The sequence below is a fragment of the Lactuca saligna genome, chromosome 1 (genome assembly GCF_052625555.1).
Source record: "Lactuca saligna cultivar CGN05327 chromosome 1, ASM5262555v1, whole genome shotgun sequence".
In the NCBI taxonomy this organism is placed as follows: Eukaryota; Viridiplantae; Streptophyta; class Magnoliopsida; order Asterales; family Asteraceae; genus Lactuca; species Lactuca saligna.
Genome location: NC_136417.1, coordinates 10,076,466 through 10,147,376, shown reverse-complemented (window position 1 = coordinate 10,147,376; position 70,911 = coordinate 10,076,466). Strand labels below are relative to the sequence as shown.

The 70,911-nt window shown below is 33.5% G+C and overlaps 7 protein-coding genes and 2 long non-coding RNA genes across 19 annotated transcripts; 6 read left to right on the top strand and 3 right to left on the bottom strand.

Moving 5' to 3' along the window:
• Window positions 1-11,981: 11,981 nt before the first annotated feature.
• FAB1D (FORMS APLOID AND BINUCLEATE CELLS 1A) lies at window positions 11,982-18,829 on the top strand. Of its 3 annotated transcripts, XM_078961376.1 has the most exons (14): window positions 11,982-12,171; window positions 12,259-12,389; window positions 12,627-12,749; window positions 12,912-12,945; window positions 13,166-13,245; window positions 13,372-13,825; window positions 13,904-14,387; window positions 15,031-15,771; window positions 15,966-16,300; window positions 16,391-16,517; window positions 16,594-16,749; window positions 16,823-17,788; window positions 17,859-18,113; window positions 18,213-18,829. In XM_078961376.1, the coding sequence occupies exons 3-14, from the start codon at window positions 12,734-12,736 to the stop codon at window positions 18,534-18,536; spliced, it is 3,972 nt and encodes a 1,323-aa protein (XP_078817502.1). In that variant the 5' UTR covers window positions 11,982-12,171; window positions 12,259-12,389; window positions 12,627-12,733; the 3' UTR covers window positions 18,537-18,829. The 3 variants fall into 3 exon arrangements, with proteins under 3 accessions (XP_078817502.1, XP_078817447.1, XP_078817558.1); XM_078961321.1 differs by lacking the exon at window positions 12,259-12,389; XM_078961432.1 differs by lacking the exons at window positions 11,982-12,171; window positions 12,259-12,389; window positions 12,627-12,749; window positions 12,912-12,945; window positions 13,166-13,245 and having other exon boundaries at window positions 13,688-13,825; window positions 13,909-14,387.
• Window positions 18,830-22,432: 3,603 nt separating this feature from the next.
• On the top strand, window positions 22,433-28,752 carry LOC145001869 (uncharacterized). Its single transcript, XM_078961234.1, has 14 exons — window positions 22,433-22,812; window positions 23,810-23,899; window positions 24,280-24,341; window positions 25,202-25,302; window positions 25,925-26,014; window positions 26,178-26,300; window positions 26,749-26,826; window positions 26,990-27,075; window positions 27,230-27,278; window positions 27,375-27,431; window positions 27,513-27,643; window positions 27,724-27,807; window positions 27,907-27,976; window positions 28,083-28,752. Exons 1-14 carry the CDS (start codon window positions 22,550-22,552, stop codon window positions 28,488-28,490), a joined length of 1,692 nt encoding a protein of 563 aa, XP_078817360.1. The 5' UTR covers window positions 22,433-22,549; the 3' UTR covers window positions 28,491-28,752.
• Window positions 28,753-30,198: 1,446 nt separating this feature from the next.
• Window positions 30,199-30,856, bottom strand: LOC145001764 (uncharacterized). Of its 2 annotated transcripts, none has more exons than XR_013661723.1 (3): window positions 30,764-30,856; window positions 30,433-30,599; window positions 30,199-30,345 (listed from the first exon to the last, which is right to left on the bottom strand). It is a non-coding gene; the product is annotated as an uncharacterized LOC145001764 (long non-coding RNA). The 2 variants fall into 2 exon arrangements; XR_013661716.1 differs by having other exon boundaries at window positions 30,433-30,596.
• Window positions 30,857-31,039: 183 nt separating this feature from the next.
• Window positions 31,040-37,057, top strand: LOC145001665 (embryogenesis-associated protein EMB8-like). The gene is made up of 14 exons (XM_078961048.1): window positions 31,040-31,682; window positions 31,774-31,863; window positions 32,694-32,755; window positions 33,578-33,678; window positions 33,967-34,056; window positions 34,240-34,362; window positions 34,780-34,857; window positions 35,052-35,137; window positions 35,258-35,306; window positions 35,776-35,832; window positions 35,917-36,047; window positions 36,123-36,206; window positions 36,306-36,375; window positions 36,484-37,057. Exons 1-14 carry the CDS (start codon window positions 31,420-31,422, stop codon window positions 36,901-36,903), a joined length of 1,704 nt encoding a protein of 567 aa, XP_078817174.1. The 5' UTR covers window positions 31,040-31,419; the 3' UTR covers window positions 36,904-37,057.
• A 3,712-nt stretch (window positions 37,058-40,769) lies between these two features.
• Window positions 40,770-42,316, top strand: LOC145048120 (GRAS family protein RAM1-like). Its single transcript, XM_078996541.1, has one exon. The coding sequence runs from the start codon at window positions 40,791-40,793 to the stop codon at window positions 42,180-42,182; it is 1,392 nt and encodes a 463-aa protein (XP_078852667.1). The 5' UTR covers window positions 40,770-40,790; the 3' UTR covers window positions 42,183-42,316.
• A 1,201-nt stretch (window positions 42,317-43,517) lies between these two features.
• LOC145002463 (GRAS family protein RAM1-like) lies at window positions 43,518-44,906 on the top strand. The gene has a single exon (XM_078961734.1). It carries the CDS (start codon window positions 43,518-43,520, stop codon window positions 44,904-44,906), a length of 1,389 nt encoding a protein of 462 aa, XP_078817860.1.
• A 919-nt stretch (window positions 44,907-45,825) lies between these two features.
• Window positions 45,826-49,074, bottom strand: LOC145001378 (uncharacterized). Of its 8 annotated transcripts, none has more exons than XR_013661653.1 (10): window positions 48,847-49,074; window positions 48,099-48,183; window positions 47,784-47,920; window positions 47,673-47,714; window positions 47,413-47,600; window positions 46,652-46,718; window positions 46,525-46,587; window positions 46,308-46,421; window positions 46,139-46,229; window positions 45,826-46,020 (listed from the first exon to the last, which is right to left on the bottom strand). It is a non-coding gene; the product is annotated as an uncharacterized LOC145001378 (long non-coding RNA). The 8 variants fall into 8 exon arrangements; XR_013661584.1 differs by having other exon boundaries at window positions 46,525-46,591; window positions 48,847-49,073; XR_013661621.1 differs by lacking the exon at window positions 47,413-47,600 and having other exon boundaries at window positions 46,525-46,591; window positions 48,017-48,183; window positions 48,847-49,072.
• A 15,192-nt stretch (window positions 49,075-64,266) lies between these two features.
• Window positions 64,267-67,708, top strand: STRS1 (DEA(D/H)-box RNA helicase family protein). The gene is made up of 13 exons (XM_078960682.1): window positions 64,267-64,902; window positions 65,000-65,124; window positions 65,296-65,403; window positions 65,760-65,840; window positions 65,981-66,059; window positions 66,136-66,221; window positions 66,364-66,420; window positions 66,503-66,570; window positions 66,682-66,750; window positions 66,836-66,929; window positions 67,012-67,176; window positions 67,258-67,350; window positions 67,431-67,708. Exons 1-13 carry the CDS (start codon window positions 64,410-64,412, stop codon window positions 67,518-67,520), a joined length of 1,608 nt encoding a protein of 535 aa, XP_078816808.1. The 5' UTR covers window positions 64,267-64,409; the 3' UTR covers window positions 67,521-67,708.
• Window positions 67,709-68,422: 714 nt separating this feature from the next.
• LOC145001184 (uncharacterized) lies at window positions 68,423-69,510 on the bottom strand. The gene is made up of 2 exons (XM_078960573.1): window positions 69,373-69,510; window positions 68,423-68,970 (listed from the first exon to the last, which is right to left on the bottom strand). The coding sequence occupies exon 2, from the start codon at window positions 68,951-68,953 to the stop codon at window positions 68,567-68,569; it is 387 nt and encodes a 128-aa protein (XP_078816699.1). The 5' UTR covers window positions 68,954-68,970; window positions 69,373-69,510; the 3' UTR covers window positions 68,423-68,566.
• Window positions 69,511-70,911: the final 1,401 nt, after the last annotated feature.

Here is a 70,911-nt window from a genome sequence, read left to right as displayed (position 1 = left end):
GTTATATCGTTTGTCATAGTGTCGTAATTTATCAAATAAGGAAGGATTCTCATCACCCAAGTTTCAATTGGATAGAAACTTGGAATCATGTAACTTGTATTGTGTGATGAATGAGAACCTTCATCTTTGGAAAATTAAGACTAATTCCTTGTTCACATATAGATGTGAGTCAAGTGAAAGACTAAAGGACTAGTTTAGATTGATGTGTACAAGTCAGATCCACCACAAATAAATAAAGGTTATTCGTCATGATTTACTAATGGTTTAGTAAATATGGTTATACTTACAAGTTTAGGTAGAATTCTAATACCTTGAAAAGTTTCAAAGTATAAGCCAAAACAAATAAGAAGAATCAATTAGGCAGAAAGACAAAAGTTTCTCCAATCTGAAAGGAAAGGAGAGTACTTTAGTATCGTGTTTTATGATCATCCTAATGATTATGGAACCATGTCACAATTGATCCTCTATGGACAACTTAGTGCATTTGTATGGCTAAGAAGAGGAATTAGAAATTGTTGAAATGGTTAAATCAAGAAGAAGAGTCATACTTAGTTCCAAAATCGAGTCTTAGAGTTATACTCCAAGATTGTGCCTTGAGTGACATATCTTAAGTAGGTTTATAATGCCTCATGAAATGTGGAGTAGAAAAATGTTTTCTTACTCTTGTACATTTGAAATTTGTAGTTGTGATGTCTTAGATAAGACAAAGACCAACTAAGGCCAATTATATGAAGTATCTTTCTTGATAAGAACCCACACTAACTCTTGAATATTTGTTTGTCAATGAATGTTTCTTGACAATAGAATCTTATATGTCAAAAGGTCAGTGGGAGTCTTAATTGTCTTGAGTAGTTTCAAGAGCTAATCAAGAATAAACCTATTAGTAACTACTAGCACACGACTTGAGATTGATAACCTATCGTGTTGACATATTCTTGTCTTTTGTGCCATTCCATTTAAGTTGACTATTCGTGTGAGTTCTATGAGTTCTCATTTGATCGCATAAAGCAAAGCACCTTGATTAGTGAAAGTACATTGATATGTGTGGGTGAGTTGCTCAATAACTTGGAAGCAATGGTAGGCCCTTGTGCTACCAGATGACAAGAAATTAAGAATAAGCAAGTTCAGTCCATATGAGTTGGAATTTTTTCATGAACCTTATCCTATGATAGTGGTTGGAATTGACAAGTTCACATTGATAGAAACACATACATCATAAAATCTTAGTGATAAGAAGTTTCTCTCTACTTCATGAAAATGATTGTAAGGAAACGATTTCACTAGTAGATTTTAAAAGAATTAGAGTTAGTCGGTGTGATGATTGTGTCCTCAAATTCGAGTATGATTACGATATCCCATTTCATAGTTTGAATTGTAAGAAATGGCAAATAGTTTGAACATTTGGGACTTATTGTTATGAGTTATAAAAGGGGTTAGACACACACATAAGCTATCTAATGAATGATGTATGAGCTTGAGAACTCTACGTAAAGACTTAGCGAAGCACCGCATATCAGAAATCTAAACTTTGGTATGAAAGTCAATAGGTATCGTTTTCAAGAAGTCCAACTGATTTCTTAGTAGATGTCAAATCTCGTGGGAGCATAAGTGTTATACTAGTAAGAACATAATTGTTATGCTAATGAGAGCATAATTATTATGTTAAGTGTTACAAGTTAGCAATATTGTTTATAGGAAACAAAGTTTTAATTTGCAAAGGTGCAGAGTTTGAAAAGTTGTTTCGCTATAGAAGGATTTAAGGGAGAGGGCAATTATACTTTGTTTCGAATCTAAAAGTTTAGATTGAATTTTTAATGAGACTTAGTCATGAATGTAATGTTGAAATGTTTCAATATAGGAAATTATATATATGAGAATATTATAGCAAGAGATTGGTCTAGTATCATGTCTTTATGTATGACATTATAAATCGTATCCCATATGCTTCGGGTATGGGATCGATTGCATATGATATAATATTCGTCTATTCTGATTTTCCAAATGCCTAGCGCATTAAGAAGGAAAAGGATCAGAAGTTGATATGAATTAAAATTGTTAAACGACTATCGAGGACAATCTAAGGTTTACCGAAGATTGGTTGCTTGTGGACATTTGGAAGTATGATAAAGGATGGACCATATTGATATGATTCTGAATAGATAGTATTCTATTTAGATTTGATAGTCATATGATAATTATGGGAATGTTTCCATAATGGGAGTTGTATATTAAGAATCTATGTGTAAAACTTTTATGCAAGAAGGATGTTCAAGTAATGTACCTTGAATGTGAGACTTCATCTCCTTGGAATTGTTCTATAACAAATCTCCAGTGGAATGATTTGTAATTAGGAAAGTCTTTGTGACTTTGGTGCCTTGACGTTACAAAAGGATCATTGCATGATAGTTTAGAATCTGACACACTCTAATAGTGGCAAGAATTTGGTATTCTTACACTTGCGATAAGTATTTGGAATTCTAAAATGAGCATTGTTGAAAATGTGTTCGATTGATCTATTTCACAAAGTAAGGACCATAGATAAACATCTTGTGCATTCTTGGAGCATGGTATGACTATTGTTTTAATTCAGGTATTAAATTGATTGTTCGAAACAGTGTACAATGAATAAGGTCTGGTTAATATGGTGATTAAATAATAAGTGTTTTATTTATACTCAAAAGATTGAGACCATATTGGATTAGGTTATTCTTGTGTTTCACTTCGCATGCTTTACTTTCCGAATAATAAAATTATTTAAACATCCATAGTCAATCATACTCTGGAAGTAAGTAATGAGGTAAGACTGTCATGAAACCGACTGTAGATTGTCTAAGTGCTTAGACATAGCACAAGTTTGCTGCAGTGTTCATGAGTACTTCTAAAATAAGATTTGAGTATTGGATTAAACCTACGCTCACTTGAATCACTTCATGGATTTTATCACGAGTGATTGTGACACGATAATATCTTATATTCTTGAAATTGAGACATATGAGTTGTTGTTTATGAGTCGGTTGCGCATTGATAATACGTAAACGCATCAGTAAATATAACGTCCGTGTTTCTGGGCTAAGCACTAGTACAGTGATGTAATAGTCAGGCTAACCATTGTAAGCTGTTTTGAAGTAATAAAGATGAATTATTTGAGTATTATGTGAACTATGTGAATTTATATGCTTTATACTTATTTATAAATGTATAATAGATAAATGATAAAAATAAGTGTCAAAAATAAAGTTTTAGATAAACCTGATATTTATACATAAAGTTATAGTGGTTAAAACAAGGATTTCGGATATATAAAGAACGCCGAAATCCGAGTTATAACGAATAAGTTATGGTCTGCCGAAGTTTCGCGACAAAACCGGCATGACACTACGTGACGTAAATAGTGAATTTACAATAGAGGACTTTTTGGCCTTAGTAATCTAAATGAAAGTTGCAGTATACGTTAAACCGAGAGTGTGCATAAAAAGAACTCCCAAATCTGACTTCGTATGAGGAGGTTATGATTTTTCTAAGATTTGGCATAACAATGTACAACCCATAATTCGAATTTTATATCGAACGGTTTTTGGCCAACGCAACCTAAATGATAATTGAAGATCTCATTATTAGTAGCACAACGGTAAAAAGATAGATGAAAATGGATGTCAGATGAAGAAGTTATGAATTTTAACGGACTTTTCCTGTCCCAGCCTGTTAAAAATATAACTTTAAAAATAAAGTCAAATTAGCCGATGGAGTCTAAACAAAAGTTGTAGAGTATGATCCCGCCTACGCGTGGATATAAAGAACATCGAAAACAGAACTCGTATGTGAAATTTAAGATTTTTAGAAGTTGGGAATAGGATGTGCGAATTAAGGTGACGTGGCACAATCTTGGCCGTAGATTCCTCCCCACGGCTAACCACCAGATAGTGACATGTGGCATGGACTCGATGAGTAGGTTTTCCAACTCAGCGAGTTGATCAGATTTCCAGCCTATAAATAGAGGTGTGGGACAACCTCATTTCTCACACTTCAAACTCCTTTCTTTCTCTCTCTAACTCCCCTAAACCCCCCCCCCCCCCAAGCCTAGGGTAACTCCCTAGCACGAGAAGGAATCCCCAGAGCTCCCAACGTCTCCGAAAAGAAGAGCTTTCAGCTCAGAAACGCTACTACAGTGAATCCCAGTTTTTAATAAAAACTCGTTATAAGTGAGATATGCCTACCATACTTTAAATATAGCATATACATAAACATAATATCATTATTATGAACCTATAAATAAGATTTATCAGTGATTCAAAGTCATCACATTGGTTGAACTACTTATGGAAGAGGTGTCTAGAATGGTCACGTTGGGTTTGGTTGTTGGATTTCAGAAAAGCTATATGCCGAAATGGTCATGCCTCCCAACTGTCCCGCCTAGATCCTTACTTGATAGATCATGAAGTAGACTCTGAGTTAATGATGAATCTAAACTAATAATTAGTCGCAATAAATTTTAAACTAAAATATAGTGGTAATAATACTAGGTTTCGTCGAAGGAAATCATATTATTAAGAAGCGAAGCACTGCTCGAATTTCGAGTCGTCACTGTAACAAGTGAGTGTATAGTTACTTTCATCTTACACATAGATATGAAGTGTTTTATATAAATTACATGCTATGTGTGCATATTGTCTGAATACTTGTTGTCTATGTTGGATGAAAGATTTTATACATGTTTTAAATGATTTAAACTGTATATGTATTTTATATCTACAAAATGTGTAGGGTAAAACATGGGTAGATGTAATAGTTGGGTGTGATGAAATAAAATGATGAGAGACCTTGATGTTGACGATGTTTCCAGTCATCTAGCGGAGTATAGATGACGACCACAGACTTTTCTAGACAGTCCAGTGGAACGCTAGCAGACTCGCAACCTGTATGTGTTTGTGAACGATGTGTTCACCGGTGTATTCCATCCCCCTCATGGTTGCCTTAGGGACAATTATTGTTGAGGAACCCCCATTGCAGTAGTGTCCATCTCGATGAAAGTCCTTAGGACAGGACCCTTATGATAGATGTTTTAGGTACGTAAAGTGAGGATAATGTGAACGGGTAATCGGGTTGTTTGGTTTGATGAAATTAATAAACTTATTTATTGTGGGGTGAAAACCCTATCTGCTCACCAGGCTCCCAAGCCCGACTCACTCAGTTTCTTGTATTACGGGTAGTGGCACAAGAGTAGAGTTGGATGAGTTGATGAGGGATTACGGATTATAGGCCAGTAGATATAAATAAATGTTGTAAGGCCTATGTTGTTCTGTTTATGCTTTTGATCTGTATCGAACATGACATCTCGAGGTTTTAATATAATGAAATACATTTCTTCGGAAATGATTTAATAAAACTTTATCATATTTTATTTTGGGAACAAATTCCGCAACACTTTTATTTAAAATGTTACTCTGATTTTGAAACAAAGCATAAACAAAATTGGTCTTTTCTTGCAGTGAAAATGGGGATGTCACAGTAACTTAACGTTATAAAATGTATTGTTGTGTGTGATTTGATGAGTAAATAGTACAAGCATATGAGTCGAAGTTTATCCATTCCTTTTACCCAAAGTAGGATAAAAGCGATATCTGTGGGCCCCTCAATGATTTAGTGATGACAACCTAAGCGCTTGGCCAAGCCTAGACTAAGTTAATGTGTTCAATTGTAGTTTGTTGTCAGTCGTCATAAATCGGAAATCAGGAAACAACACATGGATAAAGAGAATGATTATAATCCATGTCTCGTGTCTATACGATATCTTGCAGAACGGGGGAATATTTGATCCCTTATCTAAAGGACGCGTTACTGACAAGATCAGAGTTCAACAACGGCTTTTGAAAGCTACGATTGCTAATCAGATTCTGAATTCATACTTGCAATAATAATTATTAGACTTATCCAGGTGGGAGACTGTTGGATTAGGTGTCTAAGCCCATAACTGTATTTGGTATGTACTTGATTTGATTATGAGCATGGTCCTTTTGGGTTGCATTCACTCATGCAACTTGATAAGATGATAAGTGGAGAGAGAGAGAGAGAGAGAGTAGGATTTATTATATGAATAATAAATTGGTACTCAGGATGATTTTATTAATATATTATAAGATTAATATATTATTTGGAAATCATATTATTAATTAGTAATTAATATAGAATTAATTTTAGGATTAAAGGAACTGATTGATAATGGAGGGGTTGTTTTGCAAAGTTGTGAAACTGGGCTTAGGATTCCTTGTAAGTGGAGTGGATGAAATTTATAGGTATCCCCATAGTATTTTGTCCAAGGGCTTACCAAGGAGGACCATGGTTTTTCTTTGGGCTTAGGTTAGGAACTAGGGTTTCCTTATGCAAGTCTAGCTTGAAGACTAAGCAACCAATCCTTATATAAACCTCCTAAACACTAAGGAAATCGGCTCATGAATTTAAAATAGAAACCCTGGCCGATTTCTTATCTCTCATTGTCATCCTTGTTGTGTAGAGTGTTTATGACTCCATTAGAGGTGCAACATTTGGGGCACTAAGCTTTCAAAGGTCAATGATCTTCAAGGTGAACTTGTTATTGCTACATAACAAGAGAGGTAACATCTAAACCCTAATTTATATGTCAATTTCAAAATTGTATACTAGTCTTATGGTTATTGCTTTGGAGTTTGTATTTGCATATTCAATAGAGAAAAACTTAAATCTAAAGCAATTAGGGTTGCATGTACACCATAGGATTGTTGTAGTTCTCAAAATCCATCAGATTAACCATTCAAAGGTTTTATAACTTATATAATATGTTTAATAAAAAATTAATGGATAGTTTACTATAAAAGGTCAATCTCTTTGAGTGTCATAAATACCAATCGTATACAAAATTCACAAAAAAAAAAAAAAAAAAAAAAAAAGTTTAAAGGTTTTTGTGTTTGTTTGAGGGCTTTGGATCATTTTTCGAGCCATATTATTATGTTAAAGTTTTTAATTTTTAAGTTTATTATATACTAATTCTTTTTTATTGGTTTAAGTATTCTTTAGGACAATCATTGTATGTTGTGGTTGAAATTTTAATGTAAGTTAGATTAGATTAATGTTATCGATCGCATGCTATGGAATGTGATATAGGTAATATTTAATTAAATATTGTATATATGTTTGTATGTTTGTGTTGTTTCAAAGCAGTAATTAATTAAAAATCATAGATATATCATATTATCCATGTAAGTCTCTTTTAAAATGCAAATTGTCTATCTTATCACTTTATATTTTAGTATATGTTTAACATTTTAATATAATAATAAGTGTTTATAAAAGATTTATTTTACTTATTATTAATAATAAATGATTTTAAAATTAACGAACAATAGTTATAAATAATAAAACCAAATTATAAAAAACATAGATATGTCATATTATCCATGCAAGTCTCTTTTGAAATGCAAATTGTCAATCTTATCACTTTATTATGTAGTATATGTTTTATATTTGAATAATATTATTAAGTGTTTTTTAAAAGTCTTCTTTAATTTATTATTAATAATAAGTGGTTTAAAATTAACGAAAAATAATTTTACATGATAATAACATCAAATTATAAATTACATAACGTTAGCTACAACTAATTTGTATTTTAAATGAATATCATTAATCAAATTAGAAAATAATCATATAAGTAAATATTTTAATTAATCAATCATAACAACTATTAAAAATAATACTAAATAGATAATTATATTTAATTCTAATAATGAGGAAGGTGGGTTGATGACAATGAATATTATTGTTCAAAATAGTTGAGATTATATATATATATATATATATATATATATATATATATATATATATATATATATATATATATATATATATATATATAAAGTGTAAAATATTATGTCAAAGTTAATGTCAATAACATAACCATTATAAACATATATTTTCAAATATTCTAAAAATATACTTTTAACATGAGTTGCGCGCTATGTAGGAATTCGTCTAGTATACTTATAAAGGAAGCATTTCCTTTCACCACATTCATTTGAAACTCCCATGATTTTTTCCTTTCACGATATTTATTTAAAATTCCCATGACTTTTCAGTTTCTATCTAATAATAATTATAAGTTGGTTAATAAGGTTAAATAAATATCAAACCTAAAGTATAATCATATATAAACCAAATTTACATATTAAAATAATATCTTCACTTCTACTTATAAAGTTATATTTTTTAACTTTTAACATAATATACTTAATTTATTAGTTTTAATATATTATTGGATGTAAATCATTATCATTTTAAAAATACAATTTTAAAACAATTTGCATAAAATACTTAAATTATTAATCTAAATATAACATTACAATGTCAACTTAAATATAAAATTTAGTTTAACTTAAACAACCTAAAAAATATTTTGTAAATAACTAAAAGTGATAAATTGTAGTGTCTTTCTAATAATGATTATAAGTTGGTTAATAATGTTAAATAAATATCAAACATAAAGTCTAATCATAAATAAACTAAATTTCAATTTTAAAACAATATCTTTACTTTTACTTATAAAGTTATGTCTTTAAATTTTAACATATTATATTTAATTTATTAGATTTAAAATGTTATTGTATGTAAACCATTATCAGTTTAAAACTATAATTTTTGAACAATTTGAAAAAAATACTTAAATTTTAATTTTAATATAACATTATAGTGTAAACTTAAATATAAGTTTCAGTTTCACTTAAAAAACCAAATAATATATTGTAAATAGCTAAAATTGATAAATTTTAGTGATAAATGCAAAAACTAAATTATAATTTCATTTTAATTAAGATATTTCCTAAATATATTTTTATAATCGTTAAAAATTTTCAAATAAGTAGCTTAAAATAACTTACAATAACAATAATTAAAAATAACTCTATATAAATGATTATATTGTTACATTTAAATCAAAAAATAATATTTGATGTTTTAAATAATTATAATGATAGAAATTAAACATTAAGCAAATAATTTTTAAAAATTTAATTAAGAACAACAACTATAAATAAGATTAAACAATATATTATATTTAATTTAATTCATGTGTAACTCAAGGGTATATGTATATATTATCATACAATTCAAAATAATCAATATATTATATCAATTTAGTATATGAGTTATTATATCAAATTTAATAACGTTATTGTTATATTAAAAAAATACATATTTGTCAAGATTTTAACTATATAGGTGTTTCTGCACAACGCATGATTATTCGTCTAGTATACTTATAAAAGAGATATTTTTACTTGCACCACATGCATTTGAAACCTTTATAAATTTTTGATTTCTTTCTAATAATTATTATAAATTGATTAATAATGTTAAATTAATGAAAAAACTAAATCTTAATAAATCAACTAAACTACAATAACAAAATATCATATTTTACTTTTATTCATAAAATTATAACTTTAACTTTTTTATATATTATAGTTAACTTATTAGTTTAGATATGATGTCTTATTTGAGCAATTGTCATTTTAAAGTCACAATTTTTATATAATTTATGGTTTTATGCAAACTAGTTAAATTATTAATTTCAATATAATGTTAAACGGTTAACTTAAATCAAATTTTCAGTTAAACTTGAAAAAAATCGAAAGACTATTTTATATATAGTTAAAAGTTATAAATTATAGTGTTAAACCTAAACTGTAATCCTAAATTAATAAAAAAAAATCATGAAACTTTTTTTTATAATCATTAAGAATTTCAAATAAATAGTTTAAAAATAACTTATAATACAAATAGTTAAAAGTAATATAATATACAAAGTTATAATATCTTTAAAAGCAAAAACATATTTGTTGTTTTAAATAATTACAGTTAGAAAAAACTAACAATATTCATTAAATAAATTTTAGAAAAATTAAAATTTTAAAACCAAATTAAAATAATTAAAAGTTTCCAAATATGTTATTTTAAATAACTTACAACAACAATAGTTAAAAGTAACATTACATACAAAAAATATATTATTACATTTAGAAATAAAAAACAATGTTTGATGTTTTAAATAACTACAATAATAGATTTTAAAATTTTTAAGTACATAAACTTTTTAAAATTAATTAATCATAACAACAACTATAAATATCATTAAATTATATATTATATTTATTTATTCACAGTTAACCTGCAGCTAGATACTATTGAGACAATTGAGATTATAGAATTTCAAAAGATGTCTAAATTGTCATATAATTCAAAAAAAAAAAAATTATACCAACTTATTATAAGATTTATTATATAAGAGCTAACAACAACGTCTTCCTATATTTTAAAAAAACATATATTTGTAAAGATTTCAAATATATTGTTGTATTATACGCAATGCGTGAATATTCGTCTAATATACTTATAAATGATGCATTTTTACTTGCACCACATTCATTTGAAACTCCATAACTTTTCAATTTTTTTCTAATAATTATTATAAATTGGTTAATAATGTTAAATTAATGCAAAAACTAAATTCTAATTATAAATTAACTAAACTACAATATTAAAATATTATATTTTACCTCTATTTATAAAATTACGACATTAACCTTTTAAAATATTATAGTTAACTTATTAGTTTAGATATAACTGTATGTGAGCAATTGTCATTTTAAAGTCACAACTTTTGTATAGTTTAACTTTTGTATAATTTATGATTTTATGCAAAAAAGTTGTAACATCCCCCCTGTGGGACGTATCACAATATTGTTCGCTTTAGGCTACTGACACGAAAACTTCACAGGGGTCACCCAACCCTAAATTGCTCTCGTCCGGGCATGCTTACCTGCAGAGTTCTTATGGAATCTGCTGCTCTCACGACTTTAAAACGCGTTGTGACAAGGAAGGTTTCCACACCCCTTTAAGGAATGTTTCATTCTCCTTCTCAACCGATGTGGGATAAGGTACAACCCACATTCACCCCCCATTATATTCTAACAACCCATATTTCAACCCGAAATCTTCAATTAATACTTTAAGTGTTTGTCAAATCACAGCCACAATTATTAAAACATTTATCAGAGTATCATTAAAATTATCATGTGCACAAATTGATGCGATGCAATCGAGTTGCCGCCTTCGTGAATATAAGAAAACTTGCAACATGTAAACCGTAAATCATAAACACAAAACTTAGTGAGTTTCCCAAACTACGACATACAACACAACACAACACTAATAAATAGTTATAGGTTATCAACAACTATGGAGACTATTAGCAGTCCCAGTAGGCTAACAGCACGCCCGGTTGGTTATCAACAACACTATAACATTATAACTAATGCATATTTATGCATAACATTATGATTTGAATGTAAAATAGAAAAAATATAAATAAAAAAATAAAAAATAAAACCTTGTATTTAAATAAAAATGTGGTTTTAAACGAAAAAAAAAATATTTATACGGTTTAAAATGTAATAAAAAAAATATATTTATACAATTTCAAATTGAAAATGATCAACATTGATCAAAACTGGAAAAAATGATGTTCGGTTTGGAACAAAAAAAGAGTGTCGAAATTGAAAAAAAATTAAACTTAATATCAAAATCGAAAAAATTGAAAACTTAGTGTATTTTGTGTAAAAACAATTCAATTTTGACAAGTTAACATGCCATCAAAATTGATACGCCATCATACTATATCAGCAGATAACCAGGTTGACCTGTGGAGTTGTTAGAATTGTAAAAAATTGAAAAACATAATCTTAAATTTGAAAAGAAAAACATTAACAAATTAGTTAATAAGAATATTCGATTAAATAAAAAGTACATGGATCTCAATTATTACGATTTCTAAACATTTATGTAAAGAGTTGCTCTATAAACCTGGTTTTATCTTCGATTATTTCGTGATTAGTTTTTATAATTATTATTTTTTTCCTCCTGGAGTTGTTGCTACCGGAGGAGGGGCCCTACTTCCACTTCCGCAAGGAAATACCTTCGTCTCTACGTCCGCTTTTTCTTCCTTCTTTCATCATTGCCTTTTTTACAAATTTAAGCCTACAAGTAACCTACCGATCACTAGTTTCTGTAGGGTATTTGGTTCATTTTATATACTGCTTCAGATTAACTTTCAGAGATTGCGTTAGTGTTAATTGGGAATCTTTATCGGTAAGTAACCATCGACATTCTCCGGTTTGATTCTGTTTCAACTATAATTCTGATAATTTTCCTTCGATCGTTTTTTCCATTGTAAAGTTTGAAAACGATTCGGGACGAGATTTTTGATTAATCGACCGACAACTCAACAGAGCAACTCAATCATTCACTTTCCTCTGTTAATCAGCTTTAACCCTCTCACGTCCTGGTTTTGGGTTCATCAAGTTAGGGTAGGCGTCAAGTCTTTTTAATTTGCCCTTTCGTATGGATATTCCTGTTAAGAAATTTTTCCATAGCTTACTAGAGGTTTGATGATGATCGGATGTTGTCACCTCAAATATAAAACTCCCCTTGACGATCTGTGTGTAATAATTTATTGATTCTTGCTATTCTAATTAAGAATTCTTGTGAATGCGCCTTTACCTGGAACTTCCATAATTTGTAACTAGATAATGTTCATGTTGCAGTATGTTAATTTGTGAAGAGCTACTTTGTGATATCAATTTGTTCATGTACAAGAAGTGTTGGAGAATATGATGATGCATTAGTCTCATCAACTAATCAAGCTGTGTCTATGGCAAAGAGTGAAGGTGCTGTTTTGTGCTATATTTTACTGAACACATATTTGTTGGTTGAATACATTTTTTCTTAAATGGAAGAACATGGCATTTTTCCTTTAAGATTTTCTGCTTGTTTTAATTTTTTCTTTTTAAGTCCTGGATTTGACAATTATATAATTATATATATCTCAGGTGATCATCATGTTGATGCTCCCCCAAACTACAGGTATTCAATAACCGACCCTAAACCTAATTTTACCTCATTTATCTTATGAACCAAGAATAAAGTAAGATGAAACATGTGGCTATTGGTATGTCCTTATATATAATTCTTTGGGCTAAATGCAAGAAATAGCAATGTACTTTTGGAAAATTTCTTATAATAGCATTTCTTACTTTCATTTGTTCTTATTACTACAATTCACTTTTGTAACTGTCTCCCTTAGGTCACTTGAGAAAGAAGGAAGGAATAACCTTGTGGAAATCAATAACATCAAAGGAGATTTAGAACATGAAAAAACTTCTGGTATACAAAGAGGAGTTTTTTTTTTTTTTTTGGGTGATTTAATTCTTAGTACATTTCAATAACATAATTTTAAGATATTAAAGTTAGTCTTGCACTATTTGAAGTCTGATTGTTGTGTGAAAACAGAGGTCAATGAAACAGAGGCATGGTATCCTTGTATCAATGATTCCAATATTTGGCTTCCTCCTGAACCAGATGATCAAGAGGATGATGTTGAGGGTAGTTATGGTAAATATGACGATGATGATGATGATGAAGAGTTTAGTGATGACATAAAATGGGGAAAAACAAGTAGTCTAACTAGCTTTGGTCAAGAAGGGAGCGGGAGTGGGAGCTTTAGTTTTAAAGAGGAAAAAAGAAAAGTAATGGATAAGGTTATGAGTGGAAAATTCAAGACTCTTGTGAAACATATTCTAAAATCATTGAATATTTCTTGCTTAAAAGACAATGGTGGTGATAATTGGGTTGATATAGTTACCTCTTTATCATGGGAAGCTGCTTCTTTTTTGAAAGGGGAAGCCATGGATCCTGATGGTTATGTGAAAGTCAAATGTATTGCTACTGGCTTTCGAAGTCAAAGGTTGACTTCTGTCACCGTATTAATTCATTCCCTTTTAACTTTTTATGTTTCTTGATGCTAATAATTTTGTTTTTGTAGTGAAGTATTCAATGGTTTGGTGTTCAAAAAGCATGCTGCTCACAAACACATGCCAACAAGATTCAAAAGACCAAAACTACTACTGATCAAGGGTACACTAAGTGATTCTGATGGATTTTCATCATTTGAGTCGATGAACCATGAAAAGAACAGACTTGATTCTGTTATTGGGATGATAGAGAAATGCAATCCAAATGTTATTTTAGTGGAAAAAACCGTTTCACGTGATATTCAAGAGTATATTCTTTCAAAAGGGATGACACTGGTTTTGGAAATGAAAATGAACCGGTTAGAGAGAATTGCTCGTTGTACAGGTTCATCAATCTTGTCATATGATCAATTGAGTGATGAAAAATTGAGACAATGTGATTCTTTTTATTTTGAAAAAATTATTGAAGAACATGGTGCTCTTTGTGAAAGTGGAAAGAAGCCAAGCATGACTTTAATGTTTCTTGAGGGATTGCCTAAACGTATGGGCTGCACGGTAATTTTCATCAGCTTCTTTATATTATATTGATATATTCTCATAGTAATGATCTTAAAAATCGAGTTCACTACAAAAATGGTCACTGTGTGCTTTTATTTTTCCCATGTTTGGTCCAAAATTGAAACCTTTTTCAGTTTTGGTTCTTATTTCAAAGCTCTGTGTTAATTTTGGCCCCTGGAACCTTGAAATATTGACTAAAATTGAAAAATGTTTTCATTTTGGTCTGAACACGGTAAAAATCAGAAAGCACAAGGACCATATTCGTAATTTAAAATTTTTAAAGGAGTAAATTGCATTTTTGGTCCCCGAGTATAACTGATTTTGCAATTCCGGTCCCCAAATGTTTTCTCTTGCAATTTTTGTCATGATTTGAGGTTCTTGTAACGTTTTTTGGTCCAGTTTTCCCAATTTGTCCCTGAGTATAGCTGATTTTTGCAATTTTGGTCCCACAAATAGTCATTTTACTAGGAATAGAGACCAAAAAGGTTACAAAAAGCTCAAATAAGGACCAAAATTGCGAGAGAAAACTTTTTGGTACCAAAATTAAAATAGTCAGGTATACTCACTCAGGGACCAAAATAGTAACTTTCTCAATTAAAAGTTTTTAGATTTTTCTGATGCTTTGGGGATTGACTCGCAGATTTTGCTGAAGGGATCTCACAGTGATGAACTTAAAAAAATCAAAACTGTTGTTCAGTTTGCAGTTGGTCTGGCATACCATTTGATCCTTGAGAATTCGTTTCTTCTAAATCAGAGAATAATGTTTTCCACCATTTCCCCTGATATATTTTCTACCAAAATCCCCACCGAAGAGATCATTCCATCAATCAGCAATCATGCTCTTGATTTAGGATTTGATGATTCAAATATTCCAGTTTCCAAGGAGGATTCTAATGAAGAAATCGAGATTATCCCCATCTTTAAGGAACCATACAACCCGGTTTTCCTCTCAGGATTATCATCTCTCACAGCTTCATTAAAGAAAGTAATTGCAATTCGTTTATTACATACTGCTCGTAGTATATCTACATACTTTGGATTTAATTGTATGAGCCCTCATCATCAAGAATTACGCTCTTCTGAGGCTGTTGAGACTACTGCCAATATGGGCGAAAAGGTCATTTCTGATGAAGAGAAGACAGTTAATGGTGATGGAGTGAGTAATGATGATTATTTGGAGACAAACAGTATAGAAGAAGAGATGGAAAGTAAGGATGATATGAACACAGTGTTGGAATCTGAAAGTATTTTGGTTTTGATGTCAAAGCGGAATGTAGCAAAAGGGATCATCTGTGAACAGGATCGTTTTTCTTGTATCAAGTTCTACCGATATTTTGATGTTCCTGTTGGAAAGTTTTTGCGGGATTACTTACTCAATCAGGTTTCTTCAAAATTCCATTTATTTCAGCTTGTTTTTGTTTCTTTAGAAGACTGCTTTTGTATAGGGCTGAATGAGCTTGTTTTTGGTTCTTTATGCAACATTATTTTCATCAGAAGGCTAAAACGGTCATTTACTCTCATTCAGCCGGTTCAGCTTAAACTATTTTGTGTGATTTTTTTTTCTTAACTATACAGAAACTTATGTGTACAACTTGTGGTGAAGAACCAGAAGCTCATTCTTACTACTATGCACATCACGATATGCAACTCACAATTCAAATCAGACGTCTTCCTGCAGACAAACATTTAGATGGTGAAAACAAAGGGAAGCTTTGGATGTGGAGTTTCTGTGGGAAATGTAAACCCTCTGATGGAAGCTTAAAATGTACAAAAAGAGTGTTAGTTTCAACAGCTGCTCGCAGTTTGTCATTTGGCAAGTTTTTGGAGCTTGGCTTTTCAAACCACTCTTCATGTGATATAACATCTAGCTGTGGACATCTCTTTTACAAGGACTACATCCACTTCTTCGGGTATGCTGACCTATAAAAAACCTATATGCTATACCAATTTTTGTAAATTGATAACTTTAATAGCTGTGTAAATTATTGTGTTATTTGCAGATTAGGTTCCATGGTTGCAATGTTTAGATACTCTTCGGTATCTACTTACTCTGTGTCTCTACCACATTGGAAGGTGGAGTTCAGTGATTCAGTTGGGGAAGAATTTCTGAAAAAAGAAGTTGAAGATGTAGGTATTTACGTAGTGACTTAGGAATTAAAATGATTGTGGCATTTGTATCTGCTTACAGATTTGTGTTATTCAGGTGTATTGGGAAGGGCTTTCAGTGTTTGCTGAGGTTGAAAGCTCTTTGAAAAAGATGGAATTTGAGTTCGTGGGATCAATGTTGAAGCTTCAAGGATCATTGAAGAAGTTCTGTTATGTTGAAGAGATGCTGAACCAAGAACGTGATCGATTCCAGGTTAATCACTTATTGATCAAATCAAATATGCCAATATGCAAATTCAATTTTAACTGAAATTGACAAATTGTAGGTTGAGATGAAGAACACAGCTAACGATGGTGGTTTTAGGAATAACTGGGTGTACAAGCCTCTGTGCTTAAATCATCTACAATGGGAACTTCTTCTTGAATCATGTATCTGGGACCACCGTCTTCATTCACTTTTATCATCTCATCTTAAAGTAGCCGACACCGAAACCATCGATAACACCTTACCATTAAAAGAGGTCTCCATTCAAGGAGATTCAGAAATCAATACGAATGGTGACTTTTCTTCCTCGATGTCTGCAAAATTATCCGATCCAAACGGATGGATGTGGACCCCGTTTCAGAAAATCCAAAACTATTACACGAACGATCTTCAAAGAGGTTACTTACCGGAATTCGAACCAATCAATAGGTACACCACCGGATCAAAAATATATAAAAAAATCACCGAAGAGGGATCGAAGCTTCATTTTCCGGTGGGTCCCGGGAACAATTACATGGTATCGGATTATGAAGAGGAGTTATCAAGTATAATCGCGTGTGCTTTGACTTTTCTCAAAGATCAAAATATCTCACCTGAAGGTCAAGGTGTCACCGATCGGAATATAGAATCACATTTTTTCAGCTTCGATGGACTCGAATTGTTGGATTCGGTGGATTCTTTAAGGCATCTTCATCCGGTGGTGTCGATGGGCCGGTTAACCAACAAGGTTAAATACTCGGTGGGTTGTTTATATGCGAATGAATTTATGGATCTTAGAAGTCGGTGTGGTTTATCAGAACTGGATTTTATTGCTGCCTTAAGTCGGTGTAAACATTGGGATGCGAAAGGTGGAAAAAGTAAATCTTTTTTTGCTAAAACTCTTGATGGCCGGTTTATTATAAAGGAGATTAAAAAGACAGAGTTTTATTCTTTCTTGGAATTTGCTTCCAGTTATTTTGGGTACATGAAGGAGTGTTTTATGGTTGGGAATCAGACCTCTCTCGCAAAAATTCTGGGGATTTATCAGGTTTGTGGTTGATTGATTTGTTTGTTATATTTATATAGTGTTGTACTTTTCTTATTAATATAAATTGCAGGTAAAGAAGAGAAAGAGTGGTGTGAAACATGATCTAATGGTGATGGAGAACATTACTTATTGTCGAAATATGATGAGACAATATGATCTGAAAGGAGCTCTGTATGCCCGTTTCAATTCTGCTGTTGGTGTTGTGGGAGATGTGCTTTTGGACCAAAATTTTGTGAATGATATGAATGTTTCTCCTTTATATGTTAACAGAAAAGCAAAAAGAAACTTGCAAAGGGCCGTGTGGAATGACACTGTGTTCCTCAATGTGAGTTTACTTTTATCAGTTTGAGTCTTAGTCCAATGCATGTCAAACACGATATAAGTATGGGTAAGATAAATAATGATTTATATTTGTGAAATGCAGTCGATCAATGTGATGGATTATTCGTTGTTGGTTGGAGTGGATGCGGAAAAGAAGGAGCTTGTATGTGGCATCATAGATTATGTGAGACAGTATACATGGGACAAACAAGTGGAGAATTGGGTAAAGTCATTTGTGGTTCCTAAAAACCAGATGCCAACAGTAATATCTCCAAAAGAGTATAAAAAGAGGTTTAGAAAGTTCATAGACACCCATTTTTTGAGTGTGCCTGATGATTGGTGCTCTCAACGCCCATCTAACCCTTGCACTCTTTGTGCCACAGACGCAACTTCTCCTCATGCTTGTTCACATTCAACACAACCCTGACCTTATGTTTGAAACTCATCTAGCAGGCTGCTGTTTACCTGATTTAAACCTCTCTTCATCAATTTTTGGATTATATATATATATATATCGTACATATATATAATAATTGCGCTCCCTACCTATATTTTGCAATTTTGAGCAAATTTTTGGGGTTTAGTGATAATTTGACTGATGTAGTTAGCATATTAGGTGCATTTGTTACATAGTTATTACTTCTATTTGGGTTTTATATGCTTTAAAGGTTTCTGTGATTGTTTGCAATGAATGAGAGAAATTTATGGTTGACCATTTCCTACCTTGTTCGCAGGCCTTTCATCTTGTTTCTCATGGTTATTTTGTTATTATTATTATTATTATTTTTTTTTTTGACAATTACAATTTTGGTTATTTCTTTATTGTTTGTCAGATTTATTTATTTTGTTGACGATAACAAATCGGGTTATTTCTCTATTGTTTGTAAGCTGCTTAGCCATGGTGTATCAATGATTTTATACAAGATGATCAGATATTATTACGAACTTTTTTACATTTGCTGATTGCTTGAATTGATTTTGCCAACGTTGAAATCAATTATGGTGGAGGTTGCAATTTTGGTTCAAATAGGCTGATTTGGGTGATACTTATGAAATTAAAGGTCATATAGAGAAAAACTATACATGAGTGAAAATGAGTGAGAAGTTATGCAAAATGACTTACACTTGTATGATATGCTCTGTGGTTATATTTAGACTGTTTGATATCATAATTATAAGATTCTGATTCGTCTCTAACCTCTAATGTCTCTAATGTGCATTTTGTTGGGCTTGATAAAATGTTGGGTTTAGCTCAATTAAATTTGAATCTATCAACAACTATCAAACAACCATTTACATCAAAATGATAACTTTTGGTTCAATGTAGGTTGAGAACAATGGGGAGGTCTGTAAGGATGTCCTTGAATGATTGGAATTCTAAACTTTCATTTGCCAAGTGAGTTTACGCTATAAACAACCACCAAGTTATGCTACTATGCATATACTCTTGAGGTAAGTAAAATTGTTTGGGGTAAAACATTCCAAATGAGTTCTACACATGTTCTCTCAAGTGCTTCAACGCTTTACTATGGCGTGAGGTTTATTATTATTATTATTATTATTATTATTATTATTATTATTATTTGATTAATCAATTATTCTAACAACAAAACTAACCGCATTAATACAAAATATTATTCCAAATAAAACCTTAACATAAATGATTTCAGTTCAATAATATTAAAATTTAACTATTGAAAATCATACAAAATTTGTTTGTTTTTCTCTTCATATATATATATATATATATATATATATATATATATATATATATATATATATATATATATATATATATATATATATATATATATATATATATATATATATATATATACTATCTTATAAAAGAAATCTAACTATTTCTAAAAATAGATTGATTATAATAATAATATTTTTTTAAGACGTCCAAATAATGAAGCTGATAGTACAAGTAAACATTAATAAAATAATATTAAATCTTAACCACATTTTGAATTCAAATATTTATCATCAAATCTCCTTATATTTCTCAACAATTTGATATTGTTCCCTCAAATCCCGGATTCATTCAAATTTTGAACCCTTTTAGATATCCTTAAATTTAGCATGTTGATTCAAATATCCCTCCAATCGCATATACCTCTTTGTTCCCTCATCTACTATAAAGCCCACCGTCTAGGAACAAAAAATGACTTCATCTCCCAAATAACACCATAGTTTGATTATTTTGTTTTCGACATGTACTTTCTTTTGTAACATAACATTTTTGTAGAGGAAACATATCACCGAAAGAATTTACACACCCCGCCGTTTTGCGCGGGTACGCTGCTAGTATATATATATATATATATATATATATATATATATATATATATATATATATATATAGCTATTCTAATGTTTTTCTTTCTCAATTTACTAACCGTTATTTGAATATAGTTATGATGTATTCCCTAGAATCACGCTTTTTTTGTGGTTACAAACTACATCCAAATGGAACTCCAAATTAAGATTTCTAGATAGAACCTTATACGTCTTGTTTGGGTCAACATCCATATTATTTTATTTATTATAGAAAACTACCATTGGTCAAAGGGAATTAGCTTTCCTCATACGGCCAATTTCAAATTCCATGACTTTAGAAAGGGATTTCACTTTCAGCCTATTAAAATTATACTTGGGAAAAAACCAAAATACCATCTAAAAACCTAACTTCTCAAGATTATACTTTGTAATGAACTCTAAATCAAATCAAATTAAAATTATATTTATTACTAAACGTTGTAAACAATTTTTATTTTTATCTTAGTATTAAACTATATAATTTTGGTTTCTTATTTTTATTATCAATCTTTGTAATATATGGTTTAGAAAATACTTTGTAATTTCCAAGTAACGTGTGGATAAATTAATGTTTACTAATAATGCAACAAGTCCATAGAACAACATTCGGACATTGTATGAGGTCCTTCTGTGATGTGTGAAGATATATCTCTCTGAACAATCACTAAATGAAAGATTGGGTAACTATAATCCATGATGGGCAGGAGATTGCATGCTGACGCCCAAATTAAATTATGAAGACTTGAGAGAGTGTATCAACTAAAATCTTTCATGAAGATGATATTTATATAGTACTTTAGGGGCAAAAACTAAAATAGTTTATTGGTCTTCGATGTTTGTTGGTGCAATGTTCTTTTAATAAGTTGTTTGATCTAAAATTTGTACCAAACGATGTTAATTGTGTCACTGCTCAACTCCTTTATCTTCTTAATATGACATGTAGTTATGGCGTCTACTAAATACCAAACTTCATATTAGTGCTACAATCTTCTCACTAATCTTTTCATTACTTTACACACTTTCATTTTATTAAAGGTGAAGATGAGATTTGAATAGTGGTGACAATTCTCGACCCAACTTGTAACTTGATATGAAAATAAACGAGTCTGGGTTGAGATTTCTGACCCGCCAACTCGTTTATTTCATGGGTCAGGTTGGGTTTTGTGTTTGGGTTCATAGGTCAACTTGCCTCTCTCTCTCTCTCTCTCTCTCTCTCTCTCTCTCTCTCTCTCTCTCTCTCTATATATATATATATATATATATATATATATATATATATATATATATATATATATATATATTGAAACGACAAACTAACTAATTTAATCCTAAATAACCACCTATATCTCCACTGAGACAATCCCTGACCTCTCATATGAGATAGTCACTCCATACCGCTAGGTTATTGGCCCTTTGATATATATATATATATATATATATATATATATATATATATATATATATATATATATATATATTAAAAAATTAATATTTATTTATGAATTATGATTTACAAGTTTGGCATCCCCTACTCAATCTTTGACTCATTGTTACTCAAAAAGACAACATACTACTACTCCTCACCGTTACATAGCTATCTCATTGCCGCTCACCCACCGGTATCACATCTTATCAATATCGTACACCATCAACCCAACAATGTACACCTATGCTCCACCCAGCCCACCACTGCTCATTGCTCTATCCCTTAACCACTATCGTCGGTGAAACCTATCTCCGATTGGTTGAGTTAAGTTGATGTTTTTCACTTGTAAACTCGTGATTGCCAACCTAAATACATATATGGGTAGTGTTAACGTATCTTGCAACCCATAACCAACAAACCCAAACCCGTTCCATTTATCACATTTAAATTTGAGTGTAAAAATATAATAAAAAAATATATTTTGTTGTATTTAAAATAATAATAATAATAAACTTTACAATTGCACGGACGGACAGAAGGCCCCACAAACGCCTTCAAGTCAAACAAACCTCACAGTCAGCTGAACAAACTACACCAATCTTGATTCACATTTCACAATCGGCGAAGTAAATCACAGATGTTTGATTGATTTATCCTTCACGCTTTCCTTGGATTCCAATCCAATCAACATGGCGGATACTTTCTCAGATTCAATTGATGCATCGGCCCACGCCTTCAACCTCATCCTCCAGGGCTTCACATTGATACCAATAATCCATTATGAAATAGCTTTTGTGTGTTTCCTCATAATTTTCATCTACAATTTCTTAGAGTTCCATTTCTTTCATGATGTTCTCACTCTGTTCCGAGGGTCTCCGGTGTCCCTAACATACAATTCGGCTTCTGAGATTTACCACGGTGTGGCTTCGAAGTGTCGCCTTCTTCATGGCAGGTTCAGTTTTTTTCTCTCATTTTATTCATGTTTCCCCCTATTTCTAGTGAACTGAGATTCCAAGAAATTTCGTATCCGTTTTTTGAATAAAAGAACAATTACGTGCTGTGTTTTGTGCATGTTTTGTTTTTCACAAGGAAAAAATGTCAATCTGTAAGCGGCAATGCAATTAGTGTGTAAGAAGATAACTGGCGGGTATAAAGCTGTAAATTAAGTAACAAATGGGAACAACAGCACACGATTGATTATATTTACTGATTAGGTTCTGCAAAGAGTAACATAAATTCCAATTCATTCCTTCAATCCTTCTAATAACACATCTAAATGCTCGTGTCTTTGAAGTAAAAAATCGGATGATTATCACATAGTACATACAAATAAAACGTAAACTTCAGAGTAATTTTTTATATTGCAGAATAATTTCTAGGAATACAGTAGGTCCTTACGGCCATAATCTTCAATGTTCAAAATTATGCCTAAATAACTAAAGTTAACTGCCTAAGATAGTAAGCCATTTACAGAATCCTTGATGTCACACTATATATATTAAAAACGATATAAAATAAAAACAAAAATAAAATTCTGAAATACAAAGTAATATTTGTTCCTCATGAAATTCGTATGTCATGAGAAGTTTGATCATGACTTAGGTGTCTTTGGGATCCTAAAACTACTCATTTAAAACGTTCTCTGTGAGAATGTGAGGTAGATGTGATGGAGTTAGTTTGTCCTTATTTGTTCACATATATAGTCACATTTAATATAAACACTTTATGTTGTGGTGCTATGGTTAAAAAGGGTAAATCACAATGTCCTAAGAGTAAAGAAGGTGATTAACCTGAGAACTCACTTATGGATTTTCACTTGTGGTGCTATGGGTTTCAAAAAAATTAAGCATCTTGTTGTATTAAGTGAAAAGATTTACTCGTTTAACAATTCTTAACCTTATATAAGTGAGGGACTTATGCTGTTTTGTGCTGATTGCTTCATTAATAAGGTACATGGCTACACCTTGGCTTTCAAGCCCTCACATTCAAACAACTTTTCTGAATTTCCATGGAAGACCTCCTGCAGTAAGTTATAGAAGGTATGTCTTCTTGGTCACGTTTTGCCAGATAGACCTAACTAATTGAAAAAGATGCTTAGTGAAAAGTACTTTTTGACAAGTGTTCACATGAAACACCTGAATCACTTGAATTTACCATTTTAACCCTTTGAACTATTTGAAACAAAGTTATGTTTGATAAAACTAAGTTATATAATAGAACAGATGATGGTAGTGGGTTAAATAATTTTTTTGTCGGGTATTGAAATTACTTTTTTTTATTATATCAACAGGTCAATGAAAGTAGCCAAAAGTTCTATCACTTTTATTGACCTCATCAGAAAAGGATTCTATATGTTTTGGAACAGAATTCAGTTTTTTTATATTTTGGTTATTCTTGTAATGTTTTTCTACTCTTTCAGAAAATTATTCCATGCATCTGATGGTGGAACTTTTGCTCTGGATTGGCTAAAGAGTTCAGATGGTAATTTACATATAACATTTCGTCTGTACCTGATCAGAAAATATCCATGTCATTTATCAGTTAATAACACATGCCAAGATGTTAATATTATCTTGTAAATCTTCTTGTGATTTAGTATGATGCAACTCATAGACCATTCAAGAAGTTAGAAAAAAGCCTATAAAGGGTAATTTGAGAAGTTCATTTTCAAATATGTAAATTATAATTCATAATCAAATATGCATAAAGTGTGTCTTTCATGTTGTTGCTAATTTTTATCTCATTATATGCTAAACATACATGCTCATTAGTAGCTCTAGCCTCTAAGGTACAGGTTTTTAGCCTGAAGTTCAGCTTCTATGTCCTAATCTAGGGAAAAAAATTATTCATAAATATTGATGATAAAAAGATATGTGAAACTAAATATCCTCCTACCTTTTGTTCCTACCCATCAAAGACAAGTGTCAAAATCAAGAGAGAGAATTAGTGGACTCTGCATGTCATTATTTTATGAGTAGGAAGATGGGTAGGAGGATATTTAATTTCTCAAAATATATATTCTGCACATTTTGAATTATTGATGAAATCATAGCTAATATCTTTGAAATTTTCCAAGTACAATGTCTTACTAAGAAAAAAACTGAAAGTATAATGCTTTAATAGAAAGAAACGAAAAGAGGTTGTTTTATAATACATGAATATGTGAAAGCACATTGCTATTTGTTGCACTTAGCCCTTTAGAAGCTTTGTAGAAGGAATTATCATTAGTCTTGATTCTAAAAAAAAATGTATTCCATGATGAGAAGCTTGTAAATTGAATTGTGAAACATGCATGCAAGATTTTTTGTTTATTGTGGTTTGAATTTAGTATAACTTTGCAGTTTTGGGAGATTCAACATGTGAAGAAAATGCTGCTTTGAGGCATGATAAAACCCCCATCTTAATTGTAATTCCTGGATTAACTAGTGATTCTTCTTCAGCTGTAAGTTCAACCTCTTGCAAGCAAAACTTGTTCAATATTACTGAACCTTGCTTTGTTTCTTTTGGGCACTTGATATTGCAAATGCCATTTGGACAGTTCATTGTTGTGCTAATTGTTACTTTCAAGTGTTAGATTGAAGAAATGGCAACGTATTTCCATTGATCTGTTTATTATAACACCCTACTTTCATTTTTTCTTATGAAAACCTTATACTTTGAAAAATCTACACAATTAGAGCAATGGCATCCAAATACAGAGCCATTAAAAGTAATAAATACGTCCTAATAAGAAATAAATTGGAAATTATAATGCTATGATTGGGCATATATTATCCATAGTAAATCTCTCAGTAAGAAAAAAATGGAAGTACAATGATGTTATTAAAAAAATGAAAGTAGTATGCTATTATAAAAATTAGATGGTGGAAAAAATATACATGTACTTGGAATAGCAACATACTCTTACTTATTTGTTTATATAGCATCCTACTTTTCAGGAGCAACGTGTAATATTATTCACTACTATTCCAGAAACAGAAATGTAATAAATTGTGCAAGCAAAGCATTCTAAGAAAATAAATTTAAATTGTATTTATGAATTGTTGAAAACATGTGGTTTTTAGTACATCAAGCATCTTGCTTACTCCACTGCTGAACGAGGGTGGGATGTTGTTGTTTGCAATCACCGTGGACTTGGAGGAATTTCTGTTACGGTCAGTACTTTATTATAATTAGATTAATATGTATTTTTAATTAAATTGAAAAAGAACTCTTAACTAAATTCAGTCTAAAACCTATAGATAGATGGATTGATTATTATACCAATTTTTTAGAATGCTGCTTTGAGATCATTTTGTTTATATATCGTATATGCAGTCTGATTGCTTCTATAATGCGGGGTGGACAAAAGACACACGAGATGTCATCAACGATCTTCATCGTGAATATCCCAATGCACCTCTTTTTGTTGTTGGAACTAGCATTGGTGCCAACATTCTGGTACCTTTAATCTTGCATTATTTTATATTTTATATTTTATATTTCCTTTCCTAATCATTATTCCCTATGTTACAAGCTATATAACAGAACTACTCTCTATTCTTTTCATTTCTTAAGTCCATGCTTCAAGTTTGTTTTCTTGTTGAAACTGAAAGATTACTCAAAATTAATTTACAATGCTGCTTATATACTGAAATATGAATAACTATAATCAAGTATCTATAACTAAAGACTAGAACATGTGAGAGTACTTTGTTACTTGTTAGGGTGGGTTCTCATTTGATGTTATGGATATAAATGGGTTGCCATAAGGAGTCTACTGGGGTACACATCATCTAGACTAAAGATTGGGTTGCTGATGCATGTATATGGATGGGTTACTTATTTTTTTGGTCTTGATTGACTAAAACTTTGTTTATATATGATGAGTTAGTTGATTGTGTATCAGGTGAAGTATCTTGGAGAAGATGGGGAGGATGTTCCTATAGCTGGTGCAGTTGCTATCTGCTCTCCTTGGGACCTTTTGGTTAGTGTTGTGCTCTTTTATTTATCAAGATTCATCATAAATTAAATTGTATTTCAAACATTGCAAATTAATATACATACGTCACTGTTTCTTGCATTTAACCCTTATATCTATCACAATTTGACAGCAACTGTTTACTTACATGTATCTTCTGTTGTGGCAGATTGGGTCGAAATTCATATGTCGCAGGACTGTTCAAAAGTTCTACGATAGGGCTCTTACTGTTGGTCTTCAAGAATATGCACAACTGTATGTACTACTCATATAAACAAAACAGACAGTATACTATACAGTGTTTTGCGTATTTATTGTTTTTTTGTTCTTTAAACATTAAGTTACAAGTATTCGTGTTTTGCCAATTTGGGTTTTTCACTTTCATGTTAATTTTAGTTTCTGATTGCAGGCATCAAACTCTTTATTCTCGCCTTGCAGATTGGGATGGTATTGTAAAGGTACATAGCCTCTATATCTTCATCTTTTGAAGTTTTGGTTATTTGGAATATTAACAGAATATTTAACATACAGTGATAATTTTGTCTTTTTTCTAGTCACGTAGTATACGGGATTTTGACAATTATGCTACTCGCCTAGTTGGCAAGTTTGAGGTAATCAAACATATTAATAGTTACTGTTCTTGCATAATAACTGCTCGTTAGTGATGTTATTTATTTATTTATTTGTTGAAGAGTGTGGATGCATACTATAGGCATTGCAGCAGTGCACAATATGTGACAAAAGTTGCAATTCCATTACTATGTATAAGTGCTTTAGATGATCCAGTCTGTACCTGGGAGGCAATCCCATGGGATGAGTGCAGGTATGTTCTACTGTGCTCCCTCATTTCATCCTCTTAATTCTGATCTCATCATCTCATCATCTTTAATTTATGTTTATTAGAGCAAATAAAAACATTGTGCTGGCTGTAACACGTCATGGAGGACATCTTGCCTTCTTTGAGGGTCTTACTGCATCTACTTTATGGTATGCTCTTACTCTTTATTTCAAGTTTCATTCTCAAACCTTGACCTTATTTAATTTACAATATTAATTTGTTTTTCTTGTTGCTTCAATTTCCATAAGGTGGGTGAGAGCTGCGAATGAATTCCTTGGTGTTCTTCACTGCAGCCCCTTCATGCATACCCAAAAGAAGGTAAAATTTAAAATAAAACTCGATACTCCTCTTTAGTGGTAATTTTATGTTATTGCGATTTATATAGTGTAAAAATTTGTAATATATTATATATATTCTGTGACAGAATCCTCCGCATATTGGACCAGAATCTTCTGTGGATCAAGGCCCATATGTGAATGTTTCAAATGGAATGGTTGCTGCAATCACCAAAGATCCATCATCATCTACTGATAATGTGAAACTAAATGATCAAGATCCATTTGAAAGACAGAAAGTCAATGATGAAAGCGATGCTGCTGTACGTGTACCAGATGCAAAAAATATAGTATCCCGTTCGAGTGGTCAAACATCGGTCAAAGTAGCTGATTTGAATAGCATCAAAAAATGGTTGGAGCAGCTGTTCCAACAAAACAGAAGATCAACATGGATGCTTACATACATTGCTGTCATATCAACATTGCCATTCATGGGTGCCACTCTTTACATGCTCCTCTTTAGAAAGAAACTCAAGCAGCCAAAATCACTTAAGTAATATGTGAAAATAAATTTGTTCAACTTGTAGCTCAAGGGGGCTTGTAGAGTATTATAAATAAATTTGTAATAATAGCCAGCATTAGCTAATTTGATATGAGAATACAGAAATCTGATCCCAAAAATTATGGAATTTTGGATATCGGAAAATTCAGCTATCTAAAACTTAGATATCCGCAATTTTGGAAACGGATTCGAGATAGTGATTTTTCAAAAATTTCTGATACTCGTATAAACCAAAAAATCCAAATTTCTTCTTTTTATTTTTCTAATGTTTTATGTAATATTATCCTTTGTAATTGCAATTCCTAGTATATTTGGTTTTAACATTTGGCGACACTGACACTTAATTGAGGTATATTTTCAATGGTTCCTTCGTTATACGTGTTTGATACCTTTGTCTAAATCCGTTGGTTTATGTAGAGTATCTATAATTTTAAGTTAGATACTAAGTTGATAAACCAAATATACAATTCTATTATGTGGATGAGGAAGCATTGTAGAACTTTTGGATGAAATTTTAGTATTCTATATTCATATAAAAAGTTGAGGTCCGATTTTGTATCCAATTTTTGGATGTGGATCCAAATATCAGTCTTAGAAACTCTCAAAGTATCCAAAATTTTGGATAACCGATTGTGTAAGGTCTTGTTAGAATTTTATTATTGGATAGGAAGAAGATGAAACTTAAGCTTATCTTATAAAGTGTCATCCCTAACAAATGAACAAAATAATGAGTTAGAGTCTTTGGGGTTAGAATTTTAGGCTTTATAAGTAAATTTGAAGTTTCAATGTTGTTAGAAAGCGTAATTAGATTAAATCAAGATTTTAGTATCACTGGACTATATTTCCCAAGTTTGGGAAACTTGTGCATAACTCTGACTTAACTTGTGAAACCATGTTTGAGGAATAACTTGCAATAAAATAATATGTAATAGTTTAAGTTAGAGCTTCTATGTTGGAAATATTGGTAAATGGCTTTGGGGGAAAAATTATGATAGATGAGACTAAAATCTGTCAATTTTTTGAAACATGGGTTCAACATTGTCTTGACACCTTGGATCCAATGGTAGCCCATGATGTCCCTTAAAAAGTTTTAGTAGTATAGTTGCAGTGATTGAGTTTGGAGTGTCTTTTTCCTCACTAAAACCCTAGCCGACCTCACTCATTTTTCAATCTTTTTCTCTCAGGTTTGGTAGCTAAGAGGGAGGGAGAAGCGATTCAAATGGTCCAATGGAAGGTTACTAAGGGTAAGGGTTAAGAGGCTTTCACAGATTTGTGTTCTTGCTAGCCTAAATTGAGAAAAGGTCTCTGGCGTATCGCAATAAAGAATAGGCTCCATATTTCGGCTTTTGATACAAGTGGTCCCTCATGTTTGACATATAACCTAAATATACCTTAAGTTCGACTTATTTTAACTAAAATAGTTTTTGAAAGTTACCTTTCACCCCGTTGACATAAATATTGTGTTTATTTAAAAAATAATGACTTATTTTTATTATTACTATCGATATTACTTTTAATGTTGTTGTTATTTGTCTATATTTACCGTTTTACCCTCAACCCTAAATAATTCTTCTTTTCCCAACGCTACATTATTCTCCTTTTTAGTCATTTTAAAAAAATAAGTTAATCTAAACACTATTTTAAAAGAAAATTATTAGCTAATAAATTATTAAGCTAATCCAAACATTTTTTTTCCGCATAAGTTCTTAATCTCTTAAGCTCATAAGATTAAGCCAAAAAAAAAAAAAAAAAAAGCTTACACAAGCACCCCTTAATGTTTTCTTTGAGGTCAAACCCATCATATTTTCGGTTACATTTGTAGCGGTTGACACCAAATGTGGAGTCAAAATCTGCAAAAACCAGAGTAAACCAAAAGAGCTACGACATCACATAAAACACACAAGAATAAATTTCAAGGTACCATATGGAACACCTACATAAGGAATCAAAACCGTGGATTTCATCTGGACATGTAAGAAGAAACAAATCTGGAGACAAACACCTTTCATGCTATCACCAATCAGCATGCTAAATGTATCTTTCTCTGGTTTCACTCAATCCAAGATCATATGATCATATACATTCCTCCACAGATAAAATCCTACTAATAAACATCTTTATTAGACTCATCAATTGTGAAGTATGTAAAATCCTGTTGTTGTGCTAATTTCAATGTTTGTATGAATTTGTGAAAAGCAAAAAGAAAAAACTGAAAATGGAAGTACACCAAAACTAGTTTTCTTTATTAAAACGAATTGAGAGGTGCACCTGTTTGTTTGAAGAAGCAAAACTAACAGTAGAGAATGGCCTAATTTCACGCCAAAGTCCGTGTTTTCTCTCAAGTTCTTGCAGATGGGGAGAGAAGCGGTGGGTTTTTTGCCTTACTCATCGGCGGCGACGTATGATGAGAGAACAGGAAACTCGATGTCGGATGACGGCAGCGTGAGGAAGGACATCGGCGGCGACGTCAGCTGCCCGGAAAGATGTAAGCAAGCGGAAGATGATGGACGGGCATGGGCGGCGAGAGAGAAGACGCCAATCATGGCAACTGTCAAGGCTAGGACTTAGGAGCAAAACCCACCATGAAGTCTCTTGCGTCAGCCTGAGGCAAGAATGACCGGATGCAAGCAGGCAGGAAACGTCGCATGAGATAAGCATTAGTGGCTATGGGCGGCGGCGGGATTCCGATTGGGCGAGAAAAGCTGCCCATCGACGTGGCCTAAAGCTTTCAAGGCTTCCAATTAGAGTGACAGAAGGCCCCACTAAAGTCAAACAAACTCTCGTAGTCGGCTGAACTACCTCACCAATCTTGATTCACAGTCGGCGAAGTAGATCACAAATACTCCTTCTCTTCCCTGAATGGGTGATTGATTCATCCTTCACTCTCTCCTTGGATTCCATTCTGAATTTCTAATCCAATCAGTATGGCGGATACTTTCTCTGAATCAATCGCAGCATCGGCCCAGGCCTTGAAGCTCATCCTCCAGGGCTTCACATTGATACCAATAATCCATTATGAAATAGCTTTTGTGTGTCTCCTCATAATTTTCGTCTACAATTTCTTAGAGTTTCATTTCTTTCATGATGTTCTCACCCTGTTCCAAGGTTCTCCGGTGTCTCTAACATACAATTCGGCCTCTGAGATTTACCACGGCGTCGCTTCAAAGTGTCGCCTTCTTCATGGCAGGTTTAATTTTTATTTTTATTTTTCCGATTCTTAATCTTATACTATATGTGAAGGACTTATGTTGTTTTGTACTGATTGCTTCATTACTAAGGTACTTGGTTACACCTTGGCTCTCAAGTCCTCACGTTCAAACAACTTTTCTGCATTTCCATGGAAGACCTCCTGCAGTAAACTACAGAAGGTATGTCTCCTTGGTCAGGTTTGGCTGGATAGAACGAACTGAATGGAAAAAGATGCTCAGTGAAAAGTACTTTTTGATATAAAACACAATGAATTTACCATTTTAACCCTATGATGTATTTGAAACAAAGTTATGTTTATAAAGCTAAGTGATATAATAGAATGGAGCTAAGTATTGCCCTTCAATTAAGATCTAAGCCTTGAATTCCTAAATGTGGGTATATTATGTAATACTTGTTGTTTGCAGTTGTTATTATCTGATATTTGTTGCACAGTGATAAGTAGTAGGATGAATATTTCTTTGAGTAACTAGGATTTATACTCAGGTGGATGAAATGAAAAGCGTGAAGTTGTTCCAAATGGATGAAAAAGCAAAAAAGAAATTTAAATGAAAATGAAGATCATACAAATTTAGGATCTGGAAGGAAAATTACTAATTTATATTCTATTTAATTACAGAAAAATTAAAATATTTTTTGGTCAAGCTAAAAATGAAATGTACAATTATTACTGCAGTAGGTACAAGTGATAAAACAAAGAAAATTGAACGTATGATAGTAGTGATTGAAGTTACTTGTTTTGTTATATCAACAAGCTTATCATAATATTTACTTATTTAGTGACAGAATTTTAGGCTACTTGCATGATTGCTACCAATTACCAAAGTGTTAAATGCAATAAATAGCAATTCACTTTCATCTATTTGCTTATTATTATCACATCCTACTACAGCATTGTATGTTGAAATGGATTTTAGGTGTTTTGGAACAGAATTCTGTTTTTTACATTTTGGTTATTCTTTTAATGTTTTTCACTTTTCTATTCTGTCAGAAAATTATTTCATGCATCTGATGGTGGAACTTTTGCTCTGGATTGGCTAAAGAGTTCAGATGGTAACACATACATTTTACAACATTTCTTCTGCACCTGATCAGAAAATATCCATGTCATTTATCAGTTAATAATAATACATGCCAAGATGTTAATATCATCTTGTAAATCTTCTTGTGATTTAGTATGATGCGACTTATAAACCATGCAAGAAGTTACAAAAAAGCCTATAAAGGGTAACTTAAGAAGTGCATTTTCAAATATGTAAATTATAATTCATGATCAAATATGCATAAAGTACCTGTATGTTGTCCCTAACTTTTATCTCATTATAGTACTAAACAGACAAGCTAATTAGTAGCTCTAAGATACAGGTTTTTTTAGCCTAAATTTTAGCTTTTATGTCCTAATCTAGGGAAACAAAATATTCATAAATATTGACGATTAAAACATATCTTCTGCAGATTTGAATTATTGATGATCATAGCTAATATCTTTGACAAATATATTATTACTGTTTGCTATTTGAAATTGGGTTAAATGCAAGCAATAGCAATGTAGTTTAAATGATATTAAAGCAACCTATTTTCATTTCTTCCTATTACAACATTGTTCTGTAAAAATATCTGCCCAGTTAAAGCAATGCCATCCAAATACAAAACATCTTCAGTGCTATAGTAAGCAATATAACAGAAAATATAATGCAATAATTCGGTAAAAAATTTCAAATACAATGTCTTGCTAAGAAAAACAAATGAAAGTATAATGCTTTTATAGAAAGTAATGAAAATAGGTTGTGATAATACACAAATATGTGAACTGAATTACATAACATGCATGCAGATTTTTATTTATTGTGATCTGAATTTTGTATAATTTTACAGTTTTAGGAGGTTCAACATTTGAAGACAATGATGCTTTGAGGCATGATAAAACTCCCATCTTAATTGTAATTCCTGGATTAACTAGTGATTCCTCTGCAGCTGTAAGTTCAAACTCTTTCCAGAAAATTTTGGTCATGTTCATGGCTTCATTATTGCTGAATCTGCTTTGTTTGTTTTGGGCATTTCTTTTAGTGCAAATGCCATTTGGACACTCCATGGTTGTTCTAATGTTAGTTTCAAGGGTTAAATGCAAGAAATAGCAACACACTTTCACTTATATATATATATATATATATATATATATATATATATATATATATATATATATATATATATATATATATATATATATATATTGAGAATATGATGATAAAAACATTTGATTGTAGTACATCAAGCATCTTGCTTACTCCACTGCTGAACGAGGATGGGATGTTGTTATTTGCAATCACCGGGGACTTGGGGGAATTTCTGTCACGGTCAGTAGTTTATTAGAATTAGATTAATATGTATTTTAATTAAACTGAAAAAGAACTCTTAACTAAATTCATTCTAGAACGTATAGATACATAGATTGATCATTATACCAAATCTTTTTTTTTTAAATGTTACTTTATCAAACGCTTTGAGATCATTAAGTTGGTATCATTTTTTGTTTGCAGTCTGATTGCTTCTATAATGCGGGGTGGACAAAAGACACACGAGATGTCATTAATGATCTTCATCGTGAATATCCCAATGCACCTCTTTTTGTTGTTGGAACTAGCATTGGTGCCAACATTCTGGTACCTTTAATCTTGCATTATTTTATATTTTATATTTTATATTTCCTTTCCTAATCATTATTCCCTATGTTACAAGCTATATAACAGAACTACTCTCTATTCTTTTCATTTCTTAAGTCCATGCTTCAAGTTTGTTTTGTTGTTGAAACTGAAAGATTACTCAAAATTAATTTACAATGCTACTTATATACTGAAATATGAATAACTATAAGCAAGTATCTAACTAAAGACTAGAACATGTGAGAGGACCTTGTTACTTGTAAGGGTGATTTTTCATTTTATGTGATAGTTGCAATAAGGAGTCTACTAGTGTACACATCATCTAGACTAAAGATTGGGTGGTTGATGGATGTGTTAGTTTTTGGTGTGTTGTTGACAAAAAGTTTGTTTATGATGAGTTAGTTATTTATGTATCAGGTGAAGTATCTTGGAGAAGATGGGGAGGATGTTCCTATAGCTGGTGCAGTTGCTATCTGCTCTCCTTGGGACCTTTTGGTTAGTGTTGTGCTCTTTTATTTATCAAGATTCATCATAAATTAAATTGTATTTCAAACATTGCAAATTAATATACATACATCACTGTTTCTTGCATTTAACCCTTAGAAATATACATGTGCCTTTTTGTTCATATTTATTATCACTTTTTGACAGCAATTCTTTATTTGTATATATCTTCTGTTGGCTGGCAGATTGGGTCTAGATTCATAGGTCGCAGGACCGTTCAAAAATTCTATGATAGGGCTCTTACTGTTGGTCTTCAACAGTATGCAAAACTGTATGTAGTAATACTCATTTCCTCGCTTAAACACAACAGACACTCTACTACACACTGTTTTGGCATTTTTTTTTTTTTGATGAAAAAGCTTTCGTTGTTAATTTTAATTTCTGATTGCAGACATCAAACTCTTTTCCATCGCCTTGCAGATTGGGATGGTATTCTAAAGGTATGTGAATAAAATGTGTAGTTTAAAATTTTAATCTGATTAATGAATTTTTCATTTACAAAACTAAAAACTTAAACATAATAAAAGCTCATTAAAACCCAAGTATGATTATATCAAAATTTATACATTCTACTTATTTTTAGAAAATAAAGTTTTATACTGTATTAATTGATATTGTGGAACTTCAAAAATGATTTTGTTTCGTTAACAACAACATAAGGAATCAAATTCCTTCAACATCTGACAAAACAAACAACTTTGTTTCTTACAGTGGATTGAAGCGAACCATTCCTTTCCTGATTCCCTGTGTTTATGTTCTCATATTATTCTATCTGATTGCAGTAAATCATTGTTATTTCTTAATTTTATCTTTTCAGTTTGCTAACCACTGTATATTTTTTTAACTTTTTGTTATTTGGAATATTAACAGAGTACTTAACATAAAGTGATTATTCTCTCTTTTTTCTAGTCACGTCGTATACGGGATTTTGACAATTATGCTACTCGTCTAGTTGGCAAGTTTGAGGTAAACCTATTTAACCATTTTAATATTCTTTCTTGCATAACTTGTTAATTTGATTTTTTTTTTTTTTTTTTTGGATTGTTGAAGAGTGTGGATACATACTATAGGCATTGCAGCAGTGCACAATATGTGACAAAAGTTGCAATTCCGTTACTATGTATAAGTACTTTAGATGATCCAGTCTGTACCTGGGAGGCAATCCCATGGGATGAGTGCAGGTATGCTCTACTGTGCTCCCTCATTTCATCCTCTTAATTCTGATCTCATCATCATCTTTAATTTATGTTTATTAGAGCAAATAAAAATATTGTGTTGGCTGTAACACGTCATGGAGGACATCTTGCCTTCTTTGAGGGTCTTACTGCATCTACTTTATGGTATGCTCTTACTCTTTATTTCAAGTTTCATTCTCAAACCTTGACCTTATTTAATTTACAACATTAATTTATTTTGCTTGTTGCTTCAATTTCCATAAGGTGGGTGAGAGCTGCGAATGAATTCCTTGGTGTTCTTCACTGCAGCCCCTTCATGCATACCCAAAAGAAGGTAAAAAATTTATAATAAAACTAGATACTCCTCTTTAGTGGTAATTTTATGTTATTGCGATTTATATAGTGTAAAAATTTGTAATATATTATATATATTCTGTGACAGAATCCTCCACATATTGGACCAGAATCTTATGTGGATCAAGGCCCATATGTGAATGTTTCAAATGGAATGGTTGCTGCAGTCACCAACGATCCATCATCACCCACTGATAATGTAAAACTAAATGAAGAAGATCCATTTGAGAGACAGAAAGTCAACGATCAAAGTGCTGTTGCTGCTGCTGATGTACTTGTTGTACCAGATGCAAAAAATGTAGTATCTTCTTCAAGTGGTCAAACATCGGTCAAAGCAGCTGATTTGAATAGCATCAAAAAATGGTTGGAGCAGCTGTTCCAACAAAACAGAAGATCAACATGGATGCTTACATACATTGCTGTCATATCTACATTGCCATTCATGGGTGCCACTCTTTACATGCTCCTCTTTAGAAAGAAATTCAAGCAGCCAAAATCACTTAATTAAGTAGTATTTGTTGTGTAATATTTTAAAATAAATGTGTACAACTTGTAGCCCAGGAAGGGGATCATCTTGATTTGTATAAATACATTTGTAATAATAGCCAGTCTTGGCTAATTCGATATGAGAATACAGAAATATGATCCCAAAAATTATGAAATTTTGGATGTCGTGGAAAATTCAGCCATCTAAAACTTGGATATCCGCAATTTTGGAAATGGATTTTGGGTAGTGATTTTCCAAAAAATTATGAGACCCGTATAAACCAAAAATTTAAAATTCTTACTTTTTATTTTTCTCATGTTTATATATATATATATATATATATATATATATATATATATATATATATATATATATATATATATATATATATATATATATATATATATAAACACACTGTGTAAATGCAATTCAGTTGTAACGATTGATGACACTGACACTTCGTGGAGGTATATATTTTCGATGGTTCCTTCTTTATACTTGGATGAAATCGATGTTGCTCAAAGGGATATATGTGGAGTTTCTTGGATACCTTAGATGAGATCGATGACTAGATGCTTTCCATTTGAAGTTGACTCATAAGATAAGAAATAAGGTGTATCATTAATTTCTTCACTATATATTGACATATTATAATATATATTCTTGTTACAATTTCACCAACTTTTTGAGGCAGGCAAGCATGCAGATTCTTCCACGTAGCAAGGCAACTTGTTATGATCCAAGGCATGCATCATGCGTGACCAAAAGAGGTTGGCCAAGTTATATATATACAAGGAGCATCTTAGACACTAACTGATTCTCAATGTTATTTGTCAACAATAAATAGAATCCTTTAATGATATCGAGCTACTACCTAAAGTAACTAATAAACTCAAAATAAGGCGGACAAAACCAATTTTGGAGCATCTACTTAGAGCGTCGAGATAAATAAATATACTATCTTTTTTTAATGCCGATAATAACATGTTTTGTGGCTAGTGATCATGATAATACTGTTTATTTCAGTAGTCGAGTTGTATATCCTCAAAGTGATGACAACAATGACACATATCCATTTTCAAGTTGATGCAATCCTTTCGTTGGTGAATGAAGCTATTATTTAATCTTAAATGTTTGTTGAAAACACCATTGACAAAGGGACAAATAGTCTCTAAGAAAGAACTGAATATCAACCTTTTATAGATGTGGATCTATATGATTTAGAAAAAAAAAAAAAACAAACTTGTGTTGGTATCAAACAATATTCTTGATAAATGAATACATGGTTAATTAGCAACGGTCCTCAATATCTTGTTGGATTATCTAAGTCCTATAATTTTGCATAATTAAATAAATATTGCTTATAATTATCGTATATAATTGTTATGCTAGATTGTTTTCCTTTCCTTAAAAAGTTGAAGTAATGAAACCCAAACCTTTTGATCCGTCAATGCTTGACATATGAAACAAATTAGTTTCGTCTTTTCACATGTCACCTCACAGTTAAAGCATTGACATGTAAAACAAATTAGTTTCATCTTTTTACATGTCACCTTACAGTTGAAGCACAAGAGATTCGAATTGAGATCAATTCTATTATGAAAAGTTTAATTCATAAGTGATCACCACCATTAACAAGTAACAATGGCTTTAACAAGTGATTTCCAATCAAATGATTCAACAAAGTTATCCAAAACCCATCTAAAGTATATAATTGGTGTAGTGACACTGACCCAAAACTCAATATTTGCATTATCTTATATAAGATGTTATATATTTATTTTATTCATTATTTGCTATGTTGAGATTTACATGTTGAGTTCTGTCATTCTCTTTATCTCCGAACACAATAATACAACGCAATATGTACATAATACAAGGCAAGGGGCCGACTATGCTAGGCTACAAACATGGGCTCTCTAAGTGGGCCTGAGTAATACACATACAAACATATAACTATTTACATGTTGAGGAGTACTGCTATCATTCTCATTATCTTGATTTGATGTTGGTGATGGTGAAAACTTTGTTAGGTTGAGGTGTAGCTTTTGTTCATTCTCATTATCTTGATTTGATGTTGGTGATGGTGAAAACTTTGTTAGGTTGAGGTGTAGCTTTTGTCATGATGATCGGAAAGAACGCATGAGATGGAGAGACAAAGTCATCGCTGACATGAGGGAGAGAAAATAGAGAATTTGGTCAATATGGAAGGGAGGAATTTTGGGGAGAAAGAAGGAAAAAATGATCAAATCCATAAATTGGGAGGTTAATTGAAGAGATGAATGAGGAGGTGGCCAATCTAGTTGTCATTCAATGGATAAAATTCTATCGATATGAGATGCCACGTCACGTTGTAGAGTTCAATACATTGTAAAAAAAAATTTAATAGATTTATATAGAATATAGAATGATAATGTGGCAATTCATCACAATCTATAAAGTTAAATGCATTGAGGGTGTACTAAATGTTATCATTATCATAATACAATGTAATATATACACAATACAAGGGCAATGGGCCAGCTATGCTAGTCTACGGACATGGGCTCCCACATATTGGCTTGAGTAGTACACATACAAATATATAACATAGAGTCTACATTACCATACAGTAAAAGCACACAGATTTTAATTTATGCACTCTTATTTGCACTTGTGTTCCACCTTTCCCTAGCTAGGCATCATGCATGGCTGCTCAAAATTATGAGACAATGAGTACACAGTAATAGTTGAGCGTGTTCTAAGTAATTAACAGTATTGGTAGTGGTATGGATTTAAGGTTTCAGTTTTAGGAAAAAGGGACTGCTGGGGATAAACAGTCGTTGCAGCAGCTAAAAATATGAAACAATAATAACCCTAACTTTTATGCAGTAAGTACAAGCTTAAGATGCATAAGCGTGGAATCTAGTTGTATGGAAAAAATTAATGTTGCTAAAGGAATATACTCCATTTTTTTGGATAAATTAGATGAGGTCGAAGTAGTACAGATGCTTTAATTCCATTTAAAGTTGAGTCGTATATAACATAAGGATATTATGGTGCTTCATTTCTTCGCTATCGACAAATTATATTCTTGTTAGAACATCACCAACCTTTGGGGCAGGCATGCAATATTATTCTTTTAATCAAATGCAATTTGTCGTCGCCCATGACCAAAAGAAGTTGGCGAAGTTATATATATATATATATATATATATATATATATATATATATATATATATATACAAGAAGCATCATTAGGTAAAACCTGATTCTCTATTTTATTTGTCAATTATATTTTGTTTATAGATACGGGACGATTATGAAAGAATCAAAATTTGATTATATAGTTGTACGTGTTTTCGTTTTCTTGGCCGGAATTCTAGCCCATGCTCTAAGTTTAAATTAGTTAGTAGGATAATTAAGTGGCTTAAACAATCCTTATGTAAGCTCTAAATATTTGTGTCTAATTGTGTTTTTCATTTATTTATAATATCTAACTAGTTGTTTAAAAAAAAGTAAAACTTGCCAACAATAATAAAATTAAAAATAAAATTGCAATAGAGATGCTCGGAGAAATTTATGGGAGAAAAAGGAAGATACAAGGGTAGAGTGTGATGGCATCTTATACTTGGATAAGACAAATCCATCTTGAGGTTGGTCTATATGATTCCTCTTACCTTAATTTGGCATCAAAAGATCCTTTCTTGAAATACCCGAAGCATCACAGCTAGCTTTTCAAAGGCATGAACTTATTAACGTTAGGTTCAACAATTATAATTTATTCCCCTGGTCATAAGATTCGTTTTGTTCGTAACTTCCTATGGGTGATTCTTTTCCTCATTTGGCTATATAAACAAACGGCGATTCATAAACTCCCTCATTCACTTCAATTAATCTCTTCCTACTGATCAAACTTGTATAGATATATGGAAGGCGTACAAGATGAGCAGCTGTTGAGTCTTGGGCTTGCAATCGTGATCGATTCTGGTAGTGGTCGTGAAAGAAAGTTGAAAAGAAAGAGAAGGGAAGAATTTAAACCTTTGGATACGAATGGAGTTTCTGAAGGAAACATCTATAGTCTTTTGGAAATGAGGGAAATCATGTTAAAGAAAGAAAAAATGACACCAGAAATAAGCACCGGTGAAGATGGAAAAGGACTCCGTTTGATCCACTTATTGCTCGTTGCCGCTACCTCCCTTGACGAGGATAACCTTGATTCCGCTGTCGATAATCTGAGTGAATTGTATCAAAACGTATCTTTGATAGGCGACTCAGTGCAAAGGGTTGCGGCTTATTTTGCAGATGGATTGGTGGCAAGGCTTCTCACACGCCGATCACCTTTTCACTCAATGATAATGAAGGAACCAGCACCCGAAGATGAGTTCTTGGCATACATGGAACTCTACAAAGTATCCCCATATTACCAGTTTGCTCATTTCACCGCAAACCAGTCGATCATGGAATCATTCGAAAGGGAAGAAAAAAATAACAACCGATCATTGCATGTTGTCGACCTCGATGTAGCGTATGGTTTCCAGTGGCCATCATTAATGCAATCTCTGTCAGACAAAGCCAATTCTGGAAACCGCGTGTCTCTTAGAATAACAGGGTTTGGAAAAAGCTTGGAGGAACTCGAAGAGACAGAGGCAAGACTAGTCGGCTTTGCCAAAACCTTCAGGAATCTAATCTTTGAGTTCCATGGTATGCTGAGATCAAATTCTGGGTTGAAATCAATAACGAAGAGGAAGAACGAAACGGTGGTTGTAAACTCTGTCTTCTATTTAAATTCCTTGTGCAACTTCACACACATCTCAGAAACGTTAAAATCGATACACAATCTAAACCCTTCCCTGGTTATTATGGTCGAGCAAGAAGGCGGCCGAAGCCCACGAACCTTCCTATCAAGATTCATGGAGTTCTTGCATTACTACGCAGCCATGTTCGACTCACTGGATGATTTCCTTCCTCTGGATAGTCTCCAAAGGCTTCAGATCGAAAAGAACCATCTCGGCAAAGAGATCAAACGGCTAATGGATTTCGATAAGGACGAGGAAAATTCGCCAAAGTACGAGAGGATGGAAACCTGGAAAGGAAGGATGGAAAGTCATGGATTTTCAGGAAGGCATCTAAGTTCCAAGTCGATAATTCAAGCAAAGCTCCTGTTGAAAATCAATAGCCATTACTGTCCCATTCAATTTGGTGGGGAAAATGGAGGGTTTACTTCGTTTGAAAGAGAAGAAGGCAATGCCATTTCTCTGGCTTGGCAAGACAAATGTTTGATCACAGCATCTGCATGGCAATGTGCACGAGGAAGATGACTCAACACGGAGTACTTTTGGTATAATTAGTAGCCTATAGTTTTGTAAATTAACTATAATAACATGTGTGGAGTGAGTATGTAATATACGTTTTCGACACCACGTTGATTATAAAAAATATATCTTAATTTTTATCATTCTGATGGCAATAATTTTATATGCTTCCATCAAAACAAAATCTTTTGGTCCAACATTTGTGATTAGTTGCGGTATACAATGCCATCTTATGAGTTTGAGGTTTTTTTTTGGCACGATTAGTTTTCCATTAACTTTATCAAACACAAACACTTTACGTCCAGTTTTATATAAATAAATTAGTTTATTGTAATTAAACAAAGGGTAAAAAATAAATAGTTTATTGTAACTATAAACTAACTTTACATAAGTTAGTTTGAGCTAACTTATTAATAATCTAATTTATAAGCTAAAACTAATTTTTATAAGCTGCTAGCGTCAAATATAGTCAATCCAACTTAAACCCTCTTCGATAATTCACAATATTAAAAAAAACTTAAACCCACTCTGATCATTCACCATTTTAAAAAACTTAAACCTTCTCTGATCTTTTACAATGTATCTTTCATTCTATATTGATATATTTATATTGAATTTAGTATTTTGATTGTATTTGTATGTATAATTTAAACTAGAATCGGTATTTAAGTATTCGATAATGTCTAATTAAGTAGAATTATTTCTAAAAGAATATTGTTTTTACGATGATAAATATGATTATGTGAGTATCATTGCAAAAGAGATGGATACTCCATATTTGTAATATTGTATCAATATGGATTCTCTAATGTGTTGTTCCTAAAAATTTAATAATAATAATAATAATAATAATAATAATAATTAGCAATAATAATAATAATAATAGATACTTTGATGGAAATGTTGATTTCCTTTTGCAACAAGAATCTTTTTGTAACAAAATAAAGAGTTGGAGATGCTTGGAGAAACTTATGCATGGGAAAGAAAGATACAAGGGTAGAGTCGGATGTCATTCGATACTTAGAATAGACAAATCCATGGTGAGGTTGGCCTAGCTATTTGATTCCTCTGACTCCAATTTAGCATCTCAAAATCCTTTAATTGGAAAACCCGAAGCATCGCATCTAGCATTTCTATTGTATGACTTAAACTAATATTAGGTTCAAAAGTTCTGACTTATTTCCATGGTCATAACTCATAAGATCCTATTTGCATTGTAACTTCCCATGGATTATTCTATTCCTTATTTTTTTGAACGGCAGCTCTTTGGCTTTATAAACCAAAATCACAACCTCTATTATTCACTTCAATTTCTTCCTATCAATCAAAACTTACACAAAGATGGAAGGGCTACAAGATCACGAGCAACTTTTGAGTCTTGGGCTTGCAATTGTGATTGATTCTGGTCGTGAGAGAAAGATGAAAAGAAAGAGGAGGGATAGATTTCTGTCTTTGGATACGAATGGAGTCTCGGAAGGAAAGATCTTTAGTCTTCTGGAAATTAGGGAAATCATGTTAAAAGAAAAAAATACAGGAAAAGGGATCATTGGTGCAAATGGAGAAGGGCTTCATTTGATCCATTTATTGCTAACAGCCGCTACCTCCCTTGACGAGAATAAACTTGACTTGGCTATTGAGAATCTCAGGAAATTATATCAAAATATATCTTTGAATGGCGACTCTGTGCAAAGGGTGGCAGCTTATTTTGCAGACGGATTGGTGGCAAAGCTTCTGACACGTCAATCACCTTTTCATGCAATGATAATGAAGGAACCAACACCCGAAGATGAATTCTTGGCCTATATGGAACTTTACAAAGTATCCCCATATTATCAGTTTGCTCACTTCACAGCAAACCAAGCAATCATGGATGCATTTGAAAAGGAAGAGATTCAAAACAAACGAGCCTTGCATGTGGTCGACCTTGATGTAGCATATGGTTTCCAATGGTCATCACTAATGCAGTCGCTTTCAGACAAGGCCACAACTGGAAACCATGTGTCTCTTCGAATAACAGCATTTGGAAGAAGCTTGGAGGAACTCGAAGAGACAGAGAGAAGGCTAGTCGGCTTTGCCAAAACATTCAGGAACCTCATTTTTGAGTTCCAAGGTATACTAAGATCAAATTCTTTTGGACTGAAATCAATAAGGAAGAGGAAGAACGAGACGCTTGTCGTAAACTCAGTGTTTTATCTAAATTCCGTGTGCAACTTCTCACACATATCCGAAACATTAAAATCAATAAACATTCTAAACCCTTCACTCGTCGTTTTAGTCGAACAAGAGGGTGATCGCAACCCAAGAACCTTCCTATCCAGATTCATGGAGTTCTTGCATTACTACGCAGCCATGTTCGACTCACTAGACGACTTCCTTCCTCTCAATAGTCTTCAGAGGCTACAGATTGAAAAAAACCATCTTGGTAAAGAGATCAAGCGGCTAATTGACTTCGATGATGATGCAAAGTCGCCAAAATATGAGAGGATGGAAACATGGAAAAGGAGAATGGAAAGTCATGGATTTTTAGGAAGGAATCTTAGTTCAAAGGCCTTAATTCAAGCAAAGCTTCTGTTGAAAACCAATTGTCATTACTGTCCTATTCAATTTGGTGGGGAAAATGGAGGGTTTACATCGTTTCAAAGAGAAGAAGGCAATGCGCTTTCTTTGGCTTGGCAAGACAAATGTCTTATCACAGTATCTGCATGGCAATGTGCAGCAGGAGGAAGATGACAAACCATGACTCATGATGGAGTTGTTCTTTTGGTAAAAATTAGTATCACAATTTTGTAAATTAATAGATACTATCTATGAATAATCTTTGTTTTTGACGGCACGTTGGCAAGAATCTTATTATTCCTTCAAAACATATTTTTAATTTTGACCCATTATTTACGGTTAGTTCTATTGAATGCAATTATGGTTTTATATCTTCACATTGCATTATATTTTTATTTTATCTTATCGTTCAAAGCATAACTCTAAAAAAAATTAGTCACATACCTACATTGTGGTGTCGCAACAAATTGAAAGCACATAGCTATCTAGACATAACAAATAAAAAAAAAGTAATTTGATATTTTAAAATATTAGCATTTCAAGAATCATTGTACACTACAAAAAAAATGTCAATTAGTGACGAAAACAAAATGGTCACTAATAATGGAAGGAGTCGTCACTAAGTGCTTTAGTGACCAAACTTCTGGTGGTCACTTTTCGTCACTATAGGTCCGTCACAAAAGCTTATCAGTGACTAAAATATAAAATTGGTCACTAAATAGTGACTAAAATATTCTCGTCACTAAATCTGTGACAACCCATGTCGTCACTAATGTTGTCACTAATCAATGAAGGTCGTCACTGTTTTATCTAATCAGTGACCAATAACAGTCGTCACTATTTTGTCAAATCAGTGACCATAAAAAGTGGTGGTAAATCAATGACCATAAAAAGTCGTCACTAATTTAGGTTGCTATTTACTACATTTAACCCATTTAAATAATTAGCATAGATATATATATATATAAATAACTAAAAGGTTAAAACACATATAATCACACACACACACACACACATATATATATATATATATATATATATATATATATATATATATATATATATATATATATATATATAATACATAAATGACTAAAAGGTAAAACTACATATGAATTGTATAAAAGTAGGATTATACATGATATTTAAAGAAGATAGATTCAGTCTCTTCTTTACCATGAAAATATAAACATATTACATCAATCTATAAACATATTTAGAAGTCAATCACCTTCTCATATTCAGATTTAAGAAACTTTGACTTCTTGTCCATCAACATTGTTCCCTCCTGAAATCAATCAATCATTCAATCACTAATTCAACTTAAATTAAGAAATTCAAAGCATATTGATTGAGTCAATACATATCAATATCCTTATCAAAGCGTATTATATACACCCACATACCTTTTGTCTAATAAACAAAGTAGCTCATCGACTACTTTAGCCTCAATAAGATCTCCTTTAATTGCAAATAGCTTAACCATGCATGAATAATCTGTGCAAACTTTAAATTATATATGTTTTTTATTGAAAAAAGAACTATCACATTTCATAAAATAAATCATGAACATACCTGAGTTGATTCAATACTATCATGATGAAAATGACATATTTTCCCCAAAGCAGAAACTGCATTATCATATGCCATCACATTCCCAGGGTGGAGAGCATTAGGCTGTCTTATTGCCTTTGTAAATAAAAAAAATAAAGTATAATAGTTTGAGTAAATAAAATATAAAAAGTTCAAGTAAATATAAAATAAAACAGATGTTTTGTATTATATTATGTACCTCTAAATAATGGTTTTATAACAGAACCGCATTACTCTGCACACACTCCAAGTCCATATACAGCTGTCTAAAAAAATAAAATTATAAGAACACATAGCCTGGATCAGTAGTTGATAATCATGCTGACCTGGCAGACATCTGGATTCTCATCATTGCAAGTTTTTAGAAGGAAAGGAAGATATGTATTGTAATACCTGTTGACATATAAAAAAAATTATATTAAAAATGATAGATTACTAGACATGATCAAGTACAAAAATGGATATTTTTATAATTTAGAACTGCTTCACGACACTGTTCAGCCACATCATCAAAGATGAAAATAACAATCCATTTTTCTTCACTTGTTTTTTTTCTTGTCGTTATATTGATAAAAGAGGGAGTCATTATTATATATTAAAAATATATATATATATATAACTTGAATAAGTGAATAAAAAACTTCGGCAAAAAGAACTTACCCACATAAGTATCAAATATGAGGACATTTCATCAAACAAAGGCAAGAATGAGGCTTTAAATGTTTTTATAAAAGTTCCCAAAATGATGAAGGTTGTAATAATAAGTCAAGGGTTCTCATAAGAAATTACAAGTGAATGGAAGGCATTCTTCAACTAATAATTAATATCCAGAAAGCATATGTAATAAATAGATGCCAAAAAGCGTGACCATTCATTAGTCATTGTCAATGGCCTTGTTAGTATCTCTTCAGCATCACTCACTAAAGTTCTTGAATCACAAAACACAACTCATATAATGTAACCATATGTTTTGAGTAAAAAGCATTCTAGGGTAAGGAATTGTTTGTTTTTGGATTCATGGGGACAAAAAGAAACAGACTCTTAATGGAGAAAAAGAGAAAGAAGTAATCTGAAATACATGCATTACCCCACGTGTGACTTAAGTTGTCCTAAAGCACAAGTTGTTGCCAATAGAATGTCCTTGATACAATGTTACAGGAGTAAAGTTATATGAATCACTATAATCTTTAATTTTTGCTATCCATTTGAATACATTCTCATACAACATTTTTGTAGTTGCAAAATCCAACGTTGTATATGACAAAGCATCATTCCCTATAGAGAAATTAATACTTTTTTATAAAAATGTTCTTGATAATAAATGAGACATGAGGTGCAAGAATTTACCAATTCCTATGTTATCTTCAACTCCAACAAAACAAGATTGGGCTGCATAAACAAAATGTTCCATTAAATTATCATACAAAGAAGAAGATGCAACTATAAGAAATTGTTTACTTGAGCACTGAGCACATATGATAAGATTTGATGGATAATTTAGTATGAGCCTGCCATTACAGATTCCATTGTGGCATTGTTGCCAATATCCAAAGAAAGGTCATTGATTAGCTTCTTCAAGTTTCTTGTTCCAACTACTAAGAATACATTTACCCAAAATCATTGGTTAGTTAAACCTCTTTTATCAAGTAAAACGAAGATTAGTAATCTTTGAAAATAAGAAAATCACCTACTTTCAAGATCAATCAGAAATGTTTACAACAATAACGAATAGAGATGGCAAAACCATATTCGAACAAAAACAAGTAAAGTCACCTGCAATCCAAAAATTATAAGGAAATCAACCGGGAGGGAAGGTTTGAACCCTGCAAATCGATTGCACCAAAAACAAGTAAAGTACCTACAACCATCCAAAATCATTCATGATCATTAAATCATGTTGCAAATTATGCATCTTCAATCCAAATTGATAGTTTAGAGTAGTTTTAGGATCTTCAATATGAGAAACAAAAGCACATGATTACATTGTCCAATTAATTAGTCAATATATTGCCAAAAGCTTGTTAGGTTCAAGGGGAAACCCTAAAAACATTATCTCATGTAATGAAAAAATATCAAGAAGTTACAGAGTTGGAAGAGATAATCTTCTTTAGAATGTTTTGCTTTATATCATCCAAAACAACCAAATAAAAAAACCTTGATAAGATTTCTAATTTAAGAGATATGTGTTGAGAATGAACGGAATTTGGATTTCCCTTGTGACGGATGAAAGAGAGGCAACCTCAGAGCTTGGCTCGAATTCAACAATTTGGTAGAATGGATGAATAAACAAAAATGCAGCTGATTGTAAACTATGTGCTAATTTAATGACAGGAAATCAAGCTTTTCTGTTTGTTGAGAAATTCATGTTTCTAGTTGTGTTGATTTTAGCTACTATTTGGTATAATGGATTTGGGGAGCTGATTGATTAGAAATTGAACAAATGATTAGCAGGAAAGTGATGTATGTAACATGAGAGCAATAGATGTAGCTACATCGATGGTTAGAGCGGAGAAAAGATTACCTATTTGACTTCGAGTGGAGAACAAAGGTGCGTTGATGGGAGGGTATGGAGCGACGATGGACCAGCGACGATGGACCGACGACGATAGGTAGACGACGATGGACCGGCGACGCTGGTGCTGAACTGCCGATGGTTGGTGTGTCGATTTAGGGCAAAGTATGAGGATAGATCTGTTGACGAGAAGCGGAATGCCTTTCCACTGAGTTTGAACGTTACGATGAAAAAAAGATCTCAACTTTTTCCTCATTATAATAATAGAAGGGTAGTATAGTAAATATGTTTGATAAAAGGGTTTAGGTTAGTCGACTGTTTGGTACTCGTTGAAAGTCAAATGGATACCAGACACCATGAAGTGCGTACAAGCCCTCATTGCATGTGTCCTTTTAACCAATCATGTGCACCAACGTGCATATCCCATATGTTTAGACATGCAAATTCCATATTTATGAGCTGTCAATATTTCTTTTACATATCTAAAGTTGTAAATCCTACCCAAGTTATTTCTTGTTATGCAACAAGTACAACTAGGTAATGCACATTTATTTGGAAGTGTATAAGACGTTTCTTGCCTGATGCATGTTGCAATTTACCACCCCATTGTATTTTTGTGTTTGCATAATGTACAACACCCAAATCATATATTGTTTAATTCTTAATTGAAAATTGTAACCACTATTTTATGGCCACTATAATTGTTTTCATTTTGATAAAAGGGTTTAGGTTGTGACCACTATTTTTTGTCACTAAGCCTCTAACATAATGACCATTATTTTTAGTTATTAATAGTTGTTACGATATGAAAGAAAAAAATTTTAATTTTTTTCACATTTAAGTGACCGATTTAGTGACCACCATATAGAATTGGTCATTAAATTTGTAGGTTACCAAAATTCAATGACGACTTAATATCTGGTGACTAAATGATGCTGTTAGTGACCAAAATATAGATCGTCACTAAAAAATTGGTCACTAATAAGGACTTTTCTTATAGTGTGTAAAAGTAACAATAAGAATAGCATATCAATAGGTTCTCGTGCTCGTAGACTTACTTGTAAGAATGATAAATAAGAATACAAAACGTTACATAAATAATCAAATCATATAACTAAACTACAGAAAGCGGTTGTAATATATTCAGCTTCTGTTGTTGACAGAATCACAAAGGTTGTTAAAGACCATTATATTGTTGTAATAACCCAAAATTCTCCTAGAAAATTTTCAATTTTATTATAGCAAAAACCTCCAACTATCATAAAAACCAAAACAATAAATCCTAGGTTTATCAATACAATTATCCTAAATCATAGTATTAAAATGCAGAAATTATAAAAAGATCTGCAATCCAGAGTGTACAGTCACGCTTTCGTCTTGATGAGATCATCCGTGGTACCCAAACACATTTAATCTACAACTGTAAACATAAATTTTAGTGAGTTCTTTCGAAAATATTCATACAACACAGCATAATAAAAAGTTATGGGTTATCAGCAACCCTGAGGATTATCAACAATCCCAGTGGGCTAACAGTACGCCTTGTGGATTAACATCATGTTCAGGGGTTATTGGGAATCCCAAAGTATCAACAATGCAAGTTAGATAAAACAACAAACATCAATAAAGACCCAACTAGTCACATACATAAATATCACACAAGTAAAGCAGTGAGAAAACTCACCTTGCGGATAACAGCTAGAAACACAACAGCTCTTACACACAAGATTGACATGATCAACAAGACACTAAACAACAGTAAAGTCATACCATATCAGCCTACACTCTAAAAATCCTAGCTTGACCAAAAATTAATTCCAATTAATTTCTGATTAATTATTAGTTAAATAATACTATTTTCTTATTAATATATTGTTTTCATATCATATTAATAAAATCATTTATTATTACTTATTAATCGTATAATAAATCAATAAATCAGTCCCTCTCTCTAAAATTCATCAAATTCAATTACTATCTAACGCTTGGTTTATGTGTTATTCAGTTGTCAGCATTTTTAGACTTTTAGACTGGAACTCGACGAGTTGGGGAGTTCCAACTCGTAGAGTAGAGATCATTATGGATGCTGAATGAATGGTCGACTCGACGAGTTGGAAGGCCCTAACTTGACGAGTAGACATTGGAAAGGAAAACCCTAATTTTCAGGGTTTGTGTAATGACGAGATTTTCAAAACAAAATTTTCATTTTTCAACAACCAAATTTAAGTAAAAACATTCTCAAAAGTGTTCAACAATAGTTATCAAAATATAACATTTCCCAAGATCACAAGAAATCAAATCCTTTCTCTAATGTGTACGGGTCACGCCGGCGCCTTCCCACGGTCCTCGCTAGTACCTGAGACACAAAACACAACAACTGTAAGCATAAAGATTAGTGAGTTCCCCAAAATACCACATACAACACATACGCCACTCGAGACTACTGTACGACCCTCAGGTTGATGTGTCTCGGCGGAACCCTCCAGTCCCGTAGTTCGTTGGGCCCTCCGGCCCAGTCTAAATCGTTAGACCCTCTGGTCCGGTCTGTATCGTTGGACCTTCCGGTCCGGTCTACACAATCATATAGCATACAAATATCACATAGTACATAGATTCACAAAATCTCATACATAACACATAAGACCCTCCGGTCCACATAAATACCACTCTAGGTAACGTATAGTGAGAAGATTCACCTCGTGTAGCTCAGTAACTCGTAAATCTCGGAAATCTTAGACTCCGTGGCATAAGACCTAGCCTCCGCCTAATCATATGAAATAAGTACTCGACATCAACACATTTTCCAAAGGCTAGACCATCCCTTCTCTAAATACTCTCATGAGGGTAAAAGACCATTTTACCCCTCACATGGCTCAAATACCCTAAAGTTGACCAAACCCTAAAAGTCAACCCTTCGGGTTATGCTGCGCGTACCAAACATGTACGTTGGGCGTAACTGATACCTTCAGAGGATCGGGGTGTGCCACCCCCTACGCTGCGTGTACTGGAATTACTCCCGGCGTAATACCCAGTTTCAGTCCTTCAGCTCTTGGGGTCTTAAACAGTTAAGACCCACGTCAAATTTTTAGATCTGACCATTTCTAAGCCTCTTAAACCATAAAGTCGATGACTTTAAGCCCTTGCATGGCTGAATAAGTCACTAGCACCCAAAACTTTTCATTCTCTAACCCTAGAAAGCATAGAACTCAAGCATGACCTCATATCAACGACCAAGATGGGAACTTTATGGATCTAGACAACAAATACTACTGAAAAGGGATAGATCTCGGACCATGGAGCCCCTTACACTCATAAAGTCTCCACCTTTGGGGTTTTTAACCCTAGAAATGGCACATGCAACAACAACCAAAAAGAAGAGGAAAGTTTTGAACTTTATACCTCTAAATGCAGCTCCTTTCTCTGTAGATCTCAGATCCAAACTTGCACTTCAAGCTTTTAGTCTCCACAAGCTCCTTTCTTCCTTCTTCAATAACCCACCAAGGCACTATTAGCTCCAAGAACACACACACTCACCAAGGACGAAGGAAAGCTCTTTCTTAGGGTTTTACTCACTGATATGGAGGCTGAGAAATGAGCCTTATCATCCTTTAAATAGTGCACAAGTCTTAGTAGGGTTTTGCATATGGGTCGGGTACGCCCGGCGTAACTATAGGTACGCCCAGCGTACCTAGCGACTCTGCGTCCAAAATAAGCACATGAGTACGCGCAATGTACCCCTCTGGTACGCCCAGCGTACTCACTTGCAAGGTTCCCTCCACTCAAGGACCAATCATGACTAGTTGACAAAGAATGAGGGTGGAATAAGTGTACCTTAATCTCGGGGTGTTACAGTTTGTACCCAATTTAAAGGCCTTAAGCCTCACTTGTAGCCTCTATTATCACCCCCTTTGTCTAGAGAAAACCTAAATCATGTCTCATCTTTCATTTTGAGTGTGTGGGGGCTTAAGGAGTGCCTTTTTGGTGTTTATGTGAAGAAGCTTAAAGTGGTTGGTGCATAGCTGAAGGGAGAGGTTGTAGATCTGGTGTTTACTTTACTATTTCAACCATTTTAAGGTATAAAGTCGAAACCTTGACCTTCCATTTCTTAGTTCTTCTTCTATGAAAGTTTATGGCCATTATTAGCCTAGTTTAGTACCATTCTTGGTCTTGAGCATGATATGAAGATATGGCTTTAGATCTAGACATCTCAGGGCATTTGGGGACTTAAAGTTGCCAACTTTATCAAGTCTTGGCCCTCCTTCATGCTCTAAGTCCCTTGACAAGATTTGATTAAGTGTTTTTAGCCTTTGATGCCTTGCATAGATGTAAAATTAGCAACTTTACGTGGTATCTTAACCCTAGGTAGCTGGATCTATAGTTTGGGGTTTTAGATTCGACTGGAAAGGGGATGAATATGTTAAGATAGGGGAAACTCGACGAGTTGGGTCAGGTTTTCCCCCTTTCTAGATATTGAGCAAACTCGGCGAGCCCATAAGATAACTCGGCAAGTTGGCTAGGGTCTTTCCTGGTTTTCTAAACACTAAAGGAACTCAACGAGTTGCTAGATGTACTTGACAAGTTGGGTCAACATTGACTGTTGACCTTGACTGTTGACTTTAACTTTGACCTTTAACTTTGGGCAAGTTAGTCCCAAGGGGTGCTTGGAGTAAAACAAATTATAATGAAGGAGATTATAGGATTAGAGTAAGGCACGTAATGGGTTGGGGCCCAATTTGGAAAATTGGGCCATTGATGGATTAATGGACATAATAGTGTTGGGCTTTTGTTTTGGGCTTGGGCCTCAGTTTTAGATCATACTAGGCCAGGGGTAGAAGGGTTATTTTACCCCATGTATGGATTAAGGATTATAGTATGGAACTCAATTGCTAATTTGGTATATTGATTGGTATTGACAACTCCGGAAGTCGATGGGGTAGCAGCTAAGGATGTCATTCGGGAAGCTTCTGCATTCGAGGTGAGTCTCCTCACCATACCAATGGGTCGAAGGCACCAAGGCCGGTCCATTTTATGTTATGTGGTACACTAGTTAATGTAGTGATATGTGGTATGCTAGTTGGTTATATGCTAGGTGGTATGCTAGTATTTATGTGATACTTGCAGGAAAGACCATAGGTGAACCCATGGTGCTTAAATGTAAGACCATGTGGGGGAGCCCATGGATTTTCAAGTAAAGACAATGGGGGAGCCCATGGCACTTGGATGTAAGACCATGCGAGGGAGTCCATGGCTTTTCAGGTAAAGACCATGAGGGAAGCCTATGACACTTGGATGTCATACCATGTGGGAGAGCCCATGGTTTTCCAGCTAAATACCATGGGGGAGCCCATGGAACTTAGGTGTAGGACCATATGGGGGAGCCCATGGCATCCTGGAGTAAGACCCTGGTGTAACATCCTAAAATTTACGATGAAAAATTTTGTTTTTAATTTAATAATTATAAAACATTTGTCTGAAAACATCATAATACTACTCATATCAAAACCAATGTATCTATAATCAAACATGTCATGACGAAATAATATCAGAGTACAAATCCATGAATCCATAGTGCGGAAAAATCACATGTGGTGCGCTGCAGTCAAGTCGGATCCTTTCCCTTCGAAGAGGAAGTACTTGAAACCAAAACTAAAAACCGTAAGCACAAAGCTTAGTGAGTTCCCCCATCATACCACATACCATATAATATACTTACTGCCTAGCATATATGGGTGCTAGTCTACCCCTTCGGTCTATTTCAACAGGTAACTACCTAGCATATATGGGTGTTGGCCTACCCTTTTGGTCTCTTTCAACCGGTAACTGCCTAACATATTTGGGTGCTGGCCAACCCCTTCGGTATCTTTCAACCAGTAATCGGGGACTATTTCACCCCTACCACTATCACATAATACTCTAGCATATACATATATATCACATACTACCTAGCATATATGGGTGTTGACCTCCCCTTCGGTCTCTTTCAACCGGTAACAGAGTTTATCCTACCCTTCCTACCACTATCGTGTAGTAACATAACATACTAACACATAAAACATAATAGATAGTGGCATACCAAACAGTTATCACAAAGACAATCGTCTCAACTATGATCAAATACTAGTGGGTCGGCATGTAACACCCATAAAATCATGCCAAATTAAAACTTTTTCAACACACTTAAAAACCATTTAATCATTACATAATTTGTTTTCAAAATAATAATCATCAGAGTATCCCAGTTTCCAATCATAAAACCTAGCAGTAGGAAGAGCGTACGATCATGCCTTCGCCTTCCCTCGATCACCAGAAGTACCTGAAACAATAAACTGAAATTGTAAGCCCGAAAGCTTAGTGAGCCACCCCTAAAATACCACCCTTACATATCCATAATCATATCATATCAACAACTACAGGAAATCATGCATAATGAGCCTCCAACCTGACTGGACCGCCTCACAGGGCCTTCAGCCTATCTGGACCGCTCCCGAGCCTTCGGCATGACTGGACCGCCTCGCATGGCCTATAGCCTATCCGGACCGCTCTTCGGGTATATTGTCCTACCGCACAAAGCAGGACCGCCTCAACCCAACCCCCAATCAAACAGACATATGCACATAAATATCATACGCTAGCTCATATCATATAACAGTCAAACCGATCTAACATATCATTAATCATAGCAACATCCTAAAATCATGGATACGAACCTAACTAGTCACTAACATAGCATCATTCTATAATCAGGACACTGACCTAACCAGGTCACTAGCATAAGCATATCACCATCCTAACTACCAGGATGTAAACCAATACATATATCATGCCATAATCTGGATACAATCATAATGGGTCGGCCTTGGTGCCTTAGACCCTACTGATATAGTGAGGATAACTCACCTCATAACTGTCGACTTGTAAGATAAGCTCAAACTCTCAGATCACCGCCACGAACTCCACCACCTATATTCATTGTAAAACCATACTTGTAAATTTCCAACCTCCTAAACGTCCCCAGAAGCCCTCTGGTCAACCCTTAGTCAAAGTTAAAGTCAACTGTCAAGGTCAACAGTCCATGTTGACCTTAACTCGTCAAGTACCCTCGGTTACTCACCGAGTTCCATGCATAATCACCAACTCGCCGAGTCACTAGAGTGACTCGTCGAGTTCCTAAGGTTTGCAGTCGTAAACTCCTTGGCCGACTCGTCGAGTTTCCCTTGCAACTCGCCAAGTTCATATATGTCCAAAAGTTGGGAAAACCCTATCTGACTCGTCGAGTCACTCATGTGACTCGCCGAGCCCACGAAAATCTTCATCGGACTCGCCGAGTTGACCATGCCACTCGTCGAGTCCCTTCAATCCTTCATCCATACAGATTCTTTTTAAGTCATGCAAAGGCTCCATATTGTATATCCAACTTCCTAAGGCATGCTTATCATGTAAAGTTGCAAACTTTACGTGCATGCAAAGCTCTAAAGCCTTAAAATGACAAAAATAAGCTTGCAAAGAAGTCTTACACTTGAGGGGAGGTTCATATTTGCCAAACCTGGCAAATTTATGGACTTAGAATCCAAAAAGAGTTCAGATCTGAAGTTCCAACTTCAGATCTTAGCTCAAACACAAGAAAAGCTTCCTAAAAACCATCCAAAAAAGATCTAGGAAGAAGTTAGCCAAGGTAATAGCTTAATACCTTCAAAAGGGTGCCCATTGAAGTAGATCTCTGATTCCCCATGAGTTCCTTGACTCTAATCACTTGTTTTCCCCAAGCTTTTCTCACCAAAACCATTCTTCAAAGCTTAACACCAAGAAATCAAACACACACACACGAATTTAGGGTTTTGGAATGACAAGAGGCTATAAAGGGGAGGCTGTGGAGCCAATGATCCTTTAAATAGGGTGCAAAACCCCATAAATTAGGGTTTCATCCTCCAGCTCCTACTTGTCGAGTCCCTCCTTGGACTCGGCGAGTAGGTAACTTAAACACATGGACCAACCCGCTACTACTCGACGAGTCAAGCAACCAACTCGTCGAGTAGACCTTGAAATAAAAAAGATCTTATAACGAAAAAAATCAATACCTGGGAATCGGGGCGTTACAATTCTCCCCTACTTGAACTAGACTTCGTCCTCGAATTCTGATAAGGTGAACAACGTCGGATAGTGCTCCCGCATCTCTGCCTCCGGATCCCATGTCCACCCGGATCCCCTCCGATGCTCCCACTGCACCTTTACCAAAGGTATCTCCTTGTTCCGTAGAAGTTTCTTCTTCCTCTCCAGTATGGCGACAGGCCTCTCCACATAATTCAGGCGCTCATCGACCTGAATATCATCCAATGACACCACTGCCTCCTAATCCAAAATGCACTTTTGCTACTGCGAAACGTGGAAAGTGTTGTGGACCCGACTAAGCTCCTCTGGTAGCTCTAGCCTGTATGCCACCTTGTCGACCCTGGCAATGATCCCGAACGGACCAATGTAACAGGGACCTAATTTCCCCCTCTTCCTGAAGCAGATATCACCCTTCTAGGGTGCGACCTTCAGGGGTACCATATCAGCCACTTGGAACTCTAACACATATCGGCGTTTGTCGGCGTAACTCTTCTGGCGACTAAGAGCAGTCTACAATCGCTACCTAATCTGCTGAATCTTCTTGGTAATCTGCAAGACTACCTCCGTCTGTCCCATCATCCTGTGTCCGACCTCACCCCAACAAATCGGGGTGCGACATCTCCTCCCATACAACAACTCAAAAAACTGGGCGCCGATGCTGGAATGATAGTTGTTATAGGCGAACTCCGCAAGAGGTAAGTGGGAATCCCATCTCCTACCGAAATCGATAACACACGCCATCAACATATCCTCGACGGTCTAGATGGTCCGCTCACTCTGACCATCAGTCTGCGGATAAAATGTTATGCTAAAGTGCAACCGCATGCCCAGTTCCTCATGGAACTTCTGCCAGAAACGGGAGGTAAATCTAGCATCCCGGTCGGAGATAATGGAGACCAAAACCCCATGGCGAGTGACGATCTCGCAAACGTACATGTCGGCCAGCTTCTCAGCCGACGAACTCTCCCGTATCGCCAAGACATGGGAACTCTTGGTCAATTGATCCACGATGACCTATATAACATTAAACCCCTTTGTCATCCTCGATAATTTGGTGATGAAATTCATTATGATCTGCTCCCATTTCCACATGGGAATCTCCAGGGGCTGTAGCATACCATGTGGCCTCTGATGCTAGGCCTTGACAATCCTACATGTCAAGCACCTCCCGACATACCAAGCGATTTCTTGCTTCATACATGGCCACCAGTAACTGAAACTCAGGTCTCTGTACATCTTGGTGGCCCCCGGGTGACTAGAGAAATGAGACTTATGAGCCTCCTCCATGAATGTTTGTCTGACCCCACCAAACATCGGAACCCATACCCGACCGCATCGGGTTAATAATCCCCGACTATCATGTACAAATCAGGTGTTCTCACCCCTGATCCTTTCCAACTTTCAGTTCTCTAGTCGCATGCCCACAACCTGAGCATTTTTTATCAAACTCACAAGCAGATAATCCACCGTTATCCTCATACATATCGTTGGGGTGGAAGACCCAGCTGACTTGCGGCTCAAGGCGTCTGCCACTACATTCGCTTTACCGGGGTGTAAATTAAAGAAAAGGACTCGATGAGTAGGCATGCTTACTCGCCGAGTCGGAGCAGGATTCTATCGCAGTTTAAGTGGCCAACTCACCGAGTCGGCGGCTTGGACTCGACGAGTTGGTGCTGAAGAAAGAAAACCCTAATCTCGGGGGTTATCCCTATCTAAGCACATTATAACCCACCCTCAACCTCTTTGCTACCCTTTTGAGATCCAGAAACCCTAATTTTCATGTGAGACTCCATTGTTGAGGAGATTGGAGCTTGGAAGAGGAAATTGGTGGAAGGAGCTTGAGAAATTAGAGGCTAGCACCAAGGGGCTTGTGTAGATCTGGGATCTACATCAGTTTGGGCACATCTCAGAGGTAAGGAGCCATTATCTTAAGCTATTTCCTTTTTGGTTCATCCTTGGTGGTTGATTTGGAGTTCCTTAGCTTGTTTTAGACCTATTTCGGGTTTGGAGTTTAGATCTGAGGTTGCTACTCCAGATCTAGACTTGTGATGGCCTAGAATGTCATAAAGCTCCTATCTATGAGTTGTTGGTGAAGCCTCTTAGTCCTTAACCCTAGCCTTAGTGTGTTTTGGGCCTATATCTCCTTGGTTTCACATAAAGTTTGCAACTTTATGTGAGGGTTAGACTGTAGAAGAGTGGATCTATGCATTGGAGCCCCTGCATGGCTCGAAAAGCCACTGTATGAATTAAGAACTGGAGAGACTCGGCGAGTATGAACATGTGCATGGACTCGGCGAGTTGGAATAACAACTCGGCGAGTTTGTTGAAGATTGACTTGGACTCGACGAGTCTGTTCTTGGACTCGATGAGTCTGGTCGTGGAACCCTAACCTCTTCTGGTTAAGCCATGAATAGGAGAGTCGAGGGACGACTCTGTGAGTTGATCACGATGAGACTCGGAGATCGTTGAACTCTACGAGTGTTGGGGCGACTCGGAGAGTTGAGTCGTGTTATGGGAGTTTCTGAGTATAGGAACTCGACGGGTTGACTCGGCGAGTAGAATCAACCAGGAAGGTTGACTTTGACTGATGATTTTGACTTTGACCAAGAGTTAACCATTTTGACTTCCAAGGGTATTTTGGTAATTTTGGTATTTATGGAATTGGTTCTTTGGTAGTGTTCTGTGGTGATGTTTGTGTCGATGGCTGGAGCAGCTTGGTCTTATCTCTTCAGTCGGCAATTGCAGGTGAGTTATCCTCACTATATCGACAGGGTCTACGGCACCAAGGTCGACCCTTTGTCGGATGGAAATCTGGGTATTGTTTGTTATGTTATTGCTTTGCTAGATCTGCATCCTGGTATTTAGGATGGTGTTATATTAGCGACCTGGTTAAGGTCGGTACCCGGTATATAGGGTAAGGTTATGCTAGTGACCGGTTAGGTCGGAATCCTGGTTAGGATGTTGATATGATATGTGATCTGTTAAACTGTTTGTATGGTTAAGGATTTATTATGTGATTAATTGTTTTATGTGCACATGGTTGTTTGACGAGGGTTGGGTTGAGGTGGGTCCTGCTTTGTGATGTAGGCCAACATACCTAAGGCGGATCAGATATTCCGAAGGCCCAACGAGCGGTCCAGATAGGCTGAAGGATCCAAGAGGGCGGACCAGATGTGTCGAGCCTCGGAGAGTGGACCAGGCCGACTGAAGGACCGGTGTGGGTGGACCAATCATATTGTAGACCCAGAGAGTGGACCAGGTGGATTGAAGGCTCGGTGCAAGCAGACCAATCACACTGTAGACTCAATGTACATGGCTAGACTCGGAGGGTGGACTAGGTGGACTGAAGGCCCGGTGCGGGCGGACCAGTCACATAGTAGATCCGATGTGCATGGTTGTTCTATCTGTGATATGTTATGAGTATGTTGATGTGTGGTTGGTATTTTGGGGGAAACCCACTAAGCTTTCGGGATTACAGTTCAGTGTATTGTTTCAGGTACTTCAGGAGATCGTGGCAAGGCGAAGGCATGATCGTACCGCTCTTCATGTTTTATGATTTATGTGATATGGTTATGGGGGATACTTTGATGTTTAAACTATTTTGAAAACAAGATGTGAACTTAATGGTTTTTGAATGAATTAAAATGTTTAATTTGGCTTAAATTTTATGGTTGTTACATGTACGATCTACAAATGTTATCAGGTGTAACAATATAATATATAGTTGTTTTGTATTACACAATATGGTGTTGAAAAATGAAGATGTTGTTATATGTATGATATATAAGGTATCAATCTCCCCATCGATGTAAAAATTAAGGTATATATGATTATGGAATTGCGAGACTTGAAACCCACTATCGATTTCAAACGTATCTTCTATATCATATTGAACATGAAAATGTGTTTATTAAGATGGCTAGTACATTTTATTTATTGTTTTAATTGTCATATTTAGGATTTTAATTCTTGTTTATATTTGTGTATTCTTTTGATGAAATGTTTTTAGTAATCTTAGTTTTATGTATTTATTTATACTTTATTAAATGTTTTAATAATTTAAGGGAAAATCTTCAATAAAGTCTCATTATTTTTCCTTAATTTACGAATAAATCTCAACCTATAATTTGTTTACGAAAAATCATGAATTATCAGTAAAATGATGATCTAGTCTTTTTTCCGATTCACCAATTGCATAGATGATATGGGCGTCTACTCATTAAATGAGCTAGGAAAATCTCTATGAAAGTCTCATTATTTTATCATAATTTACGAATAAATATCAAAATAAATTTGTTTACGAAAAACTCAAATTATCGGTAAAAAAAACGGTTTGACCATTTTTCTCGATTTACCGGTTGTATTGTTGATGTGGGCACCTACTCATTAAAAGATTTGGGGAAATATACAGAAAAATCTCATTATTTTACCTTAATTTACTAATAATTTCCAAACTAAATTTGTTTACGAAAAAACATGAACTACCAATGAAAGTTATGATCCGACCCTTTTCTCCTTGTAACACATATTTTATCGTTTTCATTGTTGACGCGAACACCTAGTTATTAAATGTTATGTTTACCGTAAATCTTGATATTCATCTTATCAGCTCATTCTATGAGTAGGCGTCTACAGCAATAATGAAACCAGTAAATATGTCTTACCGATAAAAAAAAAGATGAAAATTAGCTGATGAGATGGAAATGCTAAGTTACATAAAATTAGGTAGACAATTTGAAATTTTCTTATAAAGTTTAAAATATTGAACTTGTTGCAGGTTTATGTAATTATTGTAATCTTTGGGCGTGTTCGGCACAAAGTGTTTGAGAGCTTCTAGCGTTTGACAAATTTAAATAGAAAGTCTTGTTTGACACTGCAAGTTTTTAGCGTTTAGTTTAAACAAAACGCTCCAAATCCAAATGCTACTTCACGTAGCGTTTAACAAAACGCTACCAGCTACAATCTACCCGCTACCCGCTATCAACTATTTTGCTAAACACGCCCTTTGTTGGATGCATTTCATATTCCAAAAAATATGCAATGTAGAATGATATCAGGTTTTACGGTAAATTTAGCATTATATAACCTAACATACCAATCTCATCGACTCATTAATGAGTTGGCATACAGTTAATCAATCAAACCAATAAAATGTGTTACAAGGAAAAAATGTCAAATCGTCAATTTTACTAGTAATTCATGTTTTGTTGTAAACAAATTTTAGTTTTGGATTTATTTGTAAAATATGATAAAACAATTAGACTTTAATAGAGATTTCACCATTTCATTTAATGAGTAGGCGTCCACATCAACAATGAACCCGATACGAAAAATGATCAAATCATCATTTTTACAGGTAACTTATGTTTTTTTGTAAATACTTTTTAATTTATGACTTATTCATAAATTAAGATATATGTAGTGCGTTGTAAAGATCGAAGAAATGCTAGAGAAGGAATACAAGGGTTAGGGATGTTCACGATCCATTTTTTTTTGTCAAACCGAAGCCAAAGTTAGTAACATTTTTTGTCAACTGAAAACTAAAGCCAAACTATTGAAAATTAAAACTGAACCAAACTAAACCGCTACTAACGGTTTGATTCCGATTTGATTTCACGGTTTGGACTTTCTAAGGTTATTTGAGTCGAGCCAATTAAACTAATTTTGATTTAAAAAAAAAAAAAGAACTTCTATCCGTCAACAAATTTGCTATTGAAGTGGAGAGAATGGTGGATTAATCCCTCCGCCCTGATGTCAAAACAATCATCCGTCCTGACGTCAAAACAATCATAAAATTTATTTAATAACTAATAAGGATATGTGTAGGGGGTTGACTGCTACATAATTTACTAAGTTTGATTATAAGACATAAGTTTAAGTTAGTCGGTTTTAATAAAAACTAATATATATATATATATGGTTAGGTTCATTTGAAACCACCTATATTTTGTGAGACCGTGAGACGCATTTTTTTATTTTTTTTAGTTAATTCATGTTCCGAAAATAATATTTAAAAAAAGAATTTTTTGATTTTTCCATTTATTTTGCATTTTAAAATTATTTTTAGAATATGTACAGTGTAATATTCTATTTAGAATATTTCACGTATTTTTCAAAAAAAATAGAATTTTTTTTATTTTTTTTTAATTTTTTTAGTTAATTCAAGTTCCGAAAATAATATTTAAAAAAAGAATTTTTAGATTTTTCCATTTATTTTGCATTTTAAAATTATTTTATAGAATATGTCAGTGTAATATTCTATTTAGAATATTTCACGTATTTTTCAAAAAAAAAAACGGAATTTTTTTTATATTTTTTATATTTTTTTTAGTTAATTCAAGTTCTGAAAATAATATTTAAAAAAAGAATTTTTGGATTTTTCAATTTATTTTACATTTTAAAATTATTTTTAGATTTGGTCTCACGGTCTTACAAAATTAGAATGGTCTCAAATGAACCTGGACATATATATATATATTAGAACTATATATAAATTACATATAAAAAAATAATTTATATATCTTTACAAGGTTTGAAAATTTGAAACCACGAACCAAACCATTTGTTAGGGTTTCATAAGCCAACCACAAAAATATAAATAAATAATACAAACCATGAAATGAAACGAATCTCCGATTAATACCTCCACCTATTTATTTTTTATATGAGAAATTGAATATCCTTTTATTTTTTGCTCTTATATATCTTCCTACCTAATAAAATGATGAAATGTGTAACATTTAATATTTATTTAATGAGATTTAATGTTATTTTAGAATATTAATATGATACATATCATCAATTAAATTGGGGGGGGGGGGGGGGGTGTTTGGTTTAGCTTTTATGGGGCAAAAGTCTTTTTTGTAAAAGAATTTTTTACAAAAGTTATTTTTTAAAATGTGTTTGGATTGACTTTTGAACGGAAAAAATAAAAAATTAAAGTGTTGGTTTAAGTTTTACATGTAAAATGATAAAAAAATAAAAAAAATAAAAAAAAAAGACATGTTTAGGGTAGATGAGAGGTATATTAGTAATTTAATATTTTTAGCTGGTGAAAAGTTGGAAAAAATCAGGTAATCCTGACTTTTCAAAAAGACTCAAATTACTCTATGGGAAAAGTTATTTACAAAAGTTTTTTTCCCTTTGCCAAACATCTTTTAAAACTTTTTCTAAAAGATAAAATCAAAAGTCATTTAAAAAGTTATGCCAAACATCCTCTTGATAGCAAGATTTGTAGGATTTAAAGGTAGGAGGATATTTAATTTCTCTTTTTATATAAACTTCTTTTGCAAAGAAACAAAAAGCAAGGGAGGAATACGTAACTTTTAGTACAACAGACTCCACAACCTCTAAAACCCTAAAAACTCGTCCCCTCCACATATCGTGCCTCTTCCGCCCTTCTCAGTTTCTTGCGGGCTTAAAGTTTTGCATACATAAAGAAACCGAATTTTTCTTCTTCCGTCAAGATGCCGACGATTAGCGATGGTATCACTAAAGCTGAAAAGAAGAGCAAGAACAGAGACCACAAGCGAAAGCTCGAAGACCCAGAGCCTGAACTCGTTGTAGAATCCAAAAAGGACAAGAAAAAGAAGAAAGAAAAGGTCGAAACCCCCCAAGAAATTGTAAATGGAAACGAAATCCTGAATGGGTCAGACGAGTTGAGCGAGAAGAAGAAAAAGAAGAAAAAGAAACAAAAGAAAGAGGAAGAAGAAGAAGGAATTAAGAACAATGGCGGTGAAGTGGAGGAGGTTAGAGAAACCGAAGATAATGTTGTGGTCTCTGGTAAAGATATTAATGATCCAAAGTACAAAGCTTTGAGTTCCTTTTCAGAATCTAAACTTTCTGAAGAATTGCTAGAGTGTTGCAAGAATTTCAATAAGCCTTCGCCAATTCAATCGAATTCGTGGCCTTTTCTTTTACATGGTCGTGATTTCATTGGGATTGCTAAAACTGGGTCAGGTAAATTTGATCATATGCTTTAAATCACTATGGGTTTTAATTATAAAGTAGAGGTTTCGTGGTTTGGGGTTTAAAGTTTTGATTTCGATTTGATCAGGGAAGACACTGGCCTTTGGGATACCTGCCATGAATCATATTTTGAACAAGAGGAAAAACAAACCAACCAAGAAAGTGACTCCACTTTGCCTTGTACTTTCACCCACAAGGGAACTTGCCCAACAGGTGCGTATTCCATTCCAGTTACAGAAGTAGTCTCGTTTTTAGAATGGTTGATAATTATGATCTTCAATTTCTCGTAGTTTATTGAACTTATTCTAGTTTCGATTCTTATTATTCAATCTGTAATTTGATTTGTCTGATGAGAGATTGGCTAACTTGAGTTGTATTTGGCAGATTTTTGACGTTCTATCTGAAGCTGGGAAACCCAGTGGGGTTCGATCAGTTTGTGTGTATGGAGGAACTTCTAAAGGACCCCAAATTTCTGCTCTAAAATCTGGCATGGTAAGATCACATATCCACTCTTCGCTTTTCTAAAGATCCTTTGGGTAAATTCTTCACTTGGCTTTTATTTGAATGGGTCATAGTAAGGGTATATTTTGGTCTAATCAATTTCTTCAATCTTTTGTGACGATTGATCATGGACAAAATAGGAAACCATTACTTGAAACTTCCATGGAAATCTTGGCATTTCATGGTACATCCCAAAATGAAAACTCTTGTGGTTTTCATGATACAAAAGGAATGTTTGTTACTCTTAAGATAATGATTGTGTATTTTATATGATCATTCAACTTAACTTCACGCTTTTGTCAACTTAAATTAACTTATTGCTTGCTGTTTCTTCACATCTCTATCAGGATATTGTTGTTGGAACTCCTGGTCGTTTGAAAGACTTAATAGAAATGGGAGTATGTCAGCTACAAGAGGTCTCTTTTGTGGTAAGAACATCTTATTGGCCTAGGAAGGAATAAACAGTTACCAAATTTTTATCTTTATGACCTTTTTTTTAGAAGAAAACAGTTATGAAAGTGTAAATGCTTTAGGCAAAGGCATATCTTGAATTTGACCTTTCTTATAGGTACTTGATGAAGCTGATCGAATGCTTGATATGGGATTTGAACCAGAAGTTCGTTCTATTCTTAGCAAAACAAGTTCTGGTATGTGACTATTTAACAACATTTATCAGAGTACTAAATTTGACATAAAAATCTAATAAACTTTTAATATATGTAGTTCGCCAAGTTGTAATGTTCAGTGCAACATGGCCCTTAGCTGTGAATCAACTTGCTCAGGAATTTATGGATCCAAATCCTGTGAAGGTATATAAATCTTTCTTCTCTGCATTGTTTACTAAAATCAATAGTTTTGGCAATAAAATGATTTTTTTTTTTTTTTTTTTTGTGTGGATAATTGTATTTAGATATGCTGCAATTCACCTTGGATTAATATATTATTTTCCAGGTTGTTGTAGGTTCGGAGGATTTAGCTGCTAACCATGATGTCATGCAGATAGTGGAGGTATTGCAATCTGCTATTTTGTTACACTTTCATGTTCTTGTAATGTAATATTTTCATTGATGTATCTTTATTTTTCATGTAGGTTTTGGAAGATCGAGCACGTGATGAACGTTTAGTTACATTGCTAGAGAAATACCACAAGTCAAGAAGGTTTAATATTTCTTGCAATCACCTTTTTGTTTCTTTCAGTTTGTGTTCCTCTTTGTTTTCACATGAAAACTTTGAACTTAATCTGGTATTTTGTTTTGTCTAAAATCTCAGGAACAGAGTACTGGTTTTTGTTTTGTACAAGAAGGAAGCATCCCGAGTTGAGAGCATGTTGCAAAGAAGGTGCTTTTCTTTACCATAGTTATGAGGACATGAGTACTTTTGCTCTTTACACTGAACTTATTTATTGTTCTTTATATTTTTGTAGGGGTTGGAAGGTTGTTTCCATAAGTGGCGACAAACAACAAAGGGCACGTACTGAAGCACTTGCTTTATTCAAGGATGGTAGCTCTCCACTCTTGGTAAGTATCCATTAAGTGCTTTCTGTATTAAGTCGTTCTTTCTACATTAAGAGTTTATCTGATTGATATGTGATGTATGCAGATAGCAACCGATGTGGCTGCTCGAGGTCTGGATATTCCAGATGTTGAAGTTGTAATAAATTACAGCTTCCCGTTGACCACAGAGGATTATGTCCACAGAATTGGGAGAACAGGACGTGCTGGGAAGAAGGGTGTTGCACATACCTTCTTTATGAAGGAGAATAAGGTAATTCTACCACCACCACCAGTGTGTGTTTGTATGTTTGCTTTTTTATATATAACAAAAATGCAATGTAATGTGATTCAGGCACTTTCTGGGGAGCTGATAAATGTGCTTAGAGAAGCGGGACAGAATGTACCTGCTAACCTGTTGAACTTTGGGACTCATGTCAAGAAAAAGGTTTGACTTTTGTGGTTAATTGGTCCATTTGTTAAATTCAAAATTGAGATTGAAAATTATATTTTTATTTGTGGATGAAGGAATCGAAGCTGTATGGAGCCCATTTCAAAGAGATATCTGCAGATGCGCCTAAAGCCACAAAGATTACATTTGACTCTGATGAAGATTGATTCAATTTTTTGACCAAAACCATGTGTTCTTGATATATTTTCTCATTCGAATGTTTCCTTTTCTTTTTTATTTATTATGTTAGATTCATAGTTGGATAAATATGATGAAACTGCAACATTACTATCAGCTTGTAGTGTATTTATATGATCTGATTATTTATGCAACGTTTTTGTATCCTTATTTATCACTCTTATAAGCAAGTCTACGAGAACTAGAATGTGTTGATCATATTCTTATTCTTACTTTTACAATGGTTATGGTAATGTTAAAATTATAAAAATAACAACTTTTTATATTTGTTAAATGCTCACTAAAAGAAAATGTGTAAGCAAAATATGCATTAAACAGATTCAACTGGTGCAGTAAAATATCAATTACAAAATGACTTAAAGTGATAAAATTACAATAAATATTTTAACATGTATGAAAAAAAAAAAAAGGCTCAATTTGTTTTAGTTTTTTAATGTGTCAAAATACATGTCATGGGAACCTTGTAATTCACAAACTTTACAGAGCTGTTTGTAACTCACTAATTGTAACGTCATTATTGCCACTTTGTGTGCGACTTAAATCTACTTGATGCTATTTCCAGAGAGTTTAAATTTTAAAAGAGGCCAGAAAATACATTGCTATTTCCTGCAAAGTATAAACCAGCTTCAGGGTGAAAATGAAAACAAGCTATTTCTTGGGGGATTACATGCTTCCACGACTTTGATTAGTCCACACCTAAAGTATTGAAAATGAAGTTCAAATGCTAAATGCAAGAAATAGCATTGTACTTTAATTTAGTTGTGTAGTATAGCACCCTAATTTCATTTCTTTCTATTACAGCATTAAATTTTTATTTTTCCTTCCTAAACTAATGTACTTTGATAAATTTAGGGTTGAAATGCACCCGATATGTGAAAGATTATATGTTTCTTTTTTGTATATAAAAGAAGATACTCAAAAACAAACAAAAATTGCATCACTTTATCATAAAGACACTACAGTGCCTTAAAATAAAACAAATAGTACCCCACATTATAAGCTCCTTGCTTTCTCTTCATTCATCAGATGTACTTTCATCAGGAGAAGGGGGAAACACTTGCTTAATCAACTCCACCAATTCAGCCACATTTTCACCAAGGCGTGTCTCAAGACCCTCTATCAGGGGGTCGATTTCCACTTCACAAGTCGGCCTAATGTTGATGACACTTGTCATCTCAGGGTTTGAAAGCTTGTAAGGTTTACATTTTGTCACAAACTCAACAATGCTTTCTCGTGTTTGACTGGGAGCCACAGTCTTCTCTAGGTGGTCATAAACCTTGAATTCTGAAGGTTTTAGGGGAGCAAGCACCTTTGTGGGATCTTTTGCAGCCCCTCTAGAACGTAGGAAATCCAGTACTTCAAAATTTGTAAGAAGCCCTGCATTCTCTTTCAGTATCTTCATCACTAAAAACAGCTAACCTGATTTCAATGCACAATATTAGGAAGAATCAAAGACAAATCACGATTACTATACAAGTAACAACCAGTAATAACAGACTATCACTCAAATCAGCCTTCTCCTATGTAAAAAACCCTAACAAATTATTAACAATAACCAATAAACAGGCATATGATCACTAGAAAGAACAAGTAATTTAACTTATGATTATTGTCTGTAACCAGTAAAGATTAAGAAATCATCCTGTTTATTCTTCGTTTTTTGCGATTGTCGGATTGGACTTTGCAGATACACAAGTAGAGTCGTTAATAGTCAATGAAAATTCAAGATTAATAAGAATCACTAAATTCACAAAACGGTGAAATCGAAATTAAAAATTAATGGGTGTAATGGAACATAAATCGTATGAAGAAAAGGAAAACCTGTTGAGGACAAGAAGACGAGATGCAGTCGTCGAATAGAAGTATTAGGGTTAGGTGGTGGAGGAATGGGAATGGGAGAGAAAAACGCCGGCAGGGTAAAATAAAATAAAAAGTGTGAAAAAGATTCGAACCCTAGACTCCGATGAGAGTAGGACTATTGATTGGATGGCTAAACAACTAATGTAACGCATCATTAACAATTTTCTTTCTACGTTTCATATATATTCTTCTTAAAACTACTAGTCCAACTAGACAACTAGTACAATCCTTGTATATTTGGTTTATGTTTAAATTAGTTTAGTTTTTGGTAATTATTAGTTTAGTATTTTGGTTTATTTTAGATATTTTGGTAATGGTATTGATGAATGCCTAGATCATCGGGGTATTTGTATCAACATCCGAAACAAATTGGTTAGCCGTATTTTCGGTTCGAATCCAAAAATACACTCTGATGCTAGAGTATATGCGAAGGTGAATAATAGTGAACTATAGAAGAAGAGTTTAGATGTTTAGAGTATATATAATATGCAACATGTTTGACATCTTCCCCTCCCTTTGTATTTATATATGATAAATATTTATTGGTTTCGAACCATGATTTTTAGAATAATCCATTTGAATTTGAATAAAAATTGCTTTGAATTCGAGATAGACTCATTTAAAATGTATATCAGATAATGTATATATTGAATAGTATAAAATGGAGGAGTACGTAATATATATATATATATATATATATATATATATATATATATATATATATATATATATATATATATATATATATATATATGTGTGTGTGTGTGTGTGTGTGAGTGAGAGATATATCATTAGATATATTGGTAATTTATAGTTTGATTTATGTTGTTATTTTGGTTAGTGATAGACATAAGGGGTTCCTAGGGTGGTCGGTGTAACCCCTCAAATTTTAAAGCACAATGTAATTTTTTTAGAAATTTTCCAACATAATGTAAAATTTTTAGCATGTCACTCCTAAAATCATGTATGCAACCATTGAGATTTCGTGTTGCGTCCGTCACTAGTTTTTGTAATTGTTAGTTTGATAGTTTTGTTTATATTAACGTATACATTTATTTTGTAGTGGGGAGATCCTGTTGATGTTATTATCAATAACTTGACATATAGTGCGGAACTTGTAAACTTGTTTGTAAGTTTCGATCAATGTCAAAACAAGATGATACTAGGCGGCTTGAGGGGAATGAGGGGCGCAAATAACAATTTAGAGTAGTTTTATGTTTTATTTTATGTTTGATGTTTTAAATTTGTGTATTTGCTTGATAAAATTAGTTCAAATAATTATTCCAAGTGCAAAATAAATTTTATGCTTGCATATTTTACACATATTTAATTATACAATCATTCATCATATGATATTTATATTTTATTTGGGCAGGGTTATATATGTATGTAGTTGATGGGGTTTTGAATTCTCATAAATCTATTTACTAACTTATTATGTTATTGTTATTTTAAAATTTTAATATTAGTTTCTTATTATAGCTTGTATTTGTTTGTCAA

What these genes read in the sequence shown, in the direction of transcription:
- FAB1D (XM_078961321.1), top strand. An exon ending in CTAAACGTATGGGCTGCACG is followed by an intron (nt 14,388 to 15,030) that starts GTAATTTTCATC and finishes ATTGACTCGCAG; the next exon opens with ATTTTGCTGAAGGGATCTCA. An exon ending in AAGAACGTGATCGATTCCAG is followed by an intron (nt 16,750 to 16,822) that starts GTTAATCACTTA and finishes GACAAATTGTAG; the next exon opens with GTTGAGATGAAGAACACAGC.
- LOC145001869 (XM_078961234.1), top strand. Translation starts at nt 22,550, where the DNA reads ATGGCGGATACTTTCTCAGATTCAATTGATGCATCGGCCCACGCCTTC. An exon ending in CCTGCAGTAAGTTATAGAAG is followed by an intron (nt 23,900 to 24,279) that starts GTATGTCTTCTT and finishes CTACTCTTTCAG; the next exon opens with AAAATTATTCCATGCATCTG. An exon ending in ATTGGGATGGTATTGTAAAG is followed by an intron (nt 27,279 to 27,374) that starts GTACATAGCCTC and finishes TCTTTTTTCTAG; the next exon opens with TCACGTAGTATACGGGATTT.
- LOC145001665 (XM_078961048.1), top strand. Translation starts at nt 31,420, where the DNA reads ATGGCGGATACTTTCTCTGAATCAATCGCAGCATCGGCCCAGGCCTTG. An exon ending in TTGGGGGAATTTCTGTCACG is followed by an intron (nt 34,057 to 34,239) that starts GTCAGTAGTTTA and finishes TTTTGTTTGCAG; the next exon opens with TCTGATTGCTTCTATAATGC. An exon ending in CTTCAACAGTATGCAAAACT is followed by an intron (nt 35,138 to 35,257) that starts GTATGTAGTAAT and finishes TTCTGATTGCAG; the next exon opens with ACATCAAACTCTTTTCCATC.
- LOC145048120 (XM_078996541.1), top strand. Translation starts at nt 40,791, where the DNA reads ATGGAAGGCGTACAAGATGAGCAGCTGTTGAGTCTTGGGCTTGCAATC.
- LOC145002463 (XM_078961734.1), top strand. Translation starts at nt 43,518, where the DNA reads ATGGAAGGGCTACAAGATCACGAGCAACTTTTGAGTCTTGGGCTTGCA.
- STRS1 (XM_078960682.1), top strand. Translation starts at nt 64,410, where the DNA reads ATGCCGACGATTAGCGATGGTATCACTAAAGCTGAAAAGAAGAGCAAG. An exon ending in TGGATCCAAATCCTGTGAAG is followed by an intron (nt 66,222 to 66,363) that starts GTATATAAATCT and finishes ATTATTTTCCAG; the next exon opens with GTTGTTGTAGGTTCGGAGGA. An exon ending in GGACTCATGTCAAGAAAAAG is followed by an intron (nt 67,351 to 67,430) that starts GTTTGACTTTTG and finishes TTGTGGATGAAG; the next exon opens with GAATCGAAGCTGTATGGAGC.
- LOC145001184 (XM_078960573.1), bottom strand. Translation starts at nt 68,953, where the DNA reads ATGAAGATACTGAAAGAGAATGCAGGGCTTCTTACAAATTTTGAAGTA.